We start from the raw sequence: 70181 nt of genomic DNA, 5'->3' as shown, positions 1-70181 counted from the left end.
AGACAGATTCAATCTTGCCTAGCCCAGGGTGGCTTTGAACTAACAGAGACCTGCCTGCCTCTGTCTCCCAAATCCTGGGATTAAAGGTGTGTGCCACCACCCACTGGCCTGTATGACTGACTAGCATGGTTGCTTTGCTCTCTGATCTTGAGGCAAGTTTTATTTATTAAAACAAAGTTAATATGCCACTATATTTCCCCTTTTTGTCTAAAATGATAAGAAGGCTATAACCAACATAAGAAAAATATATACAATAAGTACAATAACTATATATAATAAATACAGGTAATAATTACATCAACAATGTCTAGTCCATTTGCATTTGACAAATTCAGAGAAAATACTCCATTTCTATCCTCTCTTGGTAAGTCCAAAGTCTTGGGCCTAATTTACTTTCTACTGAAAGATCCGCCGGTGTGGGGAGACTCTCACTCAAGTCTCAGGATAACACGACCCCCCCCCCCCCCGCACCAGTAACTCATGAGAGACCATCCTTGCTGCAATCACACGAGGTTTATTTGACAGGTACCAGTGTAGTGGGGCCGAGACTCATAACCCACGCAGGGGACGAGTTCAACCCCAAGTAACTGGGAGAAGGGATTTTTAAGGGAAGAAATCACAGCCCAGTAATCCAAAAGGGGTAGGGAGGATGTCACAGAAAATTCCGAAAATACCAGTGATGATCACAAGGGGGCAACTCCCTGTTTCTTAAGATTATACTCAAGATTACAATCTAACTTTATCTTCAGCTAGTTCCTGAAACTGAACAGGCTAATCCTAGATTTCAGATTCTTCTCTCCCTGATTGGATTTTTGGCTCTATTTTTTCCTGCTAGGGGAGTCTGGATTTATCCAGGTCTTTCACTACTTGCTTTCTGTATCTGGTAAACAAAGAAAACTATAACTATCTGATTTCAACTTCCTCAGAGACACAAGAAGGAAATGATTGAGTAGTCAGGAAGTGTGAGTAAGCGACTTCCAAAAAATGTGAGAAATGACAGAAGCAGCTGTCTGTCTGGACAGTCACCCAAAGTTCCTCTGCAACATTGGGGCATCCATCTTCGGCCTACAGGCCTAGCATATCTGACAGACTTTTCTGTGAAGCAGGATATTCTGCAGGGCTGTGCTTTCTTGTCTTGACAATGTTTGGCAGTCACTTTCTTTTGTGTCCTGCTTGTCCAAATACGACAACATACTGTCAGCAGTCAAGGCAAGGACATTTTCTTGCCAAGTGACTTCCTTTGCCACAAAGAAAGTGCCATGTGGAGTTTCTTCGATGCCCATTATCTTCTCTGAAGTAGATTGGTGCTACCAGGAGCAGAAATGTCTCATTGTCATAAAAAAAAAAAAAAAGAGCCTATGTTAAACATCTAAAATGTTGGAAGATGATCTGTCTATGTTGGCCTTGAAAACATACCTACTGTGACCACAAGTTTGATTGTAATAAGTGATAATACCTTATTATTCTAAACAGTTGGTAATAATAATTTCTGCCGGGTGGTAGTGGCGCACGCCTTTAATTCCAGCACTCAGGAGGCAGAGGTAGAGGGATCTCTGGGAGTTCGAGACCAGCCTGGTCTATAAGAGCTAGTTCCAGGACAGGCACTAAAGCCACAGAGAAACCCTGTCTCGAAACACCAAAAAAAATAAATAAATAAAAAATAAAAAAATAAAAAATAAAAATAAAGGCGTATGCCACCACCGCCCGGTGGAAAAGTCTTTTTGTAAACCTTTGCTTTTGACATGTTTTTTATGAAATTCTGAGGCCTTCAGCATATTTCCAATTAATAATTGATTGATTTCTGCTTTACCTGATGCTAGAGGACCTGGCAGACCTGTATGGAATCAGATGTGTATTATGTATATAGGATATGACTATAGCTGAATAAATAATAAAGTGAATTCTATATCATCTAGTATAAATTCAGCAGTTTCAATGTGCAAAACAACTCTTTCAGCATATTGTGAATCGGTAACTGTGTTGAGAGGTTCTTTAAAATCCCTTAGTACCATGAGAATAGCATGTAATTCTGACTTTTGGACAGAATCATAAGGACTTTAATTTACTTTACTTCAATTTTATGATATGTAACCTGCCTTCCTTGATTTGTCTGCATCAGTATAGAATGTAGGGGCTCTGGCTATTGGTGTGTCCAATTCACTGTGAGGAAAGATCCAGTTAGTTGTGTTTTGTTGTTGTTGTTGTAGTTTTGTTTTTTGGGGGTTTTTTGGTTTTGGTTTTGGTTTTTTGTTTTTTCTTTTTTTTTCTTTTTTTTTTTTTTGGTTTTTCGAGACAGGGTTTCTCTGTGGCTTTGGAGCCTGTCCTGGAACTAGCTCTTGTAGACCAGGCTGGTCTCGAACTCACAGATATCCACCTGCCTCTGCCTCCCGAGTGCTGGGATTAAAGGCGTGCGCCACCACCGCCCGGCTGTTTTTTGTTTTTTCGAGAAAGGGTTTCTCTGGAGCTTTTGGAGCCTGTCCTGGAACTAGCTCTTTTTTTTTTTTTATTGTTATGTATAGTTTATCGGTGTGTATGCCTGCAGGCCAGAAGAGGGAACCAGACCTTATTAGAGATGGTTGTGAGCCACCAAGTGGTTGCTGGGAATTGAACTCAGGACCTTTGGAAGAGCTGGCAATGCTCTTAACCACTGAGCCATCTCTCCAGCCCCTCTCCGTAGCGTTTTGGTTCCTGTCCTGGAACTAGCTCTTGTAGACCAGGCTGGCCTCGAATTCACAGAGATCTGCCTGTCTCTGCCACCCAAGTGCTGGGATTAAAGGCGTGTGCCACCACTGCCCAGGCAATTAGTTCTCTTTATAAATTGAGTTCTATTGTTTTGGGGATAGTTGTCATTAATCTCTCCCAAAAAATTACTACAAACTTTGTCAGTGTTCACTTTCTTTCCATAATTTATCAATTTCTTCATTATTAAAAGGTACTATATTTTTTTCTGGGTCTACTCCTACTAATTAATAAAGTCTCAATTTTCCTTTTAGAATTAATTCAGAGATGTTTTCCACCTAAGTTTTTAGTTTTTTACTTGGTTTATGTGGTAAAAAAGATCCATTCTAAAATACTATTCCCTCTGCATTAAAATACCGGTAGTGAACGGTTTGTAGGCTGATACGACCAAAACGCAGGTAAAGTGTGTCCACGTAATTTCTTGTCAATCAAAGCCGATTCTCTCTCAGCTTCAGCTGGTATTCTCTGAGACTCTTTAAGTCCTTGTCACCATCTAAGGTTTTCTTTAAATTAATCAGGTTATCAGTTTTTATACCAATAGTGCACCATAGATGGAAAATGTCTCATAGCAATCTTTGAAAGTTACTAAGAGTCTGCAATTGTTCTCGCTTAATTTACACTATTTAGAATCTAATTTTTTGTAAACCTGTGTTATAACCTAAATAATTAATAGACTCTCTGTATTTTTTCAGGAGCAATTTGTAATCCCCAACAAGGCAAAATTTTCTTTACTTCTTCAAACATTTTTTTTCAAAATTATCTACTTTTGAATCAGATAGCAAAATGCTGTCCTTGTAAAGGTAAACTATAGATTGAAGAAATTGCTTATACATCATTTCCAATGGCTGACTTATAAAATATTGGCATGGGGGGCTGGAGAAATGGCTTAGTGGTTAAGAGCATTGCCTGCTCTTCCAAAGGTCCTGAGTTCAATTCCCAGCAACCACATGATGGCTCACAACCATCTTTAATAGGGTCTGGTGCCCTCTTCTGGCCTGCAGGCATACAAACAGACAGAATATTGTATGCATAATAAATAAATATTTAAAAAAAATATTGGCACAGGGTAGGATTATTTAACATTCCCTGTGGGAGAATCTTCCATCGATCTCTCTTAGCAGACTGAGAATTATTATAAGTAAGCACTATGAAGGCAAAATTTTCTCTGTCTTTTTCTTGTAAAGTTATAGTGAAGAAACAATCTTTTAAATCAATAACCATAAGAAGCCATCCTTTAGGCAATAGATAAGGCAAAGGAATGCTAAACTGTAGAGAGTCCATTGCCTAAATAACCTTGTTAACAGCTCTTAGATCTATTACCATTCTCCATTTTCCAGATTTCTTTTTAACAGCAAATACAGGAGAATCCAAGTGCTGCTTGATTCTTCAACATGCTGTGCGTCTAGTTGCTCCTCTACCAGATGTTTTAAGCCTGCATTTTCTCTGTTGTTAAAGGCCATTGTGCAACCCGTACAGGTTTGTCCATCAACCATTTTAAAGGTAGGGCTGTTGTTGCCTTTGGAAGATCAGCAGCTGTTGTGCCCTATTCTTTTTTTTTTTTTTTTTTTTTTTTTGGTTTTTCGAGACAGGGTTTCTCTGTGGCTTTGGAGCCTGTCCTGGAACTAGCTCTGTAGACCAGGCTGGTCTCGAACTCACAGAGATCCGCCTGCCTCTGCCTCCCGAGTGCTGGGATTAAAGGCGTGCGCCACCATCGCCCGGCTGTGCCCTATTCTTGTACAACTTGAATGGTCAGTGACTATCCTTTATAATATCTTGTAATATTTTTTCCCAGAAACATATGTTAATCTATGGCTTGTTTCTAAGATTGGGGGAATGTCAATCTGAGTATTCCATTGCTGTAACAAATCACATCCCCAGAAACTCATTGCTATGTTAGCCACATATGTTATTTTAAAAAATATTTATTTACTTATTATGTATACAATATTCTGTTTGTGTGTATGCCTGCAGGCCAGAAGAGGGCACCAGACCTCATTACAGATGGTTGTGAACCACCATGTGGTTGCTGGGAATTGAACTCAGGACCTTTGGAAGAGCAGGCAATGCTCTTAACCACTGAGCCATCTCTCCAGCCCCCCACATATGGTTTTAATATTCCTCTCTGTCCTTCTATCCCTATACATTCAACCATTCTTGTGCTCTGCTTTACCTGAGACAAAGTTCTGATCCCTAAAAACTGAACATTTATATCCTGAAGAGGTCAGTTTGGATGCCAAGAGTCTGATGAAATTATTATTACATCTGCACCTGTGTCTATCAGACCTTCAATGACAACATCATTTATTTGTATTTTCAATTTTGGTCTTTGTTCATTCATAGAAGCTTGCCAAAATACTCACTTTATGGTTTCTCCTAAATTTTTTGTTCTCTCTTCTATAGCTGTTCTATTATCCAGAGCAGTATGGTTTCTTAGAATAGTCATTAGTTTCTTTAATTGCTCTGTCGAAGGAGTTTTCTCTACCATGACAAGAAACAACTGAACCAGATTTGGCACAGGAGTCTGTGAGAGGCCCCTCATTGAGTTTCCTGATGGCAAAGAATTACCTTGAATATTCCTCATTGACCTACATTCATTAGTCCAATGCCTGCCTTTGCCATACTCTCTGCATAATCTAGAATGGAGGGGCATCATTCTGAATGGGTTATGCTTAGAAAAAACATTGTTCCTAGGAACACCCTGATTACAATCCCTTTTAAGGTTTGTAGACAGAAGTTTCTGTACCTCTCAGTCCCATAGTCATACAGTCTCCAATAAACACACAAATGCTTATATTAATTATAAACTGTTCAGCCTATTGTTTAGGTTTATTACTAACTCTTACAACTTAAATTAACCCATAATTCTTGTCTATGTTTAGCCACGTGGTTTGGTACCTTTTCTCAGTAAGGCATCCTCATCTTGCTTCCTCTGCTTCTGGCTTTTGACTCTATCTCTCTGCTTTTCCTCTTCCCAGAATTCTCTTAGTCTGGTCACCCTTCCTTTACTTCCTGCCTGTTTACTTGCCAATTAGCATTTTATTAAACTAATGCAAGTGACTAATCTTTACAATGTACAAGAGCATTATCCCACCGGGCAGTGGTGGCACACACCTTTAATCCCAGCACTCGGGAGGCAGAGACAGGCGGATCTCTGTGAGTTTGAGGCCAGCCTGGTCTACAAGAGCTAGTTCCAGGACAGGCTCCAAAGCTACAAAGCTACAAAGAAACCCTGTCTCGAAAAACCAAAAAAAAAAAAAAAAAAAAAAAAAAAAAGCATTATCCTGCAGCGAAGGTGACCTTGTTTGCCACAATTGAAACAATTGGCATTTCGATTTTTCCTCAAACTTCTAGAAATCACTTCTCATATCCAAGTATAATCAAGGTCATGAGACTCAATATTAACTGTATCTCAGATCCATTCCTCCAAAGGTGCTGACCTTGCCTTTAACAGCTGGATTATCCTTTGCATTGAGAATTAGCATTTTCAAAAGCCAGAGATTCAATTATTATTTGTCTAGCTTCTGAATTTGGTATCATTCTATTTACTGCTGATGTCAGTCTTTGTAAGAAATCCATAAAGGCTTCCTTTGGACCCTGTATAACTTTAGTAAATGACTCAATTTTCTGGCCTATTTCTCCAATTCTGTTCCAAGCATTCAAAGCATGGCATAAATCCAGGGTGTGGTCATCATATACAGCTTGCCTTTCTATAGTTGCGTAATTTCCTTCTCCAAGAATTTAATCTTAGGAGATTTCCCTACCTCTGGCTTTACTCCATTATTCAATAATCTTAGCCTCTTCTCTGAACCAGGTACTCCATTGTAATTGTGGACCAGGATCTAAAAAACCTTTAGTCAATTCTTTCCATTAATTAGAGATAATTCAGTTAAAGTGACCATGAGTTTAGCCCTTGCTTCACAAAAGGTAAATGCATGCCATATGAGATTATTGCTTCCTTGAGTCCTTTTTTTTTTCTTCAAGACAGGGTTTCTCTATAGCTTTGGAGCCTGTCCTGGAACTAGCTCTTGTAGACCAGGCTGGCCTCAAACTCCCAGAGATCCGCCTGCCTCTGCCTCCCGAGTGATGGGATTAAAGGCGTGCATCACCACTGCTCAGCTCCTTGAGTCTTCTTTTTTTCATTTTATTTTATTTTTTTTATTTTTCGAGACAGGGTTTCTCTGTAGCTTTTGGTTCCTGTCCTGGAAGTAGCTCTTGTAGACCAGGCTGGTCTCGAACTCACAGAGATCCACCTGTCTCTGCCTCCCAAGTGCTGGGATTAAAGGCGTGCGCCACCACCGCCCAGCTCCTTGAGTCTTCTTAAATCTAACATTGGCACAGAAACTCAGTTAGTTGTAACAGAGCCTCTGCCATTTGGCAATTCCAGTAAGGTTAGTGGATATCTTAAGGTTGGTTGTTTGAAAACTTTAGGCTGTTCTTCTTTATTTTTATTTTATTTATTTATTTATTTTATTTTTTTCTCTTCTTTATTTTTATAATGCAATGATGTAATTGGTTCTCCAGTAAATTTTTCTCTCTGGATTTGAATAACTCTGTGCTCTGTTATATTAGGTTTTTCTAAGGCCTGTATCTTAGCACTCAGATTAACCAACTATTTTAGTAATAAAACAAAAACAATAAAGCTGATAATGTTTACAACTGACATTACATAAATCCTATCCAAATTAGTTATCCTCTCATTGAATTGTTCCATTTTCAAACTGTCCAGTGTATTATCATACAGAGACACAAATTCCTCCATTGCAATGGAGCACCCCGTTTTTTTTATATTTATTTATTTATTTATTTATTTATTTATTATGTATACAATATTCTGTCTGTGTGTATGTCTGCAGGCCAGAAGAGGGCACCAGACCCCATTACAGATGGTTGTGAGCCACCATGTGGTTGCTGGGAATTGAACTCAGGACCTTTGGAAGAGCAGGCAATGCTCTTAACCTCTGAGCCATCTCACCAGCCCAGCACCCCATTTTTTAATGTGGTGAAAAGATGCTCTCTTTTAATTAGTTCCTCCCTTTAAAACTTCCCAATTGTCTTACCAAATCTGCTGACGATGTTGATGAAGATGTGAGACTTATTGCCGCTGAGTAGGCCGGTAAAAACCGCGGCCTGGATTTCAAGCCAGTTACCGAGTTTGGCAGCAGCCTGAGAATAGTTTTCAGGGAGAGCCCGCCCCAGGAGAGATAAAAGAAGAAACTTAGCCAGTAGGGTGTTGACTCTGCGTGTAGTTCGGGCCTGTGCTGGTGACTGTAACGCTTTAGGCAAATGGCATTGTTTGTGAATTCATACCCTAAACCCAAATTTAGCATGAATAATAAAAACCCAGAGACAAATATTGGGGTTCAACCTAAAGATCAGAAAAGCAAAGCAGCCAACCACTGGAGAGACATTTTATCTCTACCAAATCTTCAGACCAAAGGGACAAGATCCTGTCTCCATGAATCTTCAAATTCCACACACTCCACTGAGTTCCTGTCTCTTCACCTTTATATTTCTCTCTCTGCCCAGCCATAACACTCCTTTTTTTAATGGTGGCATTAAAGGCATGGGATCCTAAGTTTTTCGAGACAGGGTTTCTCTGTAGCTTTGGAGCCTGTCCTGGAACCAGCTCTTGTAGACCAGGGTGGCCTTGAACTCACAGAGATCTGCCTGCGTGTCTCCCAAATCCTGGGATTAAAGGTGTGTGCCACCACTTCTGGCCTTTATGGCTGACTAGTATGGCTACCTTGCTCTCTGGTCTTCAGACAAGCTTTATTTATTAAAGCACAAATAATACACCACTATAGACACCCTCACAGAGACATACGTGTAAACAAAACACCAATGTGCTAAAATAAATCTTTAAAAAAAAAACAGGGTTATGGGTGCTTAAAAAATAACAGGGGCTTGAATCAGAAGCAAGGTCAATTTCTCAGGGCATAAGACTGGAGGTCGGCGGCCACGGGACAGTTCTCAGGAGTTGGTTCTCCCCTGCCAGCCTATGGGATCAAGAAATTAAACTCAGGTCATTGAGCTGCACACAACGGCCTTTATCACTGAGACTAAGTAAAATGAAACAGACTACTCCAAATTCCCCCAGGAAATTACATCACAACTAAAAGCCACCCTGCAACTGGAGTTTGCCTTTAACAACATCCCAAATTCAGCCTTACAGTTTCTCTGCCCTTTTCACCAAGAAAGGGGAATAATTGAACTCTGGAAATTATCTTCCTAAGGAGAGGCCACTATCAGACTTTTTAAAATGTATGGGGCGGGAGGGGGGGGGGAAATGGCTCCAAAGTTAATACCACTGGCTACTCTTCCAGAGGTCCTGAGTTCAATTTCCAGAAACCACTTGGTGGCTCACAACTATCTGTAATAAGATCTGCTGCCCTCTTCTGGTCTGCAGGGATAATGCAGGTGGAGTACTGTATACATAATAAATACATACATACATACATACATATGGGGGAAGTGGGCCTGAGAGATAACTCAGTTGAACACATGCCAGCAAAACACCCATACACATAAAACAAAAATAAAGGTGAAAAACTTTAAAGAGGGGCTGGAGAGATGGCATAGTGGTTAAGAGCACTGACTGTTCTTTTTTTTTTTTTTTTTTTTTTTGGTTTTTCGAGACAGGGTTTCTCTGGTTTTGGAGCCTGTCCTGGAACTAGCTCTTGTAGACCAGGCTGGTCTCGAACTCACAGAGATCCGCCTGCCTCTGCCTCCCAAGTGCTGGGATTAAAGGCGTGCGCCACCACCGCGCAGCTAGAGCACTGACTGTTCTTCCAGACGACTCAGGTTCTATTCCCAGCACCCACATGGCAGCTCGCACTGTCTGCAACTCCAGTTCCAGTGGATCTGACCCCTCACACAGACATACATGCAGGTCAAACTCCAATGCACATTTAAAAAATAAAGTAATTAAAATAAATAAAACATTTTTTAAGCCAGGTGGAGGTGGTGCATGCCTTTAATCCCAGCACTCGGGAGGCAGAGGCAGGTGGATCTCTGTGAGTTCGAGACCAGCCTGGTCTACAGAGCTAGTTCCAGGACAGGCTCCAAAGCCACAGAGAAACACTGTCTCAAAAATCCAAAAAAGCCGGGCGGTGGTGGCGCACGCCTTTAATCCCAACACTCGGGAGGCAGAGGCAGGCGGATCTCTGTGAGTTCGAGACCAGCCTGGTCTACAGAGCTAGTTCCAGGACAGGCTCCAAAGCCACAGAGAAACCCTGTCTCGAAAAAACCAAAAAAAAAAAAAAAAAAAAAAGGAAAAAATAAAACATTTTTTTTTAAGGTCAGGTGGTAGTACATGCCTTTAATCCCAGCAGAGTCAGACAGATCTCAGTGAGTTTGAGGACAACCTGGTCCATAAATCAAGTTCCAGGACAGCCTGGACTTTACATAGAGAAATCCTGTCTTGAAAAACTGAAAAGAAAAAAAAAGGAAAAGAAAAGAAAAAGAAAACCAGATAGTTGTGGAATATTATTTTTACTATGTAAGGATGTGTTTCATTTGTTTATGCTGTGGAATATTACTTTAACCATGTAAAGGCATGTTACATTTGTTTATGCTAAATTTCTTTAACAATGTTAAGGATGTGTGTTTAATTATGTAAAGATGTGTTGCATCTGTTTCACTTTGCCTGCCTAAGGCACCTGTTTGATCTAATAAAAAGCTGAATGGAGCCGGGCGGTGGTGGCGCACGCCTTTAATCCCAGCACTCGGGAGGCAGAGGCAGGCGGATCTCTGTGAGTTCGAGACCAGCCTGGTCTACAGAGCTAGTTCCAGGACAGGCTCCAAAGCCACAGAGAAACCCTGTCTCGAAAAAACCAAAAAAAAAAAAAGGAAAAAATAAAACATTTTTTTTTAAGGTCAGGTGGTAGTACATGCCTTTAATCCCAGCAGAGTCAGACAGATCTCAGTGAGTTTGAGGACAACCTGGTCCATAAATCAAGTTCCAGGACAGCCTGGACTTTACATAGAGAAATCCTGTCTTGAAAAACTGAAAAGAAAAAAAAAGGAAAAGAAAAGAAAAAGAAAACCAGATAGTTGTGGAATATTATTTTTACTATGTAAGGATATGTTTCATTTGTTTATGCTGTGGAATATTACTTTAACCATGTAAAGGCATGTTACATTTGTTTATGCTAAATTTCTTTAACAATGTTAAGGATGTGTGTTTAATTATGTAAAGATGTGTTGCATCTGTTTCACTTTGCCTGCCTAAGGCACCTGTTTGATCTAATAAAAAGCTGAATGGAGCCGGGCGATGGTGGCGCACGCCTTTAATCCCAGCACTCGGGAGGCAGAGGCAGGTGGATCTCTGTGAGTTCGAGACCAGCCTGGTCTACAAGAGCTAGTTCCAGGACAGGCTCCAAAGCCACAGAGAAACCCTGTCTCGAAAAACCAAAAAAAAAAAAAAAAAAAAAAAAAAAAAGCTGAATGGATGGGCTGGAGAGATGACCCAGAGTTTAAGAGGTCCTGAGAGTTTAATTCCCAGCAACCACACGGTGGCTCACTACCATCTATAATGAGATCTGGTGCTCTCTTCTGGCTTGCAGGACTAACACTGTATACATAATAAATAAATAAATCTTAAAACAATTAAAAAGCTGACTGACCAATAGCTAGGCAGGAGGGGGATAGGCGACGCTGCTGAGCAGAGAGAATAATTAGGAGAGAACTAGAGAAGAGAAGGAGAAAAGAACAAGGAAGAAAGAGAGGGAGATGCCGAGGCCAAAAGCCAGTCAGTTGCCAGACAACTAGACAGGAGAAGCAGTGAAAGATAAACAGAAGGAAAGAAAAGCAAAAGGCCCTGAGGCAAACGGTGAATAAAGAGAAACAGGTTAATTTAAGTTAAAAGAGATAGCCGGAAACAAGTGGAAGCTAGGCCAAGCATTCAAAACTAATAAGAAGCCTCTGTGTCATGATTTGGGAGCTGGTTGGTGGCCTAAAAGAAAAAAACCTGCTACACCAAGACATGTTAAATTCAAGTCCCAGATCCTCACAAAGCTGCTAGGTCTTAGAATCGCTGCAAACACAGCTTTAACGCATAGTGTATGGGATGGGGTGGGGTGGGCCTTAGCTGGTCTTGCTCTTTTAGCGTGCCTGGGTTTGATCCCTGGCTCCACATGACCCAAGCTTGGTGGTTCATGTCTATACTGTTTGTAATCTCAGCATCTGAGAGGTAGAGGCAGGGACAGCAATTTAAAGTCATCCTTGTCTGTCACAAAACAGAGAAATAAAGATACAATGCTGCGGAAACATGCAAGGGCCTTAGTGGGCCGGAAGCTCAAAGAGTAACACAGACATGCAAGCCAGAGACAAAGAAAGGGAAAAGGACGGAGAGCGAGAACAAGAAAGGAAAAAAAAAAGCACTAATAAATTCCTGGGCTGCTTGATTTAAAGGATGATATATTGTCCAGACCTTGAGAACTTAATAGCCCCACAGAACCCTGTTCTGTCTGAACACACTGAGAATTGCATTAGTTCTGAACACCACAATTTAAGAGCAATATTGACAAGAGCTGTAAAAATGTTCATGCCCTTTGACCTAATAATCTCACTCATGGGAATTTATTCTAAGGGAATAATTCAAGAGAATAAATGAATTAGAGGCATGAAGGTATCGATGCAACATTCTTTACTGTATATACATATCTATGTGTGTATATAAAGGAAAATATTTCTAAAAAAGGAATGAATGACTGAATAGCTTTGAAAGTAAATTATTTAAATAGAAAATAAATAATGCTGTATACAGTAACATGGATGAACCTTGAAAAGTCATGCTACATGAAAGAAGCCTGACCTCCACAAAGGTTAACGTATTATCTGATTCCATTTATACAAAATATTCAGGATAGAGCCGAGTGTGGTGGCTAATGACTCTAATCCCGGCACTAGGGGAGCATTGGTAGATTGCCAGGAGTTTGAGGCTTGACTGTGCTACGCAGACAGTCCCATGTCAGTCTGAGCTATAGTGTAAGAACCAGTCTCAAAAAACAAAATAGATAAATCTGCCCTGGTAGTGCGCGCTGTTCACACCAACACATGGGAAGATCAGAAGTTCAAGGTCATTGTCAGCCTGAGGATATGTGAGACCCTGTCTGAAGAAAAAAAATAGATATAGGCTTGGGAGGTGGACAAGAATGAGGATTAAAGGCAGGGATAGAGGAGGGGAAAAGGATCTAAGAAAATTAATTAATGAAAGCAAACCTCAGAATAAAGAAGAGACAGAGCACAATAGAGAGCACACAGAGTGTGGTCGCCGGTGGCTACTGGGACAATAAGGCAGGGTGACTGTGAGGCATTTAGGGGTGTGTGAAAATGTGTGTATGTGAAAATGTATAATTAGATTTTGTTTGGTTTTTGTTTTTGTTTTTTGTTTTTGTTTTTCAAGACAGGGTTTCTCTGGGTAGCCTTGGCTGGCCTGGAACTCACAATGTAGACCAGGCTGGCCTTGAACTCACAACTCACAGAGCTCTTCCTACTCTGCCTCTCAGTGTTCGGATTAGAGGTGTGTGCACCACCACCGCCCGGCCCAATTTAGTTTCTTACCACAATAATGTCCACAAGATGGCCGTCAGAAGATGGCAAGTCAAATTGTTTAACATAAGCCTCAAGTGAAAAACCCCACAGGACCCAATGTTATCTGTTGTCTTAAAGGTCACCGAGGCCGACTCCCCCACTAAGACAGTGGTGAAGGCTCATCCAGTCCCCCTCCGGGCAACAGAAAAGGCAGATGTGGCCGAGCCTGGTGCCGTACACCTAGGATCTCAGAGCGTGAGAGGCAAAAGATGCCAGCGAGATAGGAGGGAGTTTGGGTCCACCCTGGGCTACGTGGAGACCCTGACTGATCAGATGGGAGAAGAGGCCCAGCTTTTCACTTCTCTGTCTCTCTCTTGTCTACTAAAATGTAGGACTTTTTCAGAAAAGTCTTACTTAATATGAAAAAAGGGGACATTGAGGGATTTGACCTGAAGAACAGGTTCTCATCAAGAAAGAGGTGTAGTGGGGAGCTGCGGGCTGTGTTCCTGCCGCCCCAGTTCCTGGTCGCCTGGCTACCTTATGCCCCGGAATCACAACGCACAAACTGTATTCTTTTAAACACTGCTTGGCCCATTATATCTAGCCTCTTCTTGGCTAATTCTCACGTATTAATTTAGCTCATTTCTAATAATCTGTGTAGCACCCCAAGGTGCGCTTACCAGGAAGATTCTAGCCTACGTCCATCCTGGGTCGGAGCTTCATCGCGTCTGCCCCAGAGAGGAGAGCTATCGAGTCTGAGCTTACTTCCTCTTCCTCCCAGCATTCTGTTCTGTTTACTCCACCCACCTATGTTCTAACCTATGAGGGCCAAGCAGTTTCTTTATTTTTTAACCAATGACCTTCCGCCATCAAAGAGGTATTCTTTATTCTTTGTAACCTAGAGAAAGCGGATCTAGAAAAATTATAGAGAAGAAAATTTTAGCGCCCCCCCCCAATAAAAGTATTTGATGCTTCTCTTTTTCAGGGCTGGGGATCAAATTAGAATCTCAAATGCACTCTTAAGAGGGAAACATAGGGGGCTGGAGAGATGGCTCAGTGGTTAAGAGCAGTGACTGTTCTTCCAGAGGACCTGAGTTCAATTTCCAGCAACCACATGGTGGCTCACAACCATCTGTAATGAGATCTGGCGCCCTCTGGCCTGCAGGCGTCCATGGAGGCAGAATGTTGTATACATAATAAATAAATAAAATCTTTTTTTTTTTAAAAAAAAGAGGGAAACATAGTGGCTCACACCGTAATCCCAGCACTTGGGAGTCTGAGGCAGGAGGATTGCTACAAGGTAAAGTCTAGTCTTGTCTGCATAGGCCATCTTGGTCTAAGTATGTCTAAACACAGGGAGAGAACATTGTACCTCTTAGCCACACCCTAACTCCATAAAATCAATAAATAACTTCCAGCAAGCTTGCTAGCCCAGGCTGTAACAACACCTATTTTAGAAACCGATATAGGAGGATCACAAGGAACCAGGTGACTTAGCAGGACCTTGGCTCAAAATAAAAAGCAAGGAGCCGGGCGGTGGTGGCGCACGCCTTTAATCCCCGCACTTGGGAGGCAGAGGCAGGCGGATCTCTGTGAGTTCAAGACCAGCCTAGTCTACAAGAGCTAGTTCCAGGACAGGCTCCAAAACCACAGATAAACCCTGTCTCGAAAAAAAAAGAAAGAAAGAAAGAAAGAAAGAAAGAAAGAAAGAAAGAAAGAAAGAAAGAAAGAAAGAAGAGCAAGGAAGGGCTGAGCTCTATTCAGCTTTGAGATACCACTCTAGCTTAGCATTCCTGAGGCGCTGGCTTCAGTCCAAGCATCTAAACCACACACACACACACACACACACACACACACACACATAAATGCCCCAAAGAGAAGGGATTTCTTTTTCTTAATAATTTATTTAACTTTATTTTATGTGCATTGGTGTGAAGGTGTCAGATCCCCTGGAATTGGAGTTGCAGACAGTAATGAGCTGCCATGTGGGTGTTGGGAATTGAACCCAGGTCCTCTGGAAGAGCAGTCCACGCTCTTAACCACTGAGTCATCTCTCCAATTCCCTTTTTTAGAATTTTTAAGCTTTGATATTTTGAAAGAAAAAGTATGAATAAGACACACTGGAAAAGCAAGAAGATGGCAAGAAAGGTGTATTATTTTAATATGTTTCTGGTCTTCAATCTTCCTCTGCAAAGTGAGACATCCTGATCTCTTTTTCCACATCTAGCTAGAATTCAATAAGGACTCCTTGAAACACGTAACTGCTTGTTCCCCGGGGCTTCCCGAGTTGCCTTAAAGACACATGAGATATAAAATCATGAATCTTTCCGTCAGTCCTGTCCCAGTTTCAGCTCCTCTTGTCATGATAAAAGACCCGGAGAAAAGCAACTAAAGAGAAAAGGATTCGTGAAAAGGATTCGTTCGGCTTACCGGCCGAGCACAGTTCATCATGTCTGGGAAGTCAAGGCAGGAGCTGGAGGGCTCTGGTCTGACTCCACAATCAGGAACAGCACCAAATGGGTACATGCCAGTGCTCAGCTTGTTTCCCCCTTTCATTCAGTCCCAGTCCACGAAAATGGTACAGACCGCATTCAAGCTGGGCTTCCTCACTTTAGTTACTGGAGTTAAGAAATTCCCCACAGGGGGCTGGAGAGATGGCTCAGAGGTTAAGAGCATTGCCTGCTCTGCCAAAGGTCCTAAGTTCAATACCCAGCAACCACGTGGTGGCTCACAACCATCTGTAATGAGGTCTGGTGCCCTCTTCTGGCCTGCAGGCACACACACAGACAGAATATTGTATACATAATAAATAAATAAATATTAAAAAAAAAAAAGAAATCCCCCACAGACCTACCCATCAGCCAACCTCCCCTTTCTCCCTCACTCTGTCTGTCTCTCTCTCTCTCTCCAGCACTGGCCAAGGCAGAGGCAGGTACATCTCTGTGAGTTTCAGGCCAGCCTGGTCTACAGATTCCCATAAAACAACATCATAGGGCCGGGCAGTGGTGGCGTACGCCTTTAATCCAGTACTTGGGAGGCAGAGGCAGGCGGATCTCTGTGAGTTCGAGACCAGTCTGGTCTACAAGAGCTAGTTCCAGGACAGGCTCCAAAACCACAGAGAAACCCTGTCTCGAAAAGCCAAAAAAAAAAAAAAAAAAAAAAATCATAACATCATCTGTTCCTCTTCCAATACCCCAATACATCATTTTTTAGCCCTATAACATTTAATTCAAGCAGTGAACAGGGCAGACTTTGATATTCTATACCCATGTTAGAATCCTCTATAATAGATGTTCCTGGCAGTGGCATAATGCTCACTCAGAGTACTGAGTAGACCTGAATTCAGCTTGTCCCAAAGCCACGAGGGGCTCCACACACTGTTCCCAGTAGAGGTGCTTCCCCCTTGTCACTGCAACTTGTCGCTTTTGGGAAAAGCATAGAACCAGAACGTTTAAGTGGAATAAAAACATTTTTCAGGAACTTTGACATTGTCTCTGGGATCCCTCTTGTCATATGACAATATATGAAATATTAGAATCTTCATATTTTTCAGTCTCTTAAACCAGTGCTCTACACATTTATAAAAGTTAAAATAACCTTCCTCCATCATACATCAACGTACTTGGATAGGATACAGTGGTATATTCTTTGAAAGTTATTTTATTGATATTATATCTTTCACTAAATGGTATTAAGAAAATATAATCAAGAATACAGTTGCCAAGAATATAGGAATTCAGAATATAAATATATTTTCTACCACAAACTTCTCATCCCTTTAAAGTTTTCCTCCTCTCTGTTGCAAACAGCTTCTTGCAACAGCTTCCTTAACACTTTTGGGACGCCAGGTTTTGAATATGCCACCCAGCTCTGCCGAGAATGAGTTCTTCCTCAAGGTGTTGCTCTTCACCCCCAGGATGCTCTGGGCTTCTTGGGCTGACTTAAGACTTCGTATGCAGCCTGGATCTCCAGGAAGTGCCTCTGGGCCTTTTCTATCTGGTGCCGGTTATGGTCTGGGTGCCAAACTTTCACCAGGTCGTAGTAACGCCGATGTATTTCTTCATTGGTTGCCCCTTCTGGAAGGTCCAAAACCTTGGTGAAACAGAGTTCACAAATTAGCATCTCATAAGTGCTCAGAGCCCCTGGGTCTTTCTCTCCTTCTCAAAAAACCAGGCTATTTAGCATCTAGAATGACCCAGAGCCTTGGAATTTTAACCCTTTGGACCAAGGGTATGTTTCATTAGCAGAGCAAATAGACAGAGTAAGGTCCTGGGTTTGATCCACAGTTGTGAGAGAAAAACAACCCAAACAAACAAACAAACAAATAAATAAATAAAATAAACAAATAAATATCCCCTCCAAATTCAGTATACCACGTAAAAGTTAGAATGTCTTTAGTCACAAATGCATCCCAACCTAGAACTTCACACCCTTGACGAGATCTCCCCACAAGAAAAATAAGTGAACATACATCCACCAAAGACCTGAAAAGAATGCTTAAAGGAACTTGGTTGAAAAAGTCTTAAACCAGGCGTTGGTGGCACACGCCTTTAATCCCAGCAATCGGGAGGCCGGGTCAGGCGGATCTCTGTGAGTTTGAGGCCAGCCTGGTCTACGGAGCTAGTTCCAGGACAGGCTCCAAAGCTACACAGAAAAACCCTGTCTCAAAAAAAAAAAAAAAAAAAAAAAAAAAAAGGAAAAAGAAAAAGTCTCAGTCTAGGAATGACCTAAACATTAACAATAGCGTTATAGAGTTAATATATTTAATACACTGTGAGTAGGATAAGCTACAATAATTAACACAGACGATTTCCAAATTGCAAGTTAACGACATTTTATAAACTTAATGCTGAATGAAAAATCCCAGATCCGTACTAGGCAATCCCATTTATTGGATGGTCAAGAATAGACCAAACTGGGGCTGGAAAGATGGCTCAGTGGTTAAGAGCACAGCCTGCTCTTCCAGAGGTCCTGAGTTCAATTCCCAGCAACCACATGGTGGCTCACAACCATCTATGAGATTTGGCGCCCTCTTCTGGTGTGCAGGTATACATGTAGGCAGAACACCATATACACAATAAATAAATCTTTCAAAAAAAAAAAAAAAAGAATAGACAAAGCTTGGGTAAAGAAAAAAAAGGAGGAAAAGAAAAAAGCAACCAAAAAACTCACCCATTGAACACTGTGTCATGTGCTGTTAATAACCAGCACTTGGGAGGCAGAAGCAAGAGGATCACAAGTTGGAGGCCAGCCTGGTTTACATATCACCTTGGCTTATATTTTGAATTCCAGACCAAAGACTCCGTAGTGAGAGCCTGTCTCAAAACGAAACAAAACAAAAAATTGGGCTGACAAGATGGCTCAGTAGATAAAGCACTTAGGACAAGCCTGAGTTCGATCCCTGGAATACACGTAGTAGAAAGAGAGACTCCAGTCTTGCCAGCTGCCCTCTCTACATTCATGTTGTGATACATGGACACATACACAATAATAAACTTTTGAACCTCGTCTATCACGGTAGGACTCGGGATGAGACTCAGTGTTATAGACTCACGTGGCACACACAGGGTTTCTGCACTGAATCTCCTACACCGCGAAACAAAGCCCCTAATCCACAGTGACAGATGGTGGAAAGGAGCTGACCTCCAAGGCAGGAGTATAGAGTGGGAAAGGATAGGAAGGAATCCTCTTGGAGCTGGCAGCGTTCCATTCCTTAACCCAAGGGGCATGTACACTTTATCTGTTAAACTTCAATAAAAAGTATTATTCAGCCAGCGGTGATGCCAGCACTTGAAAGGCAGAGGCAGGTGGATCTCCATGAGTTTGAGGCCAGCCTGGTCTACAAGAGCTAGTTCCAGGACAGCTAGGACTGTTACACAGAAAAACGCTGTCTTGCAAAACAAACAAACAAACAAAAAGGGTGGGCTGGGGAGAGATAACTCAGCGGTTAAGAGTACTGGTTGCCAAAAAAAAAAAAAAAAAAAAAAAAAAAAGAGTACTGGTTGCTCTTCCAGAGGTCCTGAGTTCAATTCCCAGCAATCACATGGGGGTTCACAACCATCTAGAATGAGATTTGATACCCTTTTCTGGCATCAAAGCATACATGCAGGCAGAACACCATATACATAATAAATAAATTAACCTTTTTGATTACTCATATGTATTTCTCATCAGTAGTGCACCTCCATGCAGTACACACAGGAGCCCAAAGAAACCAGAAGATTCTTCCTGAGCTTGGGCAGTAGCAGGCCTTGGGACAGTGCTTCCCATGCAGACTACCAGCTCCATCAGGGTTTCTAACCCTCAGAGTCCATACAGGCCCTGGGGAGACTTGCCTGAGAAGAAAGGCTTACCTGGTAAGCCAGCCGACGTTTCTCATCCTGAAAACTGTCAACAAATTCATAGAGCTTTTCCCATTCCTGGAACTGTCTGGTATTGAAGCCAGGATCCCCAACCAGAAGCCACCAGATCCGGCAAGGCAGAAGGAAAACAGACTCTGTGAGGCGGCCAAGAAGTGGGAAAAAGCTGAACCAACTCAAGAAGGAACCGAGGGTTTCTGCCATGTAGCTCAGGGTGGCAGCTGTGTTGTACAGGACACTATAGGCCAGTGGGCCTGTGAAGGCGAGGTAAGCCAAGCCCAGGTGGTAGAGTCGCACGCTGATCGTCCCTGACTCCACTGAAGCTTTGTATCGGCGATGCTTCTGGGCTGTAATGCTGGCAGCCAAACTGATGGGCAGAATGGCTATGGGGCGGCCATAGAATACAGGGGAAATGAGGAAGGCTGCTCCTAAAGTCTTCTTAAAGTCTGATGTCTGGTTGCCAACAGCAGCCACCAGCAAGACCCCTAAGCCAACTGCCAGTGGGAGGCCCACAATGTAGAAGTTGGCCATGGAAGAAAGGCTGATCAGAGCCACCAGACCAAAATAGATTCCCACTATCATTTGGCCAGCAAAGCGAAGGAGACTCAGAGATGGTCTCCCCTCTCCTGGCCTCTGTTTCTGACCCTGAATCCTGTTGGCTTGAGCAACAAAGCTTGGGAGCTTCCAGAACTCCCAGAGCCAACCCAACCCACCACCTCCCAGGGTAAGCATCCAGAGCAGGGCATGGCTGTCCCTTCCCAGATACAGGTGGTGGAGTCCAACAGGACCCCCAAAAGCCCAAAGGGCATAGGTCACCAGGAGCCCTTTAGCCATCCTCTAGGGCAAGAGACTTAGAACAAATCCAGTGGCATTTGACATTGATCAGAACGCAGAAATCTCAAGGTCCTCTGTGAGAATCACCATTGTCCCGAGAGTTATCCTTAGACCCTAAGAGATGGAGAGAGGAAAAAGGAGACTCATCAGACAACACCCAAACCCCAACACAGTAAAACATTTCTCCATAATGCAAGTCAAGTCCTGTAGTGATATTTTGTTTGTATTTTAACAAATAAAACTTGTCTGAAGATCAGAGAGCAAAGCAAAGCCACTAGAGGCCAGGCAATGGTGACACACACCTTTAGTCCCAGGACCGGGGGGACAGACTCTGCTAGTTCAAAGCCACCCTGGCCTATAAGAAATTGATCCAGTCTAAAAGAGAAACAGAGCTCACACAAAGGCGATCCCAGCACTTGGGATCCCATGCCTTTCGTCCCAACACTAGAAAGATGGAGACAGGAGTGGTATGACTGAGCAGAAAGAGGAATATAAGGTGGGAGGAAACAGAACCAGTGCAGTCTGAGAAGCAGTCTGAGATGCAGTCTGGGGATGCAGTCTGAGATGCATTCTGGGGATGCAGTCTGAGATGCAGTCTGAGGACGGAGTTTGAGACACAGTCTGAGGAGGCAGTCTGAGATGCAGTCTGAGATGCAGTCTGAGATACAGTCTGAGATACAGTCTGAGATGCAGTCTGAGGATGCAGTCTGAGATGCAGTTTGAGAATACAGTCTAAGATACAGTCTGAGATGCAGTCTGAGGATGTAGTCTGAGATGCAGTCTGAGGATGCAGTCTGAGATGCAATGTGAGATGCAGTCTGAGATGCAGTCTGAGATGCAGTCTGAGGATGTAGTCTGAGATGCAGTCTGAGGATGCAGTCTGAGATGCAATGTGAGATGCAGTCTGAGATGCAGTCTGAGATGCAGTCTGAGATACAGTCTGAGATGCAGTCTGAGATGCAATCTGAGGAGGCAGTCTGAGATGCAGTCTGAGGACAGGATGGCCCCTTTGGTCTGAGCTTTGGTAGAGGTAAGAACTTAGGGGCTGGCCACACTGCTTCTCTGATCCTTCAACTTTCACCCCCTGATAGCTGACTGAGTTTTTATTATAAGACCAATTAGAATTCATGCTACAAAGTCCAGTCCTACCTCAAGGTCACTTGGGGGGTTAGATGTCTCATGTCTTTCTGTTAGCTCCCCAGTCCTGTTACAGTGGCTCCAAATTTAGGGGGGCAGAATGCTTCATTTTTAAATTTTTCTTTTATTTATTTTGGAGAAACAGTCTTATGTAGCCAAGCTGGTCTTGAGTGACTATAGCTGAGGATGCCCTTGAATTCCTGACCTCCTGCCCCCATTTCCTAAGAGGAGTTATAGCATCTGCCACCATGCACGCCCAGGGATGAGAATGTTTTAAATGTTTTTAGGTGAGACACTAAGAACTAGGTGCCTGAACAAAAAAACCAAAACCAAAACAAAACAAAAAACAAAAAATCAGAAGTCTGGGACTAGAAAGATTGCTGAGGTTACCTACTGCTGTTCTGGAAGACCCAGAGTCAGTACCCAGTGCCCACATGGCAGTTCACAGATACCCTCTTCTGGTCTCCGAGGGCACCAGGCACCACACAGTGCACACATAGAGATACAAGTAAAACACCTATACATAAAGTACATGTTTTAAAATATTTATTTATTATGTGTACAATATTCTGTCTGTGTGTATGTCTGCAGGCCAGACCTCACTACAGATGGTTGTGAGCCACCATGTGGTTGCCAGGAATTGAACTCAGGACCTTTGGAAGAGCAGGCGGTGCTCTTAACCTCTGAGCCATCTCTCCAGCCCCCCATAAAGTACATTTTTAAAAGAAGAAGAAGCAACTTAAATTTCAGACCTCTCCTTAATGGCTAACAGGGGTAGGAAGGGGGGTGGGGATGGTATAATAGAATACTTTTTCAAAGTTTCAAACCCTTTTGAAAGTCAGTGTCTTATCTAAAAGCCCACCCCTTTAACTCCACGTGTGTGTGGCCCAAGGTTTGAACCTTCTCCAGCGAAACTTCCCATCTCCCCAGGCCATGAAAATTTCCCACAAGTCAAACTTGAAAGGGATCCTAAATTCCTTCCACTTAAACATTCTGGAAAACATTTTGACCTAGACCTTAGCACCCCACTGCTCAACCGTCCTGTTCCCAAACAAGATTGAAGAGCCTCTACAAAGAGGCTGCAAAAATCCTCAGAATATCAAATCCAGCGGCAAAGAGTGCCTGCCATTCGGTCCTATCTACTTCAAGCGAACTCACCCTCAGGCAGTCCCGGTAGAGCCGCAGTACTGGCTGCTCAGGCCGCTTCAGACTAATCATTTCCTTGGACCGTGGAATCAAAATGGCCCCTCTCTCCCTTTCTGTTCCCACTGCCACACAAGTGGACTTTGTCTCTCAGAGCTGACTGTGTCTCTGAAGTCAGGCCACCTCCGCCAGGCCCCTCCCCGAAGCCCTCGTCAGCCTCTTCGGAATCACCTTCCGGTCCTACCTTCCTCTATCCGCCCTCTCGGGTAAACCCTGTGGAAGCTCACCCCAGGCTCACCCAGTTTTATATTCTAGGACCTGGAACCGCGCCCCACTCCCGGCGGAGCGCACCTCTTGCAGAGCGTCACCACAACCGCCAGGTGGTGCTGCCGCTTAGAGAAGGAAGGTTCCCCAAAAGTCCCAGATCACCTTTTCACGAGGTTGGGACACCCCAGGCCAAAACTGTCCCGACAGTGCGGCTACTTGAGGGAGAAGAAAGGCGATCCCTATCGATAAAACTAAAATTCTCAATTACCTCTTCTCCCCGCCTCAAATGGGAGTCGATCGCTCTCACTTCAGGCTGAATGCTTCTCTCCACACGCCAAAGAGCCTCAAGATGGCCAATATAGTATCACTTCTAATTTCCTAAGGGAGAGACAGCCACCCATAAGCAAATGGGAGAGCCCATCAACACCCCCTATTTTGGCTCACTGTCTTATTCAAGTTTTAGGGAACTCCACACCCAAACCTGAGCCTGACCTTGCATAGCCCCAAATCCAGAGAGCCTCGAAGCTGCTCTGACCCTGAAGCAAAGGAAAAACACACTAGCAAGGGATACAGGAGCGCATCCCCGGAAGATTAAGACCATAATCAGAACTCGGGGAGAGGAATCCGCCTTCTTCCTTCAGCGCTGGAATGCTTTCAATATTCCAGGCTCCAATCCCGGGTGCAGCTCGGTGACCTTGGCCAAGTCACACCTTCTCCTGAGCTTCAGTTTCTTTCTTTCTAAAGAAGCTTGGATCTACACGATCTTCTGGTCTTGGCTAGGGGTAGGGATGGAGCCATTGGGCCTCACTTAGCGTCACACGCGCACAGTAGGCAGAACGTTTCCGTTTCCTCCAACACCCCTGCCCCCAGGTGGGGGTGAGAAGGCAGCTCGGGATCTGGTCCCTTTAGGGCTGAGGAGGGGCAGCGAAACGACAACCCAGCCATGGCTGCGGAGGTGGGGGCGCGACAGGGCCACTGAATAATGAATGAGACTTAATTGGGCCCGCACTGCGAGGCGGCGCGCTAAGCTTGGCAAACACGCGGGCAGCAGCCGCCGCCGCTGGACAAACAAACTAGCTCTGGGTGCCGGGAGCCGGGTGCGGACCGCCGCGGCGGAGGGGGGGGGGACCCGCAGGCAGCCAGGCCTCCTGGGCACAGCAGGAACCCAGAAGTGGCCGGGGTGCCAGACTACCTAGAAACATCGCCGGAGGGATGGAGGTTCGGGGCCCAGCCCAGAAGGAAGGACTAGGGAGGGAACGAAGCAGGTTTTGCGGTTGAGCCGGGGGCCCAAGGGCAATGTAACAGCGAGGGAAAGATGGAGAAAAGAGTGGAGGGTGGAGGAGAGAGTGAGAAATGAGCGAGGAAAAGGCACATCTGGGGAGAGTTGGTGGAGGGTGAGGGCGAGAGAAGAGCTATTTCTGTGAGGAAAGGGCAGAGCGATGGAGAAACAAGAGGAGGGAGGCACAAGGGGCCTAGAGAAGAGGAATTGGAGAAGAGTCAAGGAGAGGGATGAGGTGACCAGAATGAGAACAAGGGGGTGACGGGATGGGCGAGAGGCGCCCCTGCCTGCGCCTCACCCTGCTGCGCTCCCGCCCTAGCGCTCTCTCCAGCCGTCCGCACTCACTTTGTCACAATTACGGGGCCGTCACTCGGCCGGGATTGTTTTCCCCAAATTGTTCTATAAACTGGCGCGGGGTGGGAGGTGGGGACGCAGTGAGGGGAATCTGACGAGCTGAAACCGGAGGGGAGAGTGAGCAGCTGTCGAGGGCATGGTAACATATTTACCCGCTACTAGCCCAGGCTTGGCCTTGGTTACTACAGAAACCAGTGCGGAAATTGATTGTCACCCCAACCTTCATCACTGATTCCGCTTTCCACCGTCTGGCCCCCCTCAATCTCACTGCCTCGGTTTCCCCAACCGAAGGCGGCAAGTGCAGAAGACCGAGGCGATGACCCGGCTTGGCCAAGACTTTCTTAACCTTTCCCCATCCTCTCTTGCGGCGCCCTCGAGCCTGCTATCCTCACAGGCACTCATTTCTGAGTGTGCCCACGTCCTCTCGCCCGCGTCGCTCGCTACCCTAGACCACCTTGCTGTTCCTCAATTCTGCAAACATCTGTTGCGCCCACTGAGCGAGAACTGCGCTAGCCTCCAGCTACCTCCTCCCCACCTCGGCCCCCAACACCCGCCACCTCTCCCCCGCCAGCCCAGCCTGTCGGCTCCGTGACAGCCGCCGCCGAAGCCCGGGCCCCGCGGGAGCGGCCGGAGAGGAGACGCTGCATGGCTGGCTCCGACACCAGCCTCCCTCGCGGCTCCAGGGGCAACGGAGGATGGCGGCCGCTGAAGCGAGACCGGAGTCGGCCGCCGGAGTTGGCAGGGCTAGACGAGGGAGGGGAGAGGCCCTGGGAGGGCTTCTCTCCCGTTCTTTTCAATCCTGTCTTTCTCAGTCGGTCGCCCTCCGTCCAGCCTGGACCCGGACCCTTCCCGCCGAGCGCGCCTGGGATTCAGTAGGTTCCCCAGTACTTCCCCCAACCCCCCAGTCCGGGTGATTTACACGCGAGCTCCGCTCAGCGGCCGCTTCCCAATCAGGAATATCGACCCCGGGCGGGGCCCTCGGGCCGCATCGATCCCTCTAAGGCTCGGGATTTAAAAATGTCAAATTTGCCTTTTCCAGGCGGGTGGAGGGGGCGGGGGCCAGGGGGAGGGCCGTTTGCAAGGGGGGTGGACAGCAAGGTATCGACCAGGCGCCTGTGCCCGGAATGAGAAGCGAAAGCAGCCGTGCCCTGGCATGGCCTGGTCATTCTTGGGTTCTCAGTTGTGGCATCAAGGGAGCTCTACCTCTGCTGATCCCCACAGCACTTCACTATTGTACCAGGTTATTCCCAGAGGCGGAGCCCAAAGAGGAACAAAGATCACCCCAAATCTGGGGAGACAAATTAGGAAGAGATCCCTAGCGGTTAAATCATATGGGAAAGAGACAAAACTATAGAGGCCCCAAGACCATCTAGCCCTGGAAAAAGAAAAGCAAATGGAAGTTGTCTTCAAGGTGCCCTGCTTAAAGCAATGTTCCAAAGATCGAGGAGATTCAGTCCTGGAGAGGCCAGGCTCAACTTCTTGATGGGTTGAGAATGGCGTGGAAGGGCGGAGACAAAGCTAGGTGAAAAGAGGTGATTGTAGTGTGGTGCTTAACTAACTAGGCCAGAGAGTGCAAAGCCTGGGGTCTCCAGAAACTACTGCTTCTCTGGGCCCCAAGACGTGGGTTACCTTAAAAATCAGAAGATCTGGGTTTTCTTGCCCTGTGTGTCACACAGGTGTCTGTCTGCTCAGATCGCTACCAGCCAGGGGAACCTGGATGGGTTGGAGATCACATCTTATACTGGAGACTGTTTATGCTCTATACATAGGGCTGTAGGCCAAGCGCTCTCTCAGTGATCCTTCTGCAAGTCTAAGCAATTAGACATTGAGACTTTGGAGAAGGCTTGGGGAAGGTGCTAGAAGGGGTCCCCTGTCCACAGCACTCACAGTTAACACAGCACACACCCTCGGGAGCACACCTCAGCTGTCACCTGTGCGCTATCATTTCCCCCAGAACTACAGACAGAACTGACAGCAAATCGAAGGGGGGCACACGCGTGGAGGGTTGTGGCGGCTCATTCTCCTCCCAACACATGAAGCCACACCTCCACTGATAAAGTCGGGTGTGTGTGGGGGGGTGGGACACATCTCTGGCACTGGCACACTTAGTCACTGGCGCTGTTGCATCATCCACTCTATCAATCACTGCCACACACACACCTTTGTCTGAGTGAGCAATCACGCACAATTCTCCTTAGGTCGAGCACCAAAACCGCCTAGTTATAAAGCCTATTCTACATCCTTTTTTGGTGTCTGACCTTAAATCGCCTAATCCAAGGGCAGAGCTTGTCTCCATCTCCGACTTCCTAATTCTTTAATTAAGGAAATGGCCAACAACCGGGAGGCCAAGTTCAAGGTAGTCAAGGCCAGGGTCGAAGTGAAAAACCAGAAATAGAGGGAGGGATGGGACTGTTAAACGCTCCCTTGCTCCTGCTTCTGCCGGTGGCCTCTTTCCCGGCACGTTCACTAGACGCCCACCCGGCCCCTGTCCGCCTGTCAGTGAAGTAATGAATGCGCGCTCGGGGCCCTGGGCCCCCCCTGAGTCGTTCATCACTGCCAGCACCGCCCAGCTCTGCCTCCCGCTGGGAGGGCTCCGAGGCCCCAGCAACAAGGGCCCTTCTCCCCCACCCCACCCCACCCCAACCCCGACCACTAATTGTCAGATTGAAATGTTGAGTTGTCAGCTGGGAGCCAGCGCCAAAGAATCTGCAGTAAAACCTGGACTCCTTGAACTTCCTCTTGCCTCCACTTGGGTTCGCTCGGATTTGGAGCATTTCTTGATTTTATATGGATGGTTTTGATTTTAACTCAAGAGAGCGGGGATAAGAAGCGCAGTGTCATTCTAGTACGATAGGAGGCGCCATAGGCTAGAGGTCTGGCATTTCCCCCGAAAGGGATGGCGTTGGGTTTAGTTCCATTTGCGGAGAGTGGAGATCCTAAAAGCTTAGTCCTCCAGTCTCCTAGCAGGGGACACCCAGACACCCAGGACTTTGATCTCTCTCTCTCTCTCTCTCTCTCTCTCTCTCTCTCTCTCTCTCTCTCTCTCTCTCTCTCTCTCTCTCTCTCTCTCTCTCTCTCTCTTTCCCCTCAGAAAGGTCTCGAGCGATGGGTACCAAGCTCCCTTTAGGGGGATGCCCAAATTCCTTCCTCTTCCTGTGTTAGTGCCTCGGAGGCCCGTTCACTCTCCAGCAGGAGCCGCACCTGCTGGAGTCTGCGCCGCCCCAGCCCGGGTGCCTGGGTTGCAGTCACAGCCCCGCCCTCTCCCGGGCTCCCGAGCTCCCGGGCGGCCGGCTGAGTGACGGGCAGCGGGTGATTATGCGGAAGGGGGAGCGGGGTGCGCCGCGGGCGGCAGCGCTGACCCTTCACATTTCCGATCCGCCGGGACCCTCATCCATCCGAAGCTGCTCTTTGTCTGGCCGCCTAATTGCTGGCGGACAGGATGGATGGCGGGACCGACAGCCGCGGAATCCCTAATAAAGGCCGCGGCCGCGGGGGAGGGAGCGCAAGAAGGAGGGGGAGCAAGAGGAAAGGGATGGAAGGAGATGGCAGGAAGCACTGGGCTGCCTCCCCGGGCTGCGAGGCGTTGTTTGCTGCGCTCACTGAAGCCAGGCTTGGTCCTGGGTGAAGGCAAGAAGTGAGGTCGACTGTTGTCCGCGGGCGGTGGGTTTGGGGCTGATAAAGTCTGCTGCTTGTTAAAGAATGGAAAAACACTGTTTTTTGTGTAGTTCTGGTGGATGTACATTTTGGAGCTATTATTGGTTGGGAAAGTGGTTAGCGAGGTTGAATAAATAAGTCGAGTATAAAAGAATAGGAGGGGCCCCGGAGAGAAAGAGCATCCTAGGGCCTACATCATTTAGCTGAGACTTGGAGAATGGCGCTTCTTCCTGAGCTCTCAACAGCCCGCACCCCTCCTTTATTTCTCTGCACCCCATCCACCTCCTTTCACCTGTGGGTCTCCCGGCGAGGGATTCAATATCCCAGCGGAGAAATGAGGGGCATGACAGCTGTCTGTGCACTCAATTGCCCCATTTCATTAACCAGACACTGGGGCACAGGGTGGGGGTTGCCAACTCAAAGGGAGGTGAAGAGGGTGCCGGACGAAGACCAGAAGCCTCATCTGGATAGATGTACAGGGCTGCGGAAGGAAATCAGCACTCTGGCCTAACAATTTGGAAGCACTCTGCTCAGCTCGCTAGGGAGCCTGGAGTCCGCTCTGCTCTCAGGCCAGCGGGTCTTTGAACAAGGCTGTATGGTGCTCTAGGTCAAGAGGGTTGACTAGCTGATGAGTGGAAACGCTGTCCTGGCGGCTGCAGGGGCCCTGGCCTTTGGTGCAGGTACATCATCCCCCAAAGAAGGCTAACTCTGTGTGTGTGTGTGTGTGTGTGTGTGTGTGTGTGTGTGTGTGTGTGTGTGCAGGTCAAGCTGCCAGCTTTTCCACCCTGCTCACAGAGGGAGTGACCCTCGCCAAAGGAAGCAAAATTCCCGTACTTTACTTCATTTTCTCATCCCCCTCCTTTTTCTGTGCCCCCTTCTCTGTCTGAATCATCCTCTGAAAATAACTCTGTCCTTCTGTTAGCCAATATTTGAACCTTGGCGGGTGTCAGGGTTGACAACCGGAGCAGAGGTTGGGGACGTATGAAGTTAAGACTGCTCCGTTGGAGTCAACATGTAGATTGTTGGGTCCCTATAAAATTCATGCTGCCTACTCTGTTCAGTATCTCTCACCCCTTCATTGCCTCTGGTGCCACTGTCTCTTTTCCAAGCACTGGGAAGGAATCTGAAACATCAAAACTCCCATTGGAAGAATAGCCCACCCAACTCCCATTCTAGGAATATCTCCTTGCAGGATGGTAACTTGACAATTCACTTCCCGGTTCTGGACCCCAGTTTCCTCATCTTTCACAGAGAGGGATAAAGCGCCCAAGTCCTGGGGATGCCAAAAGGTGCAATGAGGACTTGCGTGTTAAAAACCCTAAAATGAAACAAACACCTACTGTTATCTCCCGCCCCATGCAGTGCCCTGTGCCCCAAAGTGGACAGAGTTCTCTCCTTTTTATACAGGGGGTCCAAGCTGCTTCTGTCCTCCAAAGTGGGATGGGAAGCAAGAGCATGCAGGGTTAGGGAGATTAGCACTCCTACTGGCTCTGGAGAGGAGGCAAGGAGAGGGTTTTGAGATTTGGATGAGACACCAACCCCCCCCATAAATGAGGAAGCTGAGGCCTGTAAAGTGATGGCGGCTACTCTGCCAGCCTTCCCGCCCTCCCTACAGCTGTAAGGTGATGGCGGCTACTCTGCCAGTCTTCCCACCCTCTCTACCGCTGTAAGGTGATGGCGGCTACACTGCCAGTCTTACCACCCTCCCTACCGCTGTAAGGTGATGGTGGCTACTCTGCCAGTCTTACCACCCTCTCCACTGCTGACCTTCTCACCCCTTTCTTCCCTAGAGGGCGTCTGGGTCAGTGACGATAAGTATGAGAGAAAGAACAAAAAGAAAGAACCTTCAAGGAGCCAGGACCTTTCTGCTAGACTTCATAAAAATTTAACATGAAAACTTCTGCCGAGAAGGCACATACCACATGCAAATCATATGCTAATAACATGCTAATCTAAAGTCTGGCCCTTAGAGCTCTGACACACACCTGCTATATAGCCTTGGGGAAAATTCTGGGGAAACCCTTGGGTTCTAGAGAGTAAGGATTCCCCTTAGGGTCTTGTTATGGAATTTAGTTTCATTTTAGGATTGGAGAGAAGTTAAGTGTGTAATTTGGGATTAGGAAGAGCGGAAGTGCAGAGTCATTGGTAGAGGTTAGCGCAGGATTCCACACAGGGCTCTGCTTTGTTTAGGAGACTGTTGAACTCATCCCCACCTTCTTGCCTCCAGCCCTGCACCAGGCTTCTGTTGCCTTGCTGCACCCCTGGCTGCCCGGCTCATCTCTTCACGGGGACCTCCTTGTTCCATCACCAGAGAGGCTCTGGGTAAAATGTCCCTGCTCTCTTCCCGACTTCCCAGCTTTCTCTCAGAGATTTTTGGCCACAGGAAGACCTACTGGTCTTAGCCCTAACAGTGTCCCTCTTTGGACGATGACAGCTGCAGAGGAAGCTATGAGGACCTGGTGAGCTGGCAGCTTCATTCCAGAGCGTGGGGAAAGAGCAACAGAACATGAATAAATTCATAGAGCTGGCCCCTTGGCTCCCTGTGAGCCAAGCCTGCTCCCCCCACCCCACCCCACCCCACACACACCAAATACCACCGCTGCCTCCTGCAGCCTGCCTGGTCACTGCAGCTCACAGCTTGGCCTGGGGATAGGAGCAGAAAATGCTCCAGAAAAGAAACCTGGCATCTGAAAGGGACTGAGGTGAGGGGATCAAAAAGGGGGTGATGGGGACTAGGGCTAGTTGGGTGGATGGAGACCTGGGCGGAGAGGACCTCTGCTGGATGGAGGGAGAGGGTAGGGAGAGAAGAGGGCGTAGGGGCTGGGGTGGATGAGGCCTGAGGCTCTGCAGGGGAGACTGGCATGAACTGAGACCTGCTTTCCCTGATCCATCCATCATGCAGCCTGGGGGAGCAGATCTGGAATTAGACATGCACAGGGCCGACATGGCCCTCAGCCCCCCGAGGAAGACAAATGGTGACAAAGACCTTGAATAAAATTTGTATTTATGGTTGGAGGAGGAGCCCTTCCCCCACTGGCTGCCAATCCTTTCTCGCCCAATCCTTTCAGGCAGGTCGGGACCTCGCCCCACTTCCAGCAAAAGCCCAGCCCAGCTCCAGCCCCCAGTCACTTCTTTCTCACAAGGTGTAGCAGGGGGTCCAAAGAAGGAGTATAGGAAATGAGCGGTGAAGAAATCACCTTCTGACAACTGTGCCCTGGTGCGCCTCGTGCCCTGTTTCACACAACATATTCTTCCACACACCACACTCTTGGCTTTTACCCTACTCTCCAAAAGGCTCGGCTGCTGTCTACTGTTAGGTCTCCAAAGTTCCCTAGCCCCTTTGGTCCTAAACCCCACTCTCCCAGCCTCTGATCTTCTATTCCCTGAGAAGATACAGCTACTGGCTTTCCCGCTGCACTCTGATGAAAGCCAGTGTTCCTTCCTGGTTACTCTGAAAGCAGATATTGTCCCCTTTATAGGCGAGTGGCTAATAGCTAATCCAAATTTGAATTGTGTTGCTATGCATAATCAACCAAACAGCCATTATGTGGGGCCTAACTTCTTTCTTTTCTCTAGTAACAAACAATTCGGGAGGGAGGCTGATATTAGGGCAAGACTCAGGTGGTTCCCGTCAGGGCAGAGCAAGTGAGACGAACCTTCCGACTCTTTCTCAACAGGAGATCCCACGGGTTTCAGTCCCGAGACAGGAGAGCTGGCTTCTGTGGGTATCAGACTTTAGGACTAAGACAGAGAGACATACAAATTCCTTCTTCAAACAGCCTCACATATGTATACACAAAGACAGCCCACAATTCACAGCCCTACTCACCCAGAGTCAGCAAGGCCAGGGTCTTATGGCCACCCCAGCACACACACAGTATCCAGCACCGTTACAACACACAGACCCACAGCCTACCACTCTGCTTGCAGAACTGCCCCGCCCCCGCATCTTCCTCACAGTTGATATGTCACATTGGAGTCCGAACACGGACCTGGGTGTCTCTGCAGCGCGCCATTTACATTTCTCTCTCGATCTGTCAACCTGTCTAGGCTCCCTTCTCTCTCTCTCTGTCTCTGTCTCTCCCGCTCTGGGGCTGTCAGTCAGTCTCTTTCCGGAGCTTTGTCTCTCCATCTCTGCTTCTGTCTCTGATTTCATGGATGTCCGTTTCCTGCTGATTCCCTAGTCTCTCTTTCTCTTTCTATCTCTTCTCTTCTCCTCTCCTCCTCTTCCTTTTTCTTCTGCTTCTGTGCGACCCTCCAATCATAGAGACCAGGGTCGGAGCGGCAGAAGAGTTGCCTTTTTCGATTCTGGCCAACAAGTACCGGCTGAGCCCTTTGCCATATTCGGTATTTGGGGCACCGGGGACGTGTGGTGGCGAATCGCGTTTTATTTTTGTTTGTTATATGTAAGTCCCGTTCCCCCCTCTCCGCCCCTTGTTTAGCTCCGTAGTCCCCCTCTGAGGTCTTATATGTGTGTTGTAGGCTGATCTCTTTTTTACCCCATCACTGTGTCCATCTTCCTCTAAGCTCTGAGAATGTCAAACTCCAGGTACAGGGTGGAAAGTGAGGATGCGGTGGGGACTGGGAAGCGCTGCAAAGCCCTGGGAACAGGCAAGGAACCTGGAGACCGGGGGCTCGCCGGGGAAGTGGGGGAGGTGGGGCGGCCTGCCCCGCCCCCGCGTTTCCCGCTCTGGGCGCCAGGGGTCGCTCCGCCTGAGGCCGCTTAAAGTGGCTCCCGCCGCGCAGCGACTCACACCACCCGCACTGCTGCCAGGGAGGAAGGTTAGGGACGCAGAGAGGGAGAGCGCTTGCGGGAGAGGGACGCCTGGCTAGGGCTCTGACGAGGCCACGGCTGCTGAAGGATGCAGGGAGTGCTTTCCAAGAGCTAAAGTGCAAGATCAACGAGGTCGCGTCTTTTGAGAGCCCCCCGCCGCAGCTCACAGCCTTGGGACGTCGGGAGAGCGGGGAGAGGTCCTCCGGTCTAGCCGGGGCGGGGGGAAAAACAGCGAGGGGAGCCCGGGACCTAGACACCCCCATCCGCGAGAAAGCAACTGTCTGGAGAGCAGGCATCTAGACCTGTGGGAAACCAGCCGTCCAAGAAGCTGTGGCTCTCAGGCACCCGAGGGTAATATCAGACTACAGGTTCTGAACCCTCAAGGGCTGTCCTTGGCCCAATCTACGGGGGAGACCTCCATCCTGACCGGAGGTTTGGGGAACAACTCTGCTGTGACAGGAGGAATCAATCGGGGCAAGGTGGTCGAGCACAGCCGTCGGGAGATCCGGACCGGGACCCGAGTCCGCGGAGAGCCCCGGGCCTCCGCCGCCATTGCGCCCAAAAGTGAGGAGGATTTGTTGGCCCTGGCCGCGTCACGGCTGAGCCGCCGCAAGCGGGTGGCGGGAGCGGCCGTCGGGGTGGCCATGGTGCTGCTGCTGCTGGTAGCCATCCCGCTACTGGTGCACAGTTCTCGCGGACCAACACACTATGAGATGCTGGGTCGATGTCGCATGGTGTGTGACCCCCACGCACCCCGAGGCCAAGGCCCCGACGGCGCTCCCGCCTCGGTGCCTCCGTTCCCTCCAGGTGCCAAGGGAGAGGTGGGTCGGCGAGGGAAGGCGGGCCTACGCGGACCACCAGGACCCCCAGGTCCCAGAGGGCCCCCTGGAGAGCCAGGCAGACCAGGTCCCCCAGGTCCTCCTGGTCCAGGCCCTGGAGGGGCAGCGCCCCCTGCGGGTTATGTACCCCGAATTGCTTTCTACGCGGGTCTTCGGCGGCCTCACGAGGGTTATGAAGTGTTGCGCTTTGACGACGTGGTGACCAACGTGGGCAACGCTTACGAGGCAGCCAGTGGCAAGTTCACCTGTCCCATGCCGGGCGTCTACTTCTTTGCTTACCATGTGCTCATGCGCGGCGGCGACGGCACCAGCATGTGGGCCGACTTGATGAAGAACGGACAGGTGAGCTTGCCCCTCTACTTAGCCCCAGACCTTACTAGTGTCTAAAATTCCCTGCACTTAGTCGCAACCCAGCTCCTCCCCTGAAACACTATCAGGGTGTCCAAGAATGCCAGACCACCAAAAATTTATGTCACTTAATTTAATCGAAGAGGAGGAATTGGGGGCCTGGCAAAGAAAGTCATCTGCCCAAAGTCTCAGAGCCTTAGAGCACTGTCGGGGCTGGAACTCGGGGCTCAGCCTCAACCTCACTCTCCAACCAACAACCATAGCCTGCCACATCCTGTCTTCGGTGCTATCTTACCCCTCGGCCTCTTCTCTCCTCCTGTCTTTACTGGGCCTGTCTTCTCTGTCAGTGGGTTTTCCAGCAGGGGCATGGAACAAACTATTAGGGAACCTGGTTTTGAGGAATTAGAATGGACTCTTGTTTTGGGTAGTGGCCATCTTTCTCTAGGTGGAGTCATTCAGCTTGGATTTCCAAAGAAAAGGTGGAAAAAGGAAAAAAACACTGTTTTGCCCATTTGCTAGGTAGCTGTCCTATTTGTTCACCCCCGGGGCCTGGGGCCAAACTTAGACCAAGTCTTGCCCTCAGCTAACACTGACGCCGGAAAATGGCCTGCTGGCTCAGGGTTCACATAGGTGGTGGGATGAACCAATTGGAAAAGCATTGAAGCAATGGACAGAAAGAAAGAAGGCCTGGTCTACAGGCCCTACAACCTCCTGGGAACCTCTTAGATTACACTATGCGCTGCCCCAGTTGATAGTCAAAATCATTGGCACCTAGGTTCAAGGGACTAGCTCCCCAAAAGACTCAGACATTTGAACTAGCAAGATGCCATAGGTTGGGGTGGAGGGAGCTGCCTATGCTGTGCAGGAAGAGGAAGGCTTGGACGGGAGCAGTGACCTCTGAATGTTTCACGGAGGGGGGGGGCTGGTGCACCAGGCCTATGCCTCTGGGCTCCCTAAGCCTTGAGCCCTGCTATCTAGATGAAAAGCTCCTGAATCCCAAGAGGACACCAGCTTTGGGGTCTGCGCCTAACAAGACCTCTGTCAAGAGCCTGAAGAAAGGGAGTTGTTAGGCTATCCGCGTCTTCATGGGGTTGACAGTTAAGTGTCCACATGAGCCAAGTGCATCCGTGACTGTAGAATGCCAAAGTGTAAGTTAAGCTTGGTGTCTTTCTTCTCATGGCACTGAGAAGGTAGATTTGGTCTGTGCCAGCAATCTGGGAGGAGGTTCAAGTGTGTTGGTTTTGGAGGGGGCGGGGTGGCGCAGCGCCCATTCTGTATTCCACGGAGCCAACACTGCGGCCCTGGGAATGGTAAATAATGATTAGAATAATGATGAATAATTAATGATTTAATAACCAGTCCCAGTGGGACGGAAACCGAGGGAAGGGGCTGGCGGTATGACTGCTGCAGACCAGAGATTCCGACCAAAGGCAGCCCTCCACATGGTGCGGGACCAGGTGAACTCTCCACAGGGAAATTTGGGCCCAGGAGGCCAGAGAGAAACAGTTTATTTTCCTACTGTATAACAGGTGCAGATACACGTATTCCCCAGCCCCACAGAAAAGCTAGTTTAGGAATTCTGATGGAGCACGGGTGCCTAGAAGTATTTTGAAAGCTTTTTTTTTTTTCACGAGAACAGCAATTCTAAGTAACATTTTCTGTACACAAAGTATGGTTCTGAACCAGTCCAGGAGTAATTTGCTCATTTAGCCCTAACCACCTCTTGAGGTAGGATCCATTATTTTTACCCCTTATTGCTCTAATAGAGGCCAAGAGACGGTAAGTTATGCCTGAGAAGCTCTGCTGTCTCCTAGCTTAAGTGGTTCTCGACCTTCCTAATGCTGCGACCCTTTAATATGGTTCCTTATGTTGTGGTGACACCAACCATAAAATTTTGTTGCTACTTCATAACTGTAATTTTGCTACGGTTAGTTAATCGCAATGTAAATATCTAATATGCAATTCCTGTGAAAGGGATGACCCACAGGTTGAGAAACACAGTTTGGTCCCACACCCCCTCCCATAGCCCATACCTAAGCCGAACTTGTTCCAGCAGTCGCTGGGCTCAACCCCCTTGGTCAATTCGGCTCTGCACAGGGTATAGGGATGTGGGTCTGGTTTTCTTTTTTTTTTCTTTTCTTTTTTTTTTTTTTTTTTTTGTCCTCTCTCTCTCTCTCACTAGGTCCGGGCCAGCGCCATTGCTCAGGATGCGGATCAGAATTACGACTATGCCAGCAACAGCGTCATTCTTCACCTAGATGTGGGTGACGAGGTCTTCATCAAGCTGGACGGTGGGAAAGTGCATGGCGGCAACACCAACAAGTACAGCACCTTCTCAGGCTTCATCATCTACCCGGACTGAACCCAGCACCTTTCCACACACGCGCATTTGCCCGCCCCCCTTGCCCCTTTGCTCCAATCCACACCCACCTCCAGTTAACCTACCCAAGGCCCCATCCTCTGAGAGCCCACGACTCTCCGGCTCCCCAGGCTACCTAAATGGGCGGACTCTTGGGGCTCAAGGGTTTTAAGTGACCGGGGAGTGGAAAGTTGGGATGAAGAGAAGCCACGTAGGGCGGGACCATCTCGCTTGTGCTCCAATGAAACCCGGCAGGTCGGGGCTCTCCCTTCTGGGCTCTCCCTTCTGCCTGGAGCTGGGGAACAGTTTAACTAAATGAGATCAAAGACTCACAGGGGGTAAGGGATGCACTGGCAGTTTGGGAGGGAAAGGACGGACCGAAGGAGCACATCTAGGAGAGAGGAGACTGTCACAGGTTAGATACCGGACCTCAGTAGCCACTTTCTTTCCGTTCCCCTCCTGCATCTCCATTATTTCAGGCTCTAGCCAAGAAAGCCTTCCCGTGAACTGAAGGAACCAACGACTTCCTTCCTAGTACTTAAAACCCATTTTGTACAGTACCCACTTCACCCCTCTCCAGGTTAGGCCCTGCAGCTACGGATGCTGTTACTTCTTCCAATAAAGTGAGGCTGGGGATTGTGTGGCTGCCTGCCTTGGTGGAGGGTGTGGGGGAGAAGTGGCGGCCTCTTTGCCTGATGTCCAGAAAGGACTTCCACCCTGCTTGTCAGCCTCAACTAGGAGACTGTTCTCTGCAGTTAAGTCTAGCCAGACCTGCCTCTCTAGGAGAGGAATGAAGATTTTGGCTTTGATGTGGGAAGGATGAACAGAGGGAAGGCCCCTTCAGGACTGCTGTCCCTGCAAGCAGAGTGTGGAAGATTCTAAAGTTGGGTTTGGTGTGCCTGCACCAGAAGAGAATTTTAGCAGTTTTCTTGCTCTTGCTATTGGTCTCTTTGTAGTTTTTCTTTTTGCCCAGGGTGGTCTCCAACTCTTGGGTTCAGGGATCCTCCTGTCTCAGCCTCCAGGTGGCTTAGGGTCACTGGCGCCAACTAAGAGTTCTAGCAGAGGTACTCTAGATGAGGAAATAGCAGGTGACCCTGGAGCGATACTGATCTCAGAGAGAACAAGTTCCACAGTTTCCTCTAACCCACTCAAGAGTTTGCTGCGGTGGGCACAGGAGTGGGAAGAAAGCTTCAGGAGAGGAAGCCCGCAGTCCAGAGCGTTCAGTCCCTCTCATTGGAGCACACTGCCACCGTGTGGCACTGGAGAGCGACAGCAGTAGCTGCCCTGGCAGAACACTCACAATTCATAGAAACTTTATTAAAGGATAAAGGGGTTGGCTCCCAGTCCAATGGGCAGAGCAACAATAAATAAGGCTAAGGAGGAAGGGGTGAGTGAGGCAGACCGTGGAGGCTGGAGTCACGATGGAGAGTCCTGTGGGACCACAGAACCAACTGGAATGAATTGCTGGAGAAAGAGAGAGACTGGGTCACATTCCCTTACACCTTGGTAAAGGAAGCAAGGCTAGCCCCCCTCCGCTGTCCTTTGGGTTGCTGTGCAGAAGGTTCTGGCTGTAAACAGAAGGCTCACCAGGGCATCCTGCCAATCAAGCAATGTGGCCACAGGGTTGGTGCAGAGCCGGGCGGGTCCAGGAGGCGGGGTTCGGCTAGTGTAGAAGGCACACTCGTCGTCCAGACGGGCCTCATAGAAGCAGTGGATGGCGCTGAGACATGCTTTGAGGCGCTGCCTCAGAGCCAGAGTCCGAGGGGCCAGACTGATGGGGCCTGAAGGCCATGAGGAATTTAGAGACTCTGGAGTTATATTCTTTCTGGGTGCTGCCCCTTCTCCTCCCCCATGAGCAGGGCCAGCTAGAAACACAGGGCAGGAGAGTTCTTCATATGTGGGCCAGAGGAAAGAGCACAGCATTGCCCGGCAAGGCAGGGCCCACTCCCAAAGAGACAGAACCTTTTCTTCATACCCTTCCCCAGCCAGTTCCTTACCTGACTGGCCTGTTGGGGACCTCAAAGACTGGAGTGAGTGGATAGGGGGGCTGGCACAGAGTGAGCTTTGTGAAGAGAAGGTCAAGCTGGTGGTTGCTGGAGGCCCCCGACTCCAACATGGCTGTGGGCTGGGCTCTGGGTTTCTAGCTTCCAGAGAGTCGGCTGCCGATGGTCCTAGTTCCATCCAAGGGCAGGCCTCAAGGGGTTCAGCCTGTCCTTGGAGACGAGGCAGAAGGGGTCCAGGCAGTACTGAAAGGCAAGGCTCTGGCGGCTCTGGCTCAGCTATCCAGCATGGCACTGGGAGCTCTGGTTCTGTGGTAGAACTGGGCTGAACTACCTTGGTGTCTGCCCCAGGATAAGGCTGTGGTTCCCCATGTTTTTCTGCACCGTGGGGCTGTGGCTCCCCATGTTTTTCTGCACTGTGGGGCTGTGGCTCCCCACACTCTTCTGCAAGGTCTGGCTCTGTCACACCAGTGTGTCTTGACAGTCCAAGAAGGGAGGTTCCAGGATTGTGTTCTGGAGCATTTGGAGTTCTAGAAATGTCAGCCAGCAGGGGCTGAAGTTTGGTCATCTCTAGAGCAGAGCCTCCATTAAGAGGGGCACACTTGCCCACTCCCAGTCCCTCTATCTCCTGTTGCAGGAGCTGCTGCAGAAGACTGATGCGCTGTGGTGGAGAGAGTATCCCAGCGTGTCATCACTGTGTCCATTGTCGTCTCCCCACACCTCCCCTCCCGGTTCCCCATTCCCAGTCTTCTCATGGTGCAGAAGCCACCAAAGGTGCGGTCACTACATCCCACCTGCATCTTTAGCTCCTGGAGGTTGGCGGTTTCAAAGGGGTGAGGTCCAGAAGTGCTTGCTGCAGGTGGTTTCCCGGATCCCTTCTGCAACGTGATGCGACTCTCCTGGTCAAACAACCTTACAGCAATCTGCTCCTGCCACATAGAAGGAAAGGGGGCAGGTGAGGAAGACTGTCCGCACCCTCTTGAGGAATGGGTCAAAGTTCTCTGGTGGCTCTAAAAATCAGAGCTGATATTAGCTCTCAAGAAGCTGAGGCAGGAGAATCAAAAGTTTAATGCCCAGATTGTTGAGATGTTGATACACACATACAAGAAATTTCTTCAGAATTTCAGACTAGCAGAAAATAGAGACAGACATTCTAAACATAGGATAGGAAGAGTAGATAGAGAAGCAAGAGACAAGCAGATTCTTTTAGATGGTTCACCTACCTCAAACCACAAGGCTGCCAGCCCTCCAGGCCAGCAGGATAGCACCACAGACCTCAGTACAGGAAGTTTTGCCACTTACCCAGGGCAGGGCAGGGTCTTCAGGGGAGGAATGAGGAGAGAGACCACTCCGCCACTGGGTCTGCATCAGACAAGACAGATCGCCCATGGGTGAGACAGTCTCCTCTTACCGATCCTACCCTACCCATCCCCTACAGTACCTGCCCCTCTCCCTTCCTGTATCTTAACACCCCCATCCCCCACAGTACCTGCCCCTCTCCCTCCATAGTCTTGTCTCTTCCTCCCTCTCCCCCGAGACAGGGTTTCTCTGTGTCTTTGGAGCCTGTCCAAGACTGGACATGGAACTAGCTCTTGTAGACCTAGAACTCACAGAGATCCACCTGCCTCTGCCTCTGAGTGCCGGGATTAAAGGTGTGCACCACCACCACCTGCGCCACCACTGGCTATTTTTAAGACTAGAAAGGGCCAGGTGGTGGTGGTGCACACCTTTAATCCCAGCACTCGGGAGGCAGAGGCAGGTGGATCTCTGTGTGTTCAAGGCCAGCCTAGTCTACAGAGCTAGTTCCAGGACAACTCTGGCTCTAACACAAAGAAATCCTGTCATAAAAAAACAAAACAAAACAAAAAACAAACAAAAAAGGAGTCTTAACATTCCCCCCATCCCACACAGTACCTGCCCCTCTCTCTTCCTATATCTTATCACCCCCATCCCACACAGTACCTGCCCCTCTCTCTTCCTATTTCTTAACACCCCCATCCCACACAGTACCTGCCCCTCTCTCTTCCTCCCTAGTCTTGGCCCACATCAGTTGTCTCCTCTGCTCTCTTACCTGCTGAACTCTGGGTAATGACTGGGCAGGAGTGAACCGGGTTTTAGGCCGAGTAGTGAACCGTTTCAAGGATGAATATGAGGTCTGGGGAGAGACATAGGGGATGAGCGGGGCTTTCTAGCCAGACTCTTCTGCTCCTGCCCAGTCCAAGAGTTGTCTATACAAACCACAACTGAGAGGCCTGAGGAGGGAACACCTGAGTCTGTCTAAAGTTGATAGGTTGGTGACAAAGGGTGGCACCACATGGCCAGACATGAGTTGGGCTACAGAGCAGGAGAAGGCATCGCATGGGAGTCAGCATTGCCCCATGGAGGAAAAAAGCCTTTCTGAATTCACAGCCTGTGTCTTGTTCTCCCCCACTGCTCCCACAGCACTAGGAGTATCCTCTCCTCAGGACCTTTGCATCTGCAGCCCTCGGCTAAATAGCTATATAGTCCTCCCTTTATCTATAGGCTCACATTCTCAACTCCTGGCCTTCACTTAACCTTCATCTTCTCAATGGCAGTGCCCTGGACAAACTACATTTTGTAAAAATAGAGTGATTAGCAACCCCCTTAAAAATATTTTTTTTTTTTTTTTTTTTTTTTGGTTTTTCGAGACAGGGTTTCTCTGTGGTTTTGGAGCCTGTCCTGGAACTAGCTCTTGTAGACCAGGCTGGTCTCGAACTCACAGAGATCCGCCTGCCTCTGCCTCCCAAGTGCTGGGATTAAAGGCGTGCGCCACCACCGCCCGACAAAAATATTTTTTAAAAAACATTGTGTAGCTGTGTTTGAGTGCCCATGAAAGTCAGAAGATGCCCTGGAATGGGAATTACAAGCAGTTATAAGTTGGCCAATGTGAGTTAAGTTACCAGTCCTAAATATTAATCTATTCCCCCCATCTTGGTGCACGGCCCAGTTGTCCTGGAATCCACTGTGGAACAGCCCAAGCTTTCCTCTAACTTGCAATTCTCCTGCCTCCAGAGAGCTGGGTTAGTCATACCCCACCATGCATGGCTCTAAACTACCAATTTGACACCAACTCCCCTTCCCAAATCTTTTCATTGCCTTAAGTACTTAATTTTAGAGATTATATCACTACCTGACACTTTATATATTTTATATTTGTGGGTTTTTTTTGCTTCCCTCTTCTAGAATATGCATATTCTGAACTTAGAAACATGAATACATTCAAAAGTCAGTTAGTAAATAATTGAAGGAATTTTTTGCTTGTTTGCTTTTTTGAAACAGAGTTTCTCTGTAGCTTTAAAGCCTGTCCTGGAACTCACTCTATAGACTCGGCTGGCCTTGAACTCACAGAGCTCCGCCTGTCTCTGCCTCCCGAGTAAAGACACATGCTACCACTGTCCAGCAGGAATTAATACTTTTGGTTGGTAGGTATTAGATGTGTCTAGGTGGCCTTAGCACTGATTTCTTGGTGACAAGCATACATGTCAGTCTGTCACCTCTGTCCCCAGGCTCCAGATACATAATAAAGGAAGTCAGATCCACTCTGAAAAGGGTTTGGCCCCAACTCCAGCAAACCAAGACCTAACAACACCCTGAGTCCTAGGATTGCCCAACTCTACCCAGCGCACCTCCTGGACATCTCACCCCCACCCACCCCACGAGGGGCTCAGCTCACCCTGGTGGGAATTTTTTCTCCAGTTTCTCTTAAGGGCACTCGTTGAGCCAGACCCAGTAGGGCTCGTCCTCCTTCACCGGAACGAGGGACAGCCTCATGCTCTCCTTTGGGGGGTAAAGAAGCTGGGAGAAGACAGGACATTTTGCTGTAGTATTTAAACATCAAAGTCTACCGATTCAGCATCCTCTGAGAGCCCAATAATATCTTGGCAAATACTGATGTCCTGAGTAGGTTGGAGGTGGCCATGGCTCATAAGGGATTGGGACAGAAATTCAGTTTTGCAGGAAGTTGCAGGGAGAGGGCAGAAGCAGAAACACAATAAAACTCGGCCCCCATCTGACCCAGCTAGGAGGTCTGTCTCCTGTTGTGTGTTTCTGGGATGTGACTGCTAGACAAGCACTAAACTAGACCTCCATCTTCCTCTGACCCAGTCTCCCTGCACCCTACTTCCTCATCCCACTTCTGCCCCTCAAGGCCTGCTGACCTTTTCCTTGTCTTGTTCCTGGTACCGGAAGTTCACTCACACTTGTTTTTCCCCACTATATCCAGACACACTCACCAGGCTGAACTGGGGTCTTCGGGAGCAATCTGGAGGCCTGGCTCGCTGAAGTCCTGATGACAGTAAGTACAACAGCCATCCCTGAGTGTCAACCAAGGGCTGGGCATTTGCTAAGTGTTTATAAACACCATTTCACTGCATTCTCCCGATAGCCTCTAATGGTACAAACATCCTTGCTTGGCTGATACAGAACTCAGATAGCTAAGACAAGGTCGCATAACTAGTGGAAGTAAGGGTCAGGAGTGCAACTCAAAACCCATTTATTGTCAGTTTATGCTGTAGCCAAAAGAAACAGCATTTCCCATGTCTATCCCTCTGTTCCTTCATATTAAGGCCTGGCTATGAGAGCCAGACCCCTGTTCCAGGGGCTCACCTGACATGCTTTCCTGGGTTGAAAGGGAATCCACACCCATTCCTTACCTGCTGTTGCCACACATCTCTCTTCTCAGCTCCTGTAAACTGGGGCGAGTGAAGGGATGAAAGGAAGGTCCCGAAGGTGGATTCTGACCCAGAGCAAGACATGAAACCAGAGTGAGAAGTAGGCCCCAAACTAGACACAAACCCCAATCCACCTCTCCCAACAGAACCCGTTTCCATCTTGAGGTACTATCCCAGGGTAAGACCTTTGTTCCAGGAAGAAGTTTCTAGAGAGACTAAGTGTCAGCCCCTCAAAGGTACTCACCAGAGCCTCTGAACTCTGGGGTTTTCCTCGGGGTCCTGATCCCTCCAGTCTTGAGAAGCAGGAAGCCCTGGCAGGTTCCAGCTGATGGATAGGGGTCTTGGGAGCCAGGTATGCTGAAGATCGAGCACTCTGGAATGCCAATAGAGGCTGTAAGCAGGAGCTCAGAATTCTCCCAGTCCACCCCAGCCTGGCCTCACATCCTTCTCATTACCTGGCCCTTCTGGGTGGTGCCTCCCTTGCTCCCTCGAACTAGTACTCTCTGAGCCAGACTGGACTGGCGCCCCAGTGGACAGCTCTTCACCCCCTCACCTGAAAGGATGGTGGCCAGGGCTGTCGGGTCAGCAACAAACTCTATAGCCCTTAGAGCCTCTGAAAGGGAAAAAACAGAATTAGAAGAAACAGGAATAGAGGAGGCTGAGGTGCAGGGGATCCTAGCAACAGTGAGAAAAAGAAACATCCAAGCCAGGCTTAGTGTAATTCTAGAATTTAGGATACCAAGGCAGGAGAGCCAGGTGTTCAAGGCTAGCCTCCCCAGCATACAGAGCTCAAAGCCAGCCTGAGCTATGTAAGACCTTGAGAGATGGGGAGGGAAAGATGGGGAGAACATTCAATTGAACCTAGCTCATCAAATGTTTGAAGAATTTCATGTAAGTCATTACGTTAACCAAGGGAGCAAAAGACAAAACAAAGTTTTTGTCATACAGAAGATATCATTGGGGGCTGAAGAGATGGTTCTCAGTACCTACATCAGGTGGCCTGTAACTCCAGCTCTAGGTCAATCCAATGCTCTGGCCTCCACAGGACCTGCACTCACATGCCCACACACATATACAGAATTCAAACTAATCCTTTTTAGGGGCAGTTATGAGTTCTGTCTGCTCTTAGGGGAGACATGGGTTTTATTTCCAGCACCTACATGGCGGCTCACAACTGGCTATAACTTCAGCTCTAGGGTATCCAATCCAATGCCCTCTTTTAACCTCCACAGGTGTTGTTGCATTCACACTGATTAAAATAAAATGAAAATAAATCTTTTTTTTTTTTCTTTTTCTTTTTGTTTGAGACAGGGTTTCTCTGTGTAGCTTTGGAGCCTGTCTTGGAACTCACTCTTTTTTTTTTTTTTAAGATTTATTTATTTATTACATATACAGTATCCTCAGTGCTTTGCCTGCAGGCCCGAAGAGGGCACCAGATCTCATTACAGATGGTTGTGAGCCACCATGTGGTTGCTGGGGATTGAACTCAGGACCTTTGGAAGAGCAGGTGGTGCTCTTAACCACTGAGCCATCTCTCTAGCCCCTGGAACTCACTCTTGTAGAACAGGCTGGCCTTGAACTCACAGAGATCCGCCTGCCTCTGCCTCCTAAAGTGCAGGGATTAAATGTGTGCACCACAGGCAAGAGATGAAATTTTGCTGAAGTAAAGGGATGACTTCTTAAAGCAAAGAGCTTGCAGGACAGAGTCTAGAACTCAAAGCATGCAAGAAACCAGAGGGTGTGCAAACCCCAAATCCCACTTCACCTTTCCCATTCTCACGGAACCAAATAGGCCATTCCCAAGCTTCCAGCAGGTACCTGTCTGGGGCTGGGATACAAGCCCCATATTTGGTCTCTCAGAGCTAGGCTTGAGTTCCTCCAAAGGGTTCCGGAGCTGAGAGCTCCCCAATCTTTGTGATTTCTCTTTCTGGTGCAAGGTTTTCGATTTGAGGCCAGCTGAGTCGATGAGAGGGCTTTGAGTACTGAGCGGTGGCTTCTGAGGGGAAGGGGAATTAAAAACTGGGATTCAGCGCTGGGGTGCATTGCTAGTGTGAGCTGCCTCCATGTTCTGACTCTCTTCACCCATCAAGCCCCTCTTACCCTTGGATCCTGGTTCTCCTGGTCCAGAGAGCACGACTTGACTGATGAAAACTCTGAGCATCTTTGAGAGAGTATTGGAATCTTGCTAGGGGTGGGAGATACACCTCGGAGGAGGGGATTCTTCCTCGTGTGGAGGGCAGTCATGGCGGGTATAACTGAGACGGGAGAAGAAGGGAGACAGGGCTGAGGACCAAAGTACATCAGTTATCAAGGCACGGGGGCCGATATCCTGATTCTTCCACCTTGGTCCCAATCCATGGGCCTAGAGGCCCGCACCGGCAGCAGGGCCGCTCTTCTGGCTGACTCCTCCAGACACCCCAGGCCTGCTATCGCGCCCCGGGACTCCAAACTGCTGTACTCCCTAGGAACCGCGACAGGATTCATCCCCTCAAAGATCCCGTGCCGCACCTCTCCAGGAGCCCCTCGGGGTCACCTCTACTTTCTCAGTTTTTTCTCCGATTTTCTAGTTTTCTGCTGCTGCTGCTGCGTCCCCAGTTTGTAAAATACGCCAAGCTTGTGATTGGCTAGTTGCCTCTGACGCGAATCTCGTGACGTCACATCCAGTCATCCAATCCGCAGTCTCCAGAGGCGGGTGCAGAGAAGGACAAGTTGTGGAACTGCTTTCTGGCTGGGAAAAAAACTGACCAGCTCCCTCAGCCAATCCGAGAGCGGAGCGCGAGTGTCAGGATTGGGGGAAAGCCAGGGAGGATGCTGTTCTGATGCCCGGGAAGGCGATTCTGGGCTGCAACGGGCACTCTCGTACTCTCGCGAGATCCGGAGTCAGGGGAGGGCAGGTACCCAAGAAGGACCGCGGAATTGTGGGAAGGGATGGCCATCGAGAATCCCATTGACCACACCGGGAAAGTAGTAGTGCAAGGCCAGGTCTTATCCAAGAAACAAGGGCACGTCTTGCTGGAGATGAGGAACTGCCCCAACGGACGAGAGGGCTGGAGGTAACTGAATTGAGCCCAACAAGAACGATGAGCCAAGACATCATTTGTCCTCTTGGACCTCTCAGCTTTGTGGGGTGTGGTTAGACGCAGTGTGGTTGGAGCTCTGTTGAGCCGAATTGAAGGGCGCCTCGTGGGTGGGGGGTCACCGCACCGTCAGGTTGCCTTTTCCAGGTCTGCAGAGAGAGCGCACCTGCTACTCATTGGCAGACAGGTGTGAGGCTGCAGGATGGAGCACACGCAAAATCTCGCTCTATCCCAGACTGCCCTTGGAACTCGCAGCCTCCTGCGAGGATTGCTCGCGCCCTGCATAAACAACAGTTTGAAGTTTGAAGGACGCCAATACACAAGCCAGGAACATAGGAGTTATTCCTTAACTGCTTCCAGACCTCTCCTTCCATACCCCATTTCTTTTCAAACCTGCGGACTTTAAGCATTTTTAGAATTAAGCTGCTTAGTCAGCCAGACGAAGTAGGGCATACAGAGGCAGCAGGTCTCTGTGAGTTCCTCTGTCATCAAGTTCGCTTGGAAGTTTACTCGCTAAAAAGAGAGTATCCGACCAGCCAGTTTTAAAAAATGAAACCCTGAATTTTTTTTTTTTTTTTTTTTTTTTTTTTTTTTTTTTGGTTGTTTCGAGGCAGGGTTTCTCTGTAGCTTTGGATCCTGTCCTGGAACTCCCTTTGTAGACCAGGCTGGTCTCGAACTCACAGAGATCCGCCTGCCTCTGCCTCCCAAGTGCTGGGATTAAAGATTAAAGGCGTGTACCACCACCGCCTGGCAAGGTTTTGTTGTTGTTGTTTTTTTTTTTAATTCAGGGTTTCGCCGGGCTCCAAAAACCACAGAGAAACCCTGTCTCGAAAAACAAAACAAAACAAAAAAACCTATCTATCTATCATATGTATGTATATGTATATATGTATGAAATAGCTGATATATGTCATGCATATGTGTGTATGTGTATATATACATACACACACATATATTATATATATATAATATATATATAGTACAATTTCATTACCACCACCTTAGTCTCCCATATTTATGTAGGGAATAATCGCAATTATCTTCCAAATAGTCCCCTTGCCCAACTTCTCTAATCTTCAAGATATATTTTTAAAATATAAAATAATTTTTTATGTAATATATTCTGATAATAGTTTCCTTTCCCTCAGATCCTCCCCACCCACCCAACTTCATGCCCTTTCCTTCTCTTTGGAAAACAAATAGGCCGGTAGTGGTGGGCTCGGGAGGCAGAGGCAGGCGGATCTCTGTGAGTTCAAGGCCAGCCTGCTCTACAGAGAATGGCAGTACCAGGACAGCCAAGGCTACACAGAGAAACCCTGTGTTGGGGGGAAAAAAAGGGAAAAGAAAAAAGAAAACAAACAGGCAAACAAAAATAGACACACCAGAATAAAAAAGAAAAAGCTCAAGAAACACAAAACCCACAAAAACACAAAATTGGAAACCATAATATACAAGCAAAAGACCAGTAAGACAAACAAAACAAAAAACAAAATAAAGCAAAAAAAACCTGCCCAAACAAAGCAATATAATATGAAAAAAATTCTACAAAAATATCATTGAGGGGCTGGAGAGATGGCTCAGTGGTTAAGAGCACTGCCTGCTCTTCCAAAGGTCCTGAGTTCAATTCCCGGCAACCACATGGTGGCTCACAACCATCTGTAAAGAGATCTGGCGCCTTCTTCTGGCATGTGGGCATATATGCAGACAGAATATTGTATACATAATAAATAAATAAATATTAAAAAAATATGTCATTGAGTTAGTTTTGTGTTGGTTATCTACTGCTGGGCATAGGGCCCACACTTAAGTGTGGTTAATATACCCAGTGAGACTCCCTTTGGGAAAGTTTCCCTTTGCAAGCAGTTGTCAATTGGAGATGGCGTCTTACTTAGGGGTTGCAGCCTGTGTCCTCTTCCACCTCCTTGCAATGGGACACGGGCTGGATTGAGCCTGTGCAGGCCTGTGTGTGGTGGCGCTCAGTCTCTGAGTTCTTTCCCGCAGAGTCATGGGTCCCCTTTTGCTCTTTCAGCCTTTCTGCCTGCTGGTTTTGACTGGTTCCTTGAGCCTGAGCCAAGCCCCCAGCCACTCTGTCCACATGAACCCATTCTTCTTATGGTAGCTAGAGAAATTTTTCCAAAATGCGTATCTGGTAACGGCTGTGCCTAAGTGATGAACACATTCAAACCTAGCATTTTGTTCCACGCCACTCTGCCCCCTTGCCCCCTGCCTTCTGTGAAGGAGAATCCTTGAATCCTTGAAAAGGAGCGGTGTCCACAAAAGCTAATTAAAACATCAGTGACTGAAGCAGTTGGAATGTTAAAGTTTAGAAGCTAATTACGATTTATTTTGGGCCATCTTTAGCCCCCCAAAGAGCCATTCTGTCCCCACCTCTGAGATGAACCTACCATCCCTGCTACAGGTAGAATGTATTAAACTTGTGAAATGTGTTAACAAAACCAGGTTTTCCACCCATCAAAGAACTAAAAATGCTATCAAAAGCTTCTGAGGCCTGCAGTTGAGATTTACTTACCTGGCTAACACATATTTCTGATGTTTCAAAAATAATGTATTTTTATTTTACTTATTAAGATTTATTTTATTTGTGTGTTTTGCCTATATATATAATGTACCACATGCATGTCTGATGCACACAGAAATCAGAAGAAGGCATTAGAGCGCTGGAACTGGAGTTATGAATGATTATAAGCTACCATGTAGGTTCTGGAAATCAAACACAAGTCCTCTGCAAGTACAAGAACTGCTCTTAACCACTGAACCCTCTCTCCAGTGGCTACCAATGGTTTTTGTTGTTGTTGGTTTTTTTTTTTTGGTTTTTCGAGACAGGGTTTCTCTGTGGTTTTGGAGCCTGTCCTGGAACTAGCTCTTGTAGACCAGACTGGTCTCGAACTCACAGAGATCCGCCTGCCTCTGCCTCCCAAGTGCTGGGATTAAAGGCGTGCGCCACCACCGCCCGGCTTACCGATGTATTTTAAAAATGCCTTGAAGGGCAGGATGTGGTTATGCACATCTTTAATCTTAGCTCTCTGGATGTAGAGGGCAATAAGTCCCTGTGAGTTTGAGGTCCTCCTTGTTGTCTATATAGTGTTATGCCCAAATCCGTGGGGTCCCCACAAAAGCCAACAAAGGAGACTGAGTCCCATATGTAAAAGCAAAGAGCCTTTATTTTAATCAAGTTTGCAAACTTGGTCTCTCCGCATGTCCAGCGTAATATCTGGAGAGCCTCGAGCTCAATTAGAATAGGGTTTTTAGGGGTGGAGAGATGGCTCAGTGGTTAAGAGCACTGCCTGCTCTTTCAAAGGTCCTGAGTTCAATTCCCAGCAACCACATGGTGGCTCACAACCATCTGTAATGAGGCCTGGTGCCCTCTTCTGGCCATCAGGCATACACACAGACAGAGTATTGTCTACATAATAAATAGTTTTTTAAAAAAGTCTTTATAAAAAATAGGGTTTTTATAGTAGTAGAGGTGGGGATAAGGGGTCTCTAAGGTTTAGGGTCTCTGATTGCCTGACATTTGTCCAGGGGTGTCCTGTTGAGGTAAGCTGGCAGGTGTCTCTACAGCTCTTGGAATGCCAGGCATTTCCTTTGAATGGTCTGCTCTTGGGTGGGGGCAGGTAGTCTCAGCCTGTGGTTCTTCTTGCATTGTCTCGGGGTAAACTACTGAGACTCCAGACTCCATTTAAATTCATTGATGGCCAGAGTCCCAGGTAATAATGGTGGGAAGTAAAGAGCTTCCTTTGGGTGACCTGCCCAGACTTAGCTTATCATGGCTGGCCCCCACATATAGCAAATTCTAGGCCAGCCAAGGCTAAGTAGTAATACCTTGTCTCAAAAAGTGAAATAAAATGCATTAAAAAATACAACGCCTAGATTTGTAACTTTGTTCTGTTGCGGTAAAAACACCATACTTCCACCTTGGAACAGTGGAATTTGGGGTAACCTAAATCCAGGTTCCTGGGTTATAGTCGATATGAACTGGAACCAGAACATACTACCTCGTTCCCTCTTTGAGTTTGAGACCTGTGTTTTTGTGTCGACACCAATTCCATGGCCTTATCTAAGTCCTCAGGTCTCCCATACTTCCTCTAGTGCCCCTGGAACGCTTTCTCGCTCTCATTTTGCCTATTTATGCTTCCAAATTAATGTCCATTGTTTCTTCTTCAGGGATACTTTCCTAGAGCCCTTCCACACACAAGTCACCCCAATCTGTGAAAGATACGTTAGTTATCAGCTCTCTGTACCCTCTAAGCTGTCTGGAAAACTGGTTATGTGTTCTCAGAGAAGCCTTTATTAACTTGGAGCATGTATGCAGCTGTTAGTAATTATATATCTATCAGTGAGAATGATTATTAAAATCTGCCATTCCTGATAGAAGGTGGTGAGATGAACCTGTATTTCAGTGGTTCTCACCCTTCCTGATGCTGTAACCCTATAATACGGTCCTCATTTGTGGCGACCCCAACCATAAAATTATTTCGTTGCAACTTCATAACTAATTTTGCTACCCTTATGAATCATAATGTAAATGTTTTTTTGGTAGCTATTAAACTTTATTTTTTTTTATTATTAAAAATTTCCACCTCCTCCCCTCCTCCCATTTCCCAACCCCTCCCACCGCCCCCCCCCATGTAAATATCTTTTATGCAGGGTATCTGACATGTGACCCCCCCAAGGGGTCACAACCAGTAGGTTGAGAACTGCTCCCCTGTTTCATTTGTCTCCATATTTTCAGTTAGCTTGCAGTGAGTGTGTATAAAAGCCTAAAGCTTTGCTAAATGAGTTAATGGGCAAATGCATAAATGACTGAAGGGCTGCATGGAGAAACAGGGAAAACCTGTAAGAAGTGATATCCTAGCTCTTGGAAGGCAAAGGCAGAAGGAACACATGTTAAAGGTCAGTCAGGGCTACAAAGTGAGACCTTGTCTCACAAAGGAGGGAGGAGGGGTTGAGTAGCTAGCTAACCCTGACAGTGAAGTGCCTGCCATGCAGACATGAGGACCTGAGACCCAGTTCTAGGATCCAGATAAAAAGCTGGGTGTGGTGACTCGTGCTAACCCAGTGCTGAGGAGCCATAGAAAGGGAGACCTCTGGGCCTTGCTGATCAGCCAGCTTAACCTCATAATGGAGACCTAGGCTCTAGTTGAGACTGTTTCAAAAAACAAAAACAGAGCAACTAGAGAAATGGATCAACAGTTAGACACTTGCTGTGCTTCCAAAGAACCTGAGTTTGTTTAAAAGTTTCCACATTTACTGTTCACGTCCATCTGTAACTCTAGTTACAAAGGACCTCACACTCTCTTTTGGTCTTTATGGGTACCTGTACACATGTGCACCTGCACACAGACACATGCACTTGTGCGTGCACATGCACACACTCACACACGCACAGAGAAATGGAGGTGCCAGTGCTCAGGTGGGTTGTGTAGAGAGGTACCATACCTGTAAATGTCCAGTCGTTTTTTTTTTGTTTTGTTTTGTTTTGTTTTGTTTGTTTTTTTCGAGACAGGGTTTCTCTGTGGTTTTGGAGCCTGTCCTGGAACTAGCTCTTGTAGACCAGGCTGGTCTCGAACTCACAGAGATCCGCCTGCCTCTGCCTCCCGAGTGCTGGGATTAAAGGCGTGCGCCACCACTGCCCGGCTCCAGTCGGTTTTCTTTCCACTTTTTTTCTTGCAGTGCTGTAGATCAAAACCAGGGACTTGTGAAAGCTTTGAGCTCTACCACTGAGCTATTCCCCAGCCCCAACCCATTATGCTCTTTAAGAAACACAGTAACTGTTTTATTTGTTTGAGGAGGAATGTATTTGATTTTCTATCCAGCAACCTTTTGTATTTAGTTTTGTTTTGTTTTGAGACAAGGTCTCCCTTTATGGAGCCCCGACTGTGCTGGAACTTGCTATGTAAAGCAGGCTGGCCTCAAAACTCACATGGATCCACCTGCTTCTGCCTTCAGAAAGCTGGGATTAAAGATGCATGCCACCACACAGCTCTTCATTTATCGACTATTTTATTGAGTTTTCTGTTTCTGTTTGTACTGGGAATAGGACTTAGGGCCTCCAGTGTGCCAAAGGATTGCTTGGTCTTCCAGCTATACCCCTAACACTTTTTGCTTTTCTTTTTTCTTTTGAAAACAATCTCCTTTTGTTTTTCTTTCATAAATTTATGTTATATTTATTTAATCTTTGCTATTGTGAATGAATGTTTTACCTGCATGTATGTTTGTGTACCACCTGTGTGGCTGGTGTCCAAGAACCCAGTTCTTTTGGAAGAGCAGCCCATGTTTTTTATCACTGAGCCATCTCTCCAGCAGCCTACACACAATTTTTTTTTTAAAAAATATTTATTTATTATGTATACAATATTCTGTCTGTGTGTATGTCTGCAGGCCAGAAGAGGGCACCAGACCTCATTACAGATGGTTGTGAGCCACCATGTGGTTGCCGGGAATTGAACTCAGGACCTTTGGAAGAGCAGTCAATGCTCTTAACCACTGAGCCATCTCTCCAGCCCCACACAATTTTTTTTTAAAGGACTATTTTTGTTTTTGTTTCTGTTTTTCAAGACAGGGTTTCTCTGTAGCTTTGGAGCTTGTCCTGGAACTAGCTCTTGTAGACCAGGTTGGCTTCAAACTCACAGAGACCCACCTGCCTCTGCCTTCCCAAGTGCTAGGATTAAAGGCGTGCGCCACCACTACTCCAATTGACTTTTTTTTTTAAAGTTATTTATTTATTATATTACAGTGTTCTGCCAGAAGAGAGCACCAGATCTCATTATGGATGGCTGAAGGCGTAAGTCACAAAACAATTCCACACCAGTTTAGAATTATGATTAATAAAAGGGTTATTTATTTAAGGGGAAAACTTGCAGATCATTGTCCTAGACAACAGCCCTCTGAGTAACCAGGAAGAGAGTCTAGCAGCCGGAAGTGGGAGCCAGAAGCAAGAGAGCAAGAGCAGGGCTGCCGCTGCTTTTTAAACCAAGAGAGACCACACCCACGTGGGCTGGGATCTTAAAGGCTATTGGCTGAAGGAGCAGAAAGAACTCCCAAAGCAGATGGCTGTGAGCCATCCTGTGGTTGTCGGGAATCAAACTCAGGACCTGGAAAAACAGTTAATTCTCTTAACCACACAGTCATTCCTCCAGCCCTTTTCTTTCTTTTCCTTCCTCCCTTCCTTTCTTCCTTTCTTTTTCTTTAGTAGAGTGTCTTATAGCCCATGTGAGCACTGAGCATCGTGTGTTGGTCTCTATAGTCAAGATGACTGAGAACTTCTGATCTTCCTGCTTCTCCCTCTGAAGCACTACTAAAATGGACTACTATGTCCATTTCACCGGGTGCTGAGGATCAAAACACAAGGTTTCCTTCATGCTAAGAAAGCAGCACTCCAACAACTGAATTGTACCACCAGCCCTTTTTCCTCTTTTCTTTTTTTTTTTTTGTTTTGTTTTTATTTTTCCAGATAGAGTTTCTCTGTAGCTTTGGAGCCTGTCCTAGAACTTGCTCTGTAGACCAGGCTAGCCTCAAACTCACAGAGATCCACCAGTCTCTGCCTCCCAAGGCATGCACCACCACTGCCCAGAGACATGCACCTTTCACAGGAAGTCAGGAGGATCTCTGTGAGATTGCCTGGTCTACAGGATGAGTTCCGGGGAAGCCAGGACTACATGGTGTCCTCTACAAAGAATGATGTGTCTGTGATGAGACTGTCAGAAACTAGAGTCAGCAACTCACTGTACTGACAGAACGTCACACTGTGCGTGTTCACGGCACACCCGGGCTTATGTCACCCCTGGGGCCACGTCATCAGATGGACTGTCTCCTAGCTGCACAAAGCAGAAAGACAAGAGGGTTCTTGTTCAGCCTAGTCTACACAGTGAGCTCCAGGTTGGCCTTGGCTATGACTGAGATTCTGTCTCAAAATGACTATTCTTCGTCCCATTTAGACAGGACATTTGGGGTATGATCACAGAAAGTTGGGAAAAAAAGTTGAGATACATATATATATCACATATATGTGTTAAAATTTTTTTGCTTCACTTCGTGTGTATATTATATATAGGTTTATGTGATTGTCCATCCCCACCGATGCCAGATGTGGAGGACCCTCTTGAAGCTGGAGTTACAGGTAATTGTGAACTGCCTGATGTGGGTGCTGGGAACTGAACTCTGGCCCTCTACAAAAACAGTACACACTCTTAACCATTGTACCATCTCTCCAGCCCCTTTATGTATCACATTATTATTAAACATATCATTAGCTATAAAACATAATGTGGGCAGAAAGAGAATTCAGCGGGTAAAGACACCTACTGCCAAATGACCCAGTGGGTCCCCAGAGCCTCCGTGATGGGAGAGAGAACGAACTTGCACAGGCTGTCCTCTGACCTTCATGAGCAGGGCCCTCCCCTAGATATGTTTGTTTTAAAACTTCAAAATGGAGCTAGGCAGTGGTGGCACATACCTTCAATCCTAGAACTCAGGAGGCAGAGGCAGGTAGATCTCTGAGTCTGAGATCAACGTGGTCTACAGAGTGAGTTCCAGGACAGCCAGGAAACTGTCTCAAAAAAAAAACCCAATTAAAAAAAATTCCAAATTGGTGCTGGTCTTGCCTTCTAAGTGCTAGTAGTATATTTGTGAGCCATCAGGCCTCCCTGTTATCCTGTCCCTGTTTTGTTGTTTGGTTCGTGACCTCAAATCAGGGTCTGTCCTTTGTATTCAAGCACCAATAGGACTGTGATCTGGATATAGAGAGGTCAGTGTGTAGTGACATTTTGTTTGTGTTATAACAAAGCCTGCCAGAGTGCAGAATTAGAGGCCAGGCGGTGGTGACTCACACTTTTAATACCAGTACTTGGGAGTCCCATGCTTTTAATCCCAGCACTAGGGAGGTAGAGACAGGAAGGGATATGGCTGGGCAGAGAGAGGAATATAAGGCTGGAGGAGACAGGAGCTCATTGCAGTCTGAAGATGCAGTCTGAGGACAGGATCGCCTATTTGGTCTGAGGATTCGGTAGAGGTAAAAAGTCTCTCTAGTGCTGACTGCTCTGCTTCTCTGATCTTTCAGCTTTCACCCCCTAATATTTGACTCTGGGTTTTTTATTATTTTTTTTTTTGTTTTTTGTTTTTTGTTTTTTTTTTTTTTTTTTTTTTTTTTTGAGACAGGGTTTCTCTGTGGTTTTGGAGCCTGTCCTGGAACTAGCTCTTGTAGACCAGGCTGGTCTCGAACTCACAGAGATCCGCCTGCCTCTGCCTCCCGAGTTGGGTTTTTTATTATTAAGACCAATTAGAATTTGTGTTACACCAGTGTGCTTTGAGATGGAGTCTTTTCTGTAGCATCTCTTTGGCTGACCTGGTACTATGAAGCCCATGCTGGTCTTAAATTTGAGGCAGTCTGCCTCAGCTGGGATTATAGATTTGCTATCATTCCCTGCTTCAAATGAGCCTGTTTTTATTTTTACAGTTTTGGTACAGGGTCTCGTGTACTTTAGATTGGTATTGAACTTGCTATCTTCCCATAGCACACGTCTTTAACTCTTGGATTTCAGACCTCTGACTCCTGAGTGCTGGGATTAAAGGGATGTGCTTCCATGTCTGGGGTCACAGAAGTAGGCAGAGACTTGAAGAATGGTATTAAAGCTTGCATTGCATCTCATTGGTTATTCTCTGACATTAACATGACCAATTTAACTTCTTCTGGGGCTTGTGGATAAATTTGTCCCAATCAGGGTAATATGTCTAAGAGGTAAATCAGTAGAGATAAAGTATTGGCTTAGGAGTCAGCTCCTGATGAACAATAAGAACAAGGGTCTATGGCAAACATGTTGATCACATGACCAAGAGAACATGGTCTAACTAATGGCTGGCAAAACAAGCAAACAAGAATGCACAGGGATGGGCTGGGCGGTGGTGGCGCATGCCTTTAATCCCAGCACTCGGGAGGCAGAGGCAGGTGGATCTCTGGGAGTTCGAGGCCAGCCTGGTCTACAAGAGCTAGTTCCAGGACAGGCTCCAAAACCACAGAGAAACCCTGTCTCGAAAAACCAAAAAAAAAAAAAAAAAAAAAAATAGAATGCACAGGGATGAGCACCACACTTATGACTCTCTTCTTTCCTCACTGGGCAAACGGTGCCTGATGATCCCATGACAGGGCCAAAGGGATCTACAAACAGCGTTTGGCCCTCACTGGCTCAGCCCACATTTATGTCCAGAAAATAACCAATCTTAGAAAGAAGTAACCGACTTCACTGTCCAGTTCCGGTGAGGGAGCCCATAAAAAGCTCAGCAAGACATAGCTCGGCGCTAGCCTTCCTCTAGGCTACCTTCCCACTTGGGAGCATGTCTCACCTTCCTTCATAAACTTTCCCTTTGCTCACTCCTTTGCATTCCCTATCCCTCATCGATGAGAGAACAAACTGTGGAAGCACTGGCTTGGGTGGTTCTGGGGACCACTCCCTGGATCAATCTAACAAAGACCAGAAAGGTGACCTAGTTTCATTGCCATCGCTGTGGTAAGAGATCCTGATGAAAAGCAAGGGAAGAAAGAGTTTCCTCGGTTCACATTCTGGGCCACTGTCATTTAGGGGAATTCAGGCAGGAATTTAGTCACCTACACACACATCACTGCCACCGTCAAGCGCAGAGACACAGTGTAGGCATTCTTGCTTGCTAGTCAGCTAGCTTGTTCTGTGCTAATATAGCAGTTTAGTGGCCGACATGAGATGATTGGGTCCCTCCTCAACAATGAAGACAGTCTCCCACAGATGTGCCCGAAAGATAAGCTCATCTAGAATGTCAACAGTCCTCAGCCCTGTCCTGAGGGTGTCTTGTGAGATAACTCTGTGATCTGACGGCAGTGGTGGCTCTTGGAGCACTGCCTTCTAAATACACATAAGTTACACTTTAAAGATGGAGGACTAGAGAGGAGGATTAGGGATTAAGAGGATTGCTTGCTCTTCGAGATAACCCAACTTCAATTCCCAGCACTCACATGATAGTTCACTCCAGTTCCAGGAGATTCAGAGCCAGTTGATGACCTCCAAGGTACCAGCACCTATACAGTTGTGTCCTGAGATTCATCCCTACATATATTTTAAAATGGTAATTTCAGGGAAAAAAAAAGGACACATTTTGAGCCACAAATGTAAAACAGTTTGGATAGGACTTGCTTATGCTGGTTAAAGTACTGGGTTTGATCCCTGTGACATAAACCAGTGTGGTGGCACAAGCAGGAACGAGGCAATAAAAGATGGGCAGGACTTCAAGATGGCCTCTGCTGCAGAGCAAGTTTAATACCAGCCTGAAATACATGAGACCCTATTTAAAAAAAAAAAAAAAGTGAAATGAAAGCAGGATCATATACTGGGTGGTGGTGACACAAGACTTTAATCTTGGCCTTCAGGAGGCAGAAGCAGGTGGATCTCTGTGAGTTCGAGGACAGTCTGTTCTAAAAAGTGAGTTCCAGAACAGTCAAGGCTGTTATAGAAAGTCTATCTTGAAAAACAACACACACACACACACACACACAAAAAAAAAAACAGGCACACAAAATCAAACTAAACCAAAGCAAAAATAGGAACATAAACGGGGAGTGATGAGGTCCACATATAATCCCAGCCACTCAGGAAACTGAGGCAAATTGCCTTAAATTTCAAACCAGCATGGGCTATATAGTACCACATCAACCAAAAATGAGTAACAGAAAAGGCCCTGTCTCAAAACAACCAAAAGCTCATTTAACAATTCCATTTTATTTCCAACATAGAAAATATATATTGCCATGATTGGGGAAGAAGCAGGGGTTAGCACCAGTAGAATTGATCAAGGTGGTCTTCTTTTCTCCCTAGTGCAGGGCCTTGGCTTCTGAGAGGCGTGTAGTCCCGTGCTGCAGAGAGGTGAGACATCCAGGTGACCCACAGTGCTAACAAAGCTGGGATCACCTTGTCAGCCCACCAACTAAATTCTACTCAGCAGTAATAAGATTCCCCAGGGCTTGGCTTGCTGGGCTCTGCCAACCACCTACCATCCAGAGAGGACCACCCAGTGTTCTCAGCAGCAGTATCATGTCTCGTTCTCCTAGGTCTGGCCAGCAGATGCTCCTGCAGAGGAGGTCAGGTCTTCTACCTGCTTCTTCAACTAACTCTGTGCTGCTTCCTCTTTTCCCTTCACCTTGTTTGTTTCTTTATAGACCGGCTTCTGTGGGTAGCCCAGGATTCCTGGGACAGCAAGTTCTGCAGTTGTAGATCAAGCTGACGTCACAGAGATCTGCCTGCCTCTGCCTCCCGAGTGCTGGGACTAAAGGTCCACAGTGCCCCAGGCTGACCTTGTGCTTCCTTACACTATTTTGACTTAAGTGTGTGTAGATGCACTCACACACTATATGCTTACACTGTGTACGTGTGCAGCGGTGTCCGTAGACACACACTTGCAGCTCAAGGTATGTGTGTGTAGCACAGGTGTTCGGTGTCAAATGTCAATTCACGGGTGCTGGACACCTTGTGTTTCAACACAGGCTTTCTCAAGGCCACTGAGGTGGAGATGCATCTGCCTCAAAAGGTGGCACACACCTACAATCTTGGCATTCAGGAGTCAGAAGCGGGCAGATCTCTGTGAGTTCAAGGCCAGCCTGGTCTAGAGAGGAAGGGACAAACAGAAAAACCCTGTCTCCAAAAAAAAAAAAAAAAAAAACCCACAACAACAAAACAAAAACGGAGATTCACCTGTCTCCATCTCCAGGTGCCGGGGTGGCCAGCTTCAGCAAGCCTGCCAGTCATTTTCCTTGGATTCTGCACATGAACTCATACCAAACAAGGTAACTAGACACAGTACAGACAGACAGTCACTGTCAGACTTCTTGTGCTTCTGTATCTCACCCAGGGCGTCGATTTCACACTCTTGCTTAGTGCCAATCGTTTCTCATTATAGACAGCGAGGCCAGGAAGAACCAGCAATGTGGTTTACGAAGTTTCTTCAGGGACATCCCCTGGGCAGAACATCTATGACAGCTATTTTGTTCTTTTATTAGGATACTGTAGAAATAGAATGAAGTAAAGAAGGATAAAATCACGTCAGATGGGTACAGAGCAATGGAAGCCTCCCTCCCCCATCTCTGAGCACACCCAGTCACCCCAGTTTGTGGCAGGAATTGAAGCAGGGACCCCAGCAAACCAGGCTCACTAACACGGAACTGGTACAGAGGTGCCACAAGGGGGCAGCACAACATCAGAGTTTTGTTTTTTGTTGTTGTTTTTCTTTAGATTTTTTTTTTTTTTCCGAGACAGGGTATCTCCGTAGCTTTTTGGTTCCTGTCCTGGAACTAGCTCTTCTAGACCAGGCTGGCCTCGAACTCACAGAGATCCGCCTGCCTCTGCCTCCCGAGTGCTAACAACAGAGTTTCTGAGGGGTGGCAGGACCAGCAGCCTTCCTGCCTTTCTTATTGGCACAGGTGGGGGTCTCCATGCTCCCCAAACCTTCCTGTCAGTGCCTCCCACAGGACCAGCAGGGAGTACTTACAGAACAGCTCCTCAGTGCTGTGCACAAGGATGAACTCAATTGGCTCAGGCCAATTCCAGATGTGAGTCACAGGAAATAACCCCGCACATTTGGATGCCTGATTTTCTTCTCTCTGTCAGAAAGATCTTTTGATTCACGAGGAATATGTGGTTGGAATGGGCTGCTATGTCACTGTTTGCTCCCATTGGGGCATTAAGATTTGGGGATAGGTGCTGTTTGTTTTTAAAATAGAGTGGCATTCCTCCTAGACTGGCCTCCAACTTTCTGTGTTGGAAGATGGCCTTGACTCCCTGATCCTCTTGTCTCTGCCCCCCAATACCGGGATTCGTGGCATGCCCCACCTGGTTTTATTTTATGCTAAAGAAGCCAGGCCCAGAGCCAGTGTGGATGCTAGGCACACTGAGCATTAGTCCTGTCGTTCACTTTCTGTGTTTTAGAGAGAGAGCCACCAGAGCCTAGACTACTGTTCCTCATGGAGGCCCGGCTGGCCTTGAATTTATGGCTAGTCTCTAGTCTAAGCCTCCAGAGTGCTGGGATTATAGGCATACACCTTCACCCTAGCTCTAGCATCTAGTTTTAAGACAAATCCACAAACTCCCTAGAACTGTCTAAATGCGAGGGATAGGAGATTGCCCCAAGGGGTGAGGTGACTAAACCTTCAAGCAGTGGGGGTGAGGCTCCATCTTCCTAGTTTCATCAGCCTGAGGTCAGGACATGGGCTGGTTAGGGCTGGTGACTTCCATTTTGTCGCATGGAGGTGCCTAGGGAGTTAACTGTGGGCGACTCGAGGGCTTCTCGTCAGAACACACCTTCAACGCTGCCTGGATACACAGGGGAGAGTCTGGGGACTCTGAGATGATACGGGACTGGGACAGCCTCCTCTTCCTCCCTCCCACCCAGAACACAGCTCACTAGCTTCAGAAGAAGAGTGGCATCCAGCTACCCCCCTTGTGTGTGCAACTTCTAAAGACTCTCAGTCAGAAAGGTCATCTAGAAAGATCTAGAAAGGCTAAGAGAGAAAGAGAGAGAGAGAGAGAGAAAGAGAAAAATCAGGGTCAATGGGTAAGATCTGTAGTTCCATCAGGAGGTATTTCTCAGCTACAGAGAGAAATACCTAGTCTGAGGCTAGCCTGCCTGAGCTCCAGGTGTGACTCAGTTGGGGTAGCTCTTGCCCACCATGCAGAAACCTGGGTTTGGTTTCCAGAACCAAACAAACCAGGCTTGGGGTGGAATTCCTGTAATCCCTACATTTGTACGTGGAGGCAGAATGATTAAAGATCAAGGGTATCCACCCCTACATAGATGATTTAAAAAGTAAAACTTCCAAAATCCGCTGAGACAAGTTACATACCTATACCGCGTACACTTAGTTGTCTGAGGGCAGGAGGATCGACAGTCCTTGGCAGCCGGGACTACATACAGTAAACCGGAGTCAAAACAAGAGGAGAGAAAAAGAAAGGATTCTTCATTAGAAGGAACCAATAGATATGCCACTGTGGAGTTTAAGAGTCATATGCTTTCGCAAAGACAAAAGACAACCATGAGTACAAGGTACAGACAGTCAGCAGTGAAGGGGAACAGACAAGGACAGGGTTGAAGAAACTCTACAAAAGGCAGGTATGTGTTTGTGTATGATATATGCATGACCGTGTGTGTGTGTTTGTGTGTGTGTGTGACTGTCTGTCTATCTGCGTGTCCTCACCCTTTGAGCACACATGTAGACCAGGAATATTCATCAAATGCTTTTATTCCTTAAATCTTTTTGCTTGGTGTCTGAGACAGGGTGTTTCTCTGTGTTTACCTGGCTGTCCTGGAACTGGCTCTGAGATCTGCCTGCGTCTATCTCCCCATCCCAAGGCAAGGGTGTGCCCCATCACCACCGGACTTCCACCTTACTTTGTGAGACAGGGTGTCTCGCTGATGTCAGGCCAGCGAGCTCCCACACCTGCTCCCTTCCCCACCAGATGAAGATGACAAGGATGCTGGCACGTCCTGTTGTCACACCGTCCCGTCCACCCATCTCGCCAGCCCTGGTCTCCAGATCTGATAGTTCAGAATATTTAGAATCTCCATATTCTTTTGGAGACAAGTTCCACTCAGCCCGGAATTCACTCATACCTACCCTGGCCTAGAGGGTTTCCTACTTAATGAGCAGAATGGCTCAAAGCAGGAAGGAATTCCTGCAGTGGGCAGTTAGAGACAAGAAGATGAGGATCCTGCTCAAGGTCATCTTTGGCTACAGAGTGGCCTGCCTGGGCTCTATGAGGCTTTGACTAAACCACAATGTTGACAGTGCTTCAGTGCAGCTAAGGAGGAGCTGAGGCAGCAGCATCTTCAGGACTATAAAGCCAGCCTGGACTACACATGCGTTTCAGTCCTGCCCGAGATACAGGGCAAGACTCTGTGTGAACTCTAAAACTATCAAAGAATAACAGTTCATAGCATACTGTTCCTACAAACCAAAGTAGTCACAACCAAATGTCAGAAAATAAGATGGAAGTATGCACTAACACTGAACACACCTGTCCGGGAATGAGAGCCAATTCTCACCTATGGTTGCAGGTAGAATGTGTTCCCTTAGCATACTTCTGTGGGTCTGTAATTTTTAGGGTGGGTCACTCAAGGTGTTGTGTCTGCTTGTTTGTTGGTGTGTTTGTCTGAATTTGCCGTGTCTATTACAATCAATTGGAATTTTTATATTATATTTGCATTATTGTGGCTGCTTATGGCCATCCTCAGTACTTGGTAATTCCCTGGGGGTTAACATATGACAGAGCAGCTGGCCTGCCTGAGAGTTGTTCATGTGCAAGAAAAACCCACAAACACAGAGACAGAGACAGAGAGAGACACAGAAAAGAGAGAGAGACTCACCAGTGGCTGTGTGTTCGAGTGGGTAGAGGGCAGGGGAACAACACAGCAGTCAGAGGGGATCACAGTGTCAGGCCAGATCAGCCTCCCAGGCTGGCCAGAGTCTCCTGAGAAGTTCTCCTCAGTTTCAGTAGTTCAGCCTGGTCCAGTGGCTGAGGCCAGGAAAGGATCCCGTGATGATGGGCTGCGAAGCATGGGTTCTGTCAGAGACAGAGCAGATTAAAAATGTGTTCTCCCAGTGGGGGAACACTTAGGGACCTTTTTTTTTTTTTTTTTTTTTTTTGCAGACAGCCTTTAAAGACAAGCTCTTCTCCCCTGCCCTTAGGCTCACAGGCTCTTTGATGTCCTCCATGAACCCTTCCTCAAAGCACCCCGGTGACCCGCTGCCACTGAGGCTTTATTGTTGCAATAAAGCCTTTCCCAGGCCCAGGCTCCTGCTGGACGTACAGATGTGTTTGCTTGAGGCGACCACCTGCAGCTGGTTTCTGACAGCCTTCCAGGGCCACCTCAGCTCTGTTAGTTCCTCACTTTCCCCAGGATGTTAGTAGGGCTCCTCAGCTTTTTCTCCTGTCCTGTGGGAGACATCTCTCAGTAGGGAATGGTGCCTTACACCCCACTTTCCTGATTCCTCCTCCTCCTTCTTTTCCTCCTCCTCCTCCTCCTTCTTTGTGGATCTTTGAATTGCTCCAGCCTCAGGTTCCTCAGATTCTCTTGGGTCAGTCATCTCAGACGGGGGATCTATCACCTTCTGTCCTTTCTCTTTCTTCTTGCTGGGTGCTGGAGCCACTTGGGGGTCAAAGTTAGCTGCAAGTGCAGCTTCTGCCACCTCTGCTCCCAAGGCCAGCGTCTCGCCCAGCCACTTTTCCTTTTTCTTCTTCTTGGTCTTCTTGGGAGACACAGGAGCTGCCTCAGCCTGAAGCCCATGTTCTGAAAGTTCAGGCTCTGTGGTCACTCCAGGGAGCCCCATAGCTGGCTCCATCACCAAATTCTGCCTCTTTTCTTTTCTCCTCTTCTTTGTGGGGGGCAGTGGGAAGGCTTCCTCCTGGGGTTCCACAGTGATCTGTGGCTGAGAGCCAGCCACGATGGCCTCCACTGCTCGCATCCCTTCAGCCTCCTTCTGCCTCTTTTCTTCTTGGTGGGGGACAGGATGGTCCCATCAGGAGGCTCTATTTCTGCCTCAGATTCCATGGGTTCCAGCTCCTCTTCTGGCTGGAACGTCTCTGCTCCCATGGACTTGCTCTTCCTCTTTTTGCTGCTGCTGGCAGATGGGAATGGCATTCCCATGGGCTCTGCCGTCTCAGCCTCCAGCATCTCTACCTTGCCCATCTGATGTTTCTTCTTCTTCTTCTTCTTCTTCTCTTCTTCTTCTTCTTCTTCTCCTTCTCCTTCTCCTTCTCCTTCTCCTTCTCCTTCTTCTTCTTCATTTCTAGGCCACTCCAGGCTGTGTCCACCTCCAAGGCCCCATACCCGTTGACTGCCTCCTGAATGTCTGAGGCTTCTGCGACCTTTCTTTTCCTCTTCCCTGAAGTAGGTGACCTCAGAGCCATGACTGACCCAGGCCCTGTGAACAGAGGGCTGCCTCCAAAGGCAGAGAACCGAGGATGCAGGCTGGCAGGGATCTGAGGTGGCAGGCTTGTGGGAATGGGCTGCAGAGGGACTTGAGAGATAAGATACTCTTGAAGACCCTCCATGATCCTTATGCTCCCATGGGAGGCCGGAGCGCAAGTGAGTCTTCCTCCCGCCTCTGTTGACGATGCCAGTAAGGTGGCTTCTCCAGCCTGAGGGCTGCCGGTAAGGACCCGGCATCGGCACCTCTTGCCATCCAGTTTGCCCTTAACAGTCTTTGAGCCAGAGAGAGGCACACGCTGCCCATTGAGGCTGAGGAAAGAAAGGGAGAAGGCAGAGGCTGGCTAGATCCTTTGCAAAGTGGGAGACCGGGGCTAGAAGCAGCTTTTCTAGGCTAAGGTGCAGCTCAGTGCTAGAGCCCTGAGTTTTGTTTCAACTAACTAACTTCTGTTGTATGGGGTTTGTGTGAGGCCTAGAACTCCTGATCAGCCTACATCACCTCCCAGGTACTGCAAACAGACATGTGCCACCATTCCTGGATTGCTTGCTTCATTTTTAATTTTTGGTTTTCGAGACAGGGTTTCTCTGTGTAGCCCTGGCTGTCCTGGAACTCACTCTGTAGACCAGGCTGGCAGGGAACTCGGAGATCCATCAGCCTTTGCCTCCCAAGTGCTGCACCATCACGACCCGGCTCCACCCGGCTGCTAGCTGTTTCTTGAGACAGACCCTCTGTGTGTGAGGCTAGCTTGGTACTCCCTATCTCATGCTGGCTGCGAAGCCTATCATTTTCCTGCCTCAGTCTCCTGAGTGCTGAGATGAAATCTAATCCCCATCATTAATGGCTAAGTAATGTGTAAGGCATGCAGGCAAGGGACAAGGCTCAGATATGGAGCTGGTGCCTAGTATGAATGGGCCCTGGATTTGATCACCAGCATTGTATGAAATTGGGCTCGGTAGCTGCACTTGGGAGGTAGAAGCAGAAAGATCCGAGTTTAAATACAAACAAATAAAAAAGATTCTCCAAAACAAAAGAATATGTGACACCCACTTGTAGTTCCAGAACACAAGAAACTGAGGCTAGATGATGCTGGGACTTAAGAAACCAGCCTGGGCTAGACAGAATGGGGCTGGTTCTCCCGGTTGTCAGAAAGACTGCCTACAGTTCTAGGTTCACAGTGTGGGGTGGGTTCAGTTTCCAGGGTGTGGGGGTGGGATACTCCCAGCGGGTGGGGTGGGAGTGACCACTCACCGCTGTGGGGCAAAATCTGGAGGGGCTTGGATAAGACACACTTCTGAATCTGCAGATGGCAGCTCCTCCAAGGAGAAATGGGGGGATCCGAGTCTGGAGACATCGCCATTAAATTGGGGATGGGGGGCAGGAGAACAGAGTGGCATCAGAGGCCGGGGTACCCGCCAACACAATGACCTGCGCTGAATGCTCGGGACACATTCTTGAATATAGAAGATACCCAGGATGGTTCTAATTAGGAAGACAGCTGGAGAGATGGACCACCACTCCAGTCGCACAGTCTTCTCTGGGTCTCCTGCTGTCACAGGTTGACAACGTCTAGGCAGAAAGAACAACAGATGAGATTTTACCAATGTGACTGTGGCATCGACGAGGCAGCTTCCCGGAAGCACCCCCCCCCCACCTCCAAATGAAGTGGAAAAGCCTGCTTACCTTTACAAGGCTGAGAAAAACAGAAGCCTTCTTAAAGAATTTCACTGGCCAGTGCAGACTCAGGCAGACTCAGGCATGCTGGAGTCAGGAGGCACAGCAGGTTGCTGACCCCTCATTAAGTTTTCGGGGTTCACTCTAAGCTGACACCTACCAGTCCCTCAGGGTGTGGCACATGGTGGCAAGTTCAGGAGCCAGTGGTCATTGGTGAGAATGGTGGCCTTGAAGGAGCAAGCAGGCAGAGGCAGGAGGTGAGTAGCTGGAAGGCAGAATTGGTGGAGAGGGGGACTCTGCTGCCCTGGGGTCACTCACTCCCCAGCTCAGATTTTCCAAGCTTTGGGTCTGAGGACTCAAGCAATGGAACTTGCTGGGATGACTTGTGGGGATTCCTGCTAAAGGTTCTTGCAGGAGTCTGCCCTCTAGAGGACTCGTCCTACAGGGCTGCTTGCAGGACACATTCTCAACGTGGCAACCCAACTTAGGGCAGGCTGACTAGGAATACTCTCCTTGGGGGAGAGAAGTCTCACCCCATGGAGAAGACTGTGTTCTCTGCCAACAAACAGGGGCAAAGGACAGTCACTACCCAGAGCGCCACTTCTGATGTTTCCGCAGGCAGGGGGAGAGGGCAAGGCGCTATTGTTCCACAAGACAGCCTAGGGCACCTTTGCACCTCAGCCCTCCACACTGAGCTAGACTCTGCAGGAAGCCTACCCTTCCTGCCTGGGATTGTACCTGGAGAGATAGATGTTCTCTGGGGTCGACAGCTCTTCCTCTGCAGGTGGGGCCTGTGGCCAGACGGTGTCCTGGGCATCTGGCCTGGGTCCCCAAAGGGGCTGTCCGAATCTCATCCAGACCGATCCCCAACCCGTGGCTCAGAAGCCATGGAGCTGAGGCTCGACCTCTTCGGGGCTTCAAAGAGAAAGGCACAGGAAGGAGACTCTTAGTAACTTCAAAACACACAAGACTTAGTGCACTGCCCTGCAGCGCCCAAGTACCCGACTGGTTCTCCAAGGAATCTTTGCCTCCTTTGGCCTTGCCCCCACCTCTCCCTGCTTGGCTCAGCATCTCTGCTGTCCCCCTGTTGGTCAACAAGCCTGAGGTCACACTTCAGGGGACACCTGGTCTTTCTGAAGTGACAGGTTGTTACGCTCACAGTGTGCCACGAGTGGACACAGGCATCATTTATCACAAAGGACAGGAGGAAAAGTACAAATCAGATGAAGTGAGAAAGGTGCTCACCTGGTTCTGTGGGTGCCTCTAGGATCTGCTGAGTGTGGAGCCTGGTTCTCACGGGAGGCATGGTTTCTCTCTGCAGGAGGCAGGCAGCAACATAGGTGTCGGAAACAATTGACAATGGTTTTCTTGAGCCTCTTCCAGCGGTGACGCCTCTGGTTTCGGGAGGAAGTTGGCCCGGCATCCTGGGGCTGACCATGGCTGATGGCCTCTTCCTGTCTGGTGGTCACTTCTTCCTGCAGTGTGTCCCCAAGGGAGGAGCCTTTGGGGGTTACACACAGAGCTGTCCCCAGTGAGCTCCAGAGTTTCTCTCCATCATTTGCAGCTTCATTGTGGCCTGCCCCAAGAGAGTGGTATAGAGAGCAGGATGGCTGGGCACTCGCCGTCAGGCTGCCACACAAACCGATCTCCGACTTCGAGAAACTCTTGCTGCTCTCCAGGCTACTGCTCTTCGAGAAACTCTTGCTGCTCTCCAGGCTACTGCTCATGAGGGAATCAGCCACAGGACAGCGCAGGTGGGATAGGTGGGCAGGGTGGATCCTCCTAGGCTGGCAGCACAGGGCGGCAGGCACGCTATGCCTTCTGCCACCCTGCCTGGAATTCTCATCTTCTTTCTCCTGGGGCTCAGATGGCATGATGAAGGTTGGGGGAGTAGGCTCAGCAGCTCTCCCGAGAGTCCCAGAAAAGATGTGAAGATCAGCCAGGCTGAGGACAAGGCCTGGCTCCATGGGTTTTGTGGGTTTCACCCGGTGATGGCAGCAGTCTCCCCTGGGTGCCTGGTGTTGCAGACTCAGGTATGTGGCCATCGCCTGATTAAATTTTTGGTCTTCTGGACACTCAATCATTTCTTTACGTTGGTAACCCATGCCTGCCATGGTGCCGACAATGCTAGGGCTCCGGGTGCCTGGGAGACTCTGGATGGATGCCCGTGCCTGGCTGTCCCTGATCATGGGGCGCGTCAGGATCTGACTGATGGTGGGCCTCCTGTTGGGGCTGATCATGAAGATTTCCACGATGACGTTGAAAATATCCAGTGGGACATGATGAGGAACGCTGAAGTTTGCAGCCAAAATTTGCTGCTTCAACCCCCAAGAAGAGCTCGCTTGGAACGGAAGGTGCCTGGCCACCATGTAGTAGAGGAGCACGCCTACGTTCCACACATCGCTGGCATAGCCATCGTATGGCTCCACTCCGAAGAGTTCCGGGGCACAGTAGGCCAGAGTGCCACAGAAAGTCTTTAGTTTTGTCCCAGGGACAACTCTGACTGCCAGGCCAAAATCACAGAGCTTGGCATTCCCAGAGGCGTCAATCAAGATGTTATTCGCTTTAATGTCCCTGTGGACGATACAGTTGTCGTGGCAGTACTTCACTGCCTGTACTATCTGTCCAAACAGCTTTCGAGCCTCGCACTCCTGTAAGCCTCCCGGTTTGCGAATCTGACGCAACAGGTCCCCTTTTGAGGCATAATCCATTATGAGATACGTCATCTCCTGTGTCTGCACCTCTTGAAAGAACTTGATTATATGCGGATGAACGAGGGATCTCATTATATCAACCTCATTGTTGTTCCGGGCAGAGTTCCCCTTCACATTTGCCAGAAACTTCACAGCCACGTAGCTGACAGTGGGCATGTGAAAGGCCAGCTTGACTGTGGCAAAGGTTCCTCGTCCCAGAGTTGTCATCATTTGATAGACATTGCCAAATGTCTTTTCGTCACAGTAGAAGGTCTCTCTGCCCTCCTCCATCGCCAGGTTCTCGTTGAAACAAACGGGAACTTTAAACAAACAGTTTAAATCACACCAATGAGAATGTTTATCACTATGAATTCCTACATTCCAAAGAGAAAAAGAGTTACAGATACTTCAGGCAACCTAACCAGCTACGTAGTGCTCTGGAAGGGAAGGAAGTACCCAGAAACTGAGAGAATAAAACAAAGGGTCACAGAAGCTACGAGCCATTGAATGGGAAAGAGAATCATGCTCTTACTTGAGCTGAATGCTCATTGAGAGAGAAGATACTAATAAAATCATATGCATGAGAAGTTGATGAGACAACAGAAACCCCAAAAACCCAGAGTGTCTTGGTGGGGAGATGACTCAGGAGATCAGAAGGTTTGCTATTCCGGCAGAGGACCTGTGTTTGGTTCTCAGGACACAGGTCAGGTGGATCACTGACTCCAGTTCTAGGAGATCCTATACCTCTGACCTCCGAGGGCATCCAAACACATGTGTGGATGATCGCAAGGGCAAACACACACATGCACACACATATATACACACACACACACACACACTTGAGGTCGCCTACATGTACACTCACAGGTACTACATATAATTTCAAATAGTGTTATAAGTCTTTTTTGTATAATTTTATTTCTACGACCTGGAAGGACATAAGGGGGCAACAGATCCCCTAGGTGCGGCACTTCAGGAAGTTTGTCATGGGATTGCTGTGAGACAGACCTAGGTCTTCTGCACGAAGAGTACATGCTCCTAACTGCTGGGCCGTCTCTCCAGGCTAACCCACCCATCCCCATGAAATCTGTTTTTGAAAACCCTGAGAGTCCTTCTCATGGATTGGAAAATGTGGATGGAATTGAGAAATTTCTTTTTTTTTTTTTTTTAAATTGCAGCAGATTCAAATTTTTTTTATTTATTTATTATGTATACAATATTCTGTCTGTGTACATGCCTACAGGCCAGAAGAGGGCACCAGACCCCATTACAGATGGTTGTGAGCCACCATGTGGTTGCTGGGAATTGAACTCAGGACCTTTGGAAGAGCAGGCAGTGCTCTTAACCTCTGAGCCATCTCTCCAGCCCCGAGAAATTTCTTGATATAAATTCAACTAAGACGATAAAGAACAAGATTGAAATATTTATGAGGAAAGAATCTGCATAGGCAAGCCCAGGAGCAGGCAAAACT

The 70181-nt window shown here is 47.8% G+C and overlaps 3 protein-coding genes and 2 pseudogenes across 3 annotated transcripts; 1 reads left to right on the top strand and 4 right to left on the bottom strand.

Moving 5' to 3' along the window:
• Window positions 1-16999: 16999 nt before the first annotated feature.
• On the bottom strand, window positions 17000-22858 carry Dnajc22 (DnaJ heat shock protein family (Hsp40) member C22). Its single transcript, XM_057792569.1, has 3 exons — window positions 22761-22858; window positions 19626-20579; window positions 17000-17364 (listed from the first exon to the last, which is right to left on the bottom strand). The coding sequence occupies exons 2-3, from the start codon at window positions 20463-20465 to the stop codon at window positions 17179-17181; spliced, it is 1026 nt and encodes a 341-aa protein (XP_057648552.1). The 5' UTR covers window positions 20466-20579; window positions 22761-22858; the 3' UTR covers window positions 17000-17178.
• Window positions 22859-33341: 10483 nt separating this feature from the next.
• Window positions 33342-36857, top strand: C1ql4 (complement C1q like 4). Its single transcript, XM_057792526.1, has 2 exons — window positions 33342-34254; window positions 36443-36857. Exons 1-2 carry the CDS (start codon window positions 33718-33720, stop codon window positions 36620-36622), a joined length of 717 nt encoding a protein of 238 aa, XP_057648509.1. The 5' UTR covers window positions 33342-33717; the 3' UTR covers window positions 36623-36857.
• A 1118-nt stretch (window positions 36858-37975) lies between these two features.
• On the bottom strand, window positions 37976-45869 carry Troap (trophinin associated protein). The gene is given in 15 exon segments (XM_057792313.1): window positions 37976-38083; window positions 38207-38400; window positions 38617-39280; window positions 39414-39548; window positions 39922-39981; window positions 40691-40774; window positions 42314-42435; window positions 42873-42930; window positions 42932-42953; window positions 43293-43375; window positions 43555-43683; window positions 43766-43923; window positions 45129-45303; window positions 45384-45565; window positions 45819-45869. Coding segments are annotated over 14 exon segments (2103 nt in total). The 5' UTR covers window positions 45555-45565; window positions 45819-45869; the 3' UTR covers window positions 37976-38035.
• Window positions 45870-63320: 17451 nt separating this feature from the next.
• LOC130888416 (DNA-directed RNA polymerase I subunit RPA34-like) lies at window positions 63321-65795 on the bottom strand (annotated as a pseudogene).
• Window positions 65796-68097: 2302 nt separating this feature from the next.
• LOC130888415 (sperm motility kinase-like) lies at window positions 68098-69001 on the bottom strand (annotated as a pseudogene).
• Window positions 69002-70181: the final 1180 nt, after the last annotated feature.

The sequence above is a fragment of the Chionomys nivalis genome, chromosome 17 (genome assembly GCF_950005125.1).
Source record: "Chionomys nivalis chromosome 17, mChiNiv1.1, whole genome shotgun sequence".
Lineage (NCBI taxonomy): Eukaryota > Metazoa > Chordata > Mammalia > Rodentia > Cricetidae > Chionomys > Chionomys nivalis.
The sequence above is the reverse complement of the archived record's forward strand: the minus strand, read 5'-3'. Positions and strand labels throughout refer to the sequence as shown.

What these genes read in the sequence shown, in the direction of transcription:
- Dnajc22 (XM_057792569.1), bottom strand. Translation starts at nt 20,465, where the DNA reads ATGGCTAAAGGGCTCCTGGTGACCTATGCCCTTTGGGCTTTTGGGGGT. An exon ending in AACGTCGGCTGGCTTACCAG is followed by an intron (nt 17,365 to 19,625) that starts GTAAGCCTTTCT and finishes TGTTTCACCAAG; the next exon opens with GTTTTGGACCTTCCAGAAGG.
- C1ql4 (XM_057792526.1), top strand. Translation starts at nt 33,718, where the DNA reads ATGGTGCTGCTGCTGCTGGTAGCCATCCCGCTACTGGTGCACAGTTCT. An exon ending in ACTTGATGAAGAACGGACAG is followed by an intron (nt 34,255 to 36,442) that starts GTGAGCTTGCCC and finishes CTCTCTCACTAG; the next exon opens with GTCCGGGCCAGCGCCATTGC.